The 71,324-nt window shown below is 42.3% G+C and overlaps 3 protein-coding genes and 1 long non-coding RNA gene across 5 annotated transcripts in view; 1 reads left to right on the top strand and 3 right to left on the bottom strand.

Annotated features, from left to right (window-relative positions):
- The window catches only part of SIK2 (salt inducible kinase 2), a 36,544-nt gene extending 13,585 nt beyond the window's left edge, over positions 1 to 22,959 (bottom strand). The window contains exons 1-7 of the mRNA XM_077189895.1: positions 22,685 to 22,959; positions 16,473 to 16,589; positions 15,549 to 15,612; positions 10,496 to 10,657; positions 2,275 to 2,399; positions 642 to 765; positions 180 to 400 (exon numbers count right to left, since the gene is read on the bottom strand). Coding sequence (XP_077046010.1) covers positions 180 to 400; positions 642 to 765; positions 2,275 to 2,399; positions 10,496 to 10,657; positions 15,549 to 15,612; positions 16,473 to 16,589; positions 22,685 to 22,834 — 963 coding nt within the window. The 5' untranslated portion in view covers positions 22,835 to 22,959. The remainder of the gene's footprint in view (positions 1 to 179; positions 401 to 641; positions 766 to 2,274; positions 2,400 to 10,495; positions 10,658 to 15,548; positions 15,613 to 16,472; positions 16,590 to 22,684) is intronic.
- A 4,120-nt stretch (positions 22,960 to 27,079) lies between these two features.
- LAYN (layilin) lies at positions 27,080 to 37,424 on the bottom strand. 2 transcript variants are annotated; one of them, XM_077189987.1, is made up of 8 exons: positions 37,166 to 37,424; positions 36,589 to 36,612; positions 34,709 to 35,006; positions 31,429 to 31,586; positions 30,564 to 30,602; positions 30,084 to 30,167; positions 29,610 to 29,712; positions 27,080 to 28,544 (listed from the first exon to the last, which is right to left on the bottom strand). In XM_077189987.1, exons 1-8 carry the CDS (start codon positions 37,230 to 37,232, stop codon positions 28,205 to 28,207), a joined length of 1,113 nt encoding a protein of 370 aa, XP_077046102.1. In that variant the 5' UTR covers positions 37,233 to 37,424; the 3' UTR covers positions 27,080 to 28,204. The 2 variants fall into 2 exon arrangements, with proteins under 2 accessions (XP_077046102.1, XP_077046103.1); XM_077189988.1 differs by lacking the exon at positions 36,589 to 36,612.
- A 2,314-nt stretch (positions 37,425 to 39,738) lies between these two features.
- On the bottom strand, positions 39,739 to 42,633 carry LOC143695642 (uncharacterized). Its single transcript, XR_013185060.1, has 2 exons — positions 41,869 to 42,633; positions 39,739 to 41,828 (listed from the first exon to the last, which is right to left on the bottom strand). It is a non-coding gene; the product is annotated as an uncharacterized LOC143695642 (long non-coding RNA).
- Positions 42,634 to 46,693: 4,060 nt separating this feature from the next.
- Positions 46,694 to 50,037, top strand: BTG4 (BTG anti-proliferation factor 4). Its single transcript, XM_054647559.2, has 4 exons — positions 46,694 to 46,866; positions 47,696 to 47,833; positions 48,713 to 48,908; positions 49,861 to 50,037. Exons 1-4 carry the CDS (start codon positions 46,694 to 46,696, stop codon positions 50,035 to 50,037), a joined length of 684 nt encoding a protein of 227 aa, XP_054503534.1.
- Positions 50,038 to 71,324: the final 21,287 nt, after the last annotated feature.

Here is a 71,324-nt window from a genome sequence, read left to right as displayed (position 1 = left end):
CTCCCATCTGAGTTTTACCCCCATTTCAGTGTGCTTTACCCCAATTTGAGATGTTTCACCCCCATTTCAGGATGTTTCACCCCCATTTGAGGCGTTTTACCCCCATTTCAGTGTGTTTCACCCCCATTTCATCATGTTTCACCCCCATTTCAGTGTGTTTTACCCCATCTGAGTTTTACCTCCACCGTTTTCTGCTGGTCTATGCCCAGGCTGTGCATCAGCCTCAGCACCTGCTCGTTGTACTCCCCCAGGGAGGGCTGGTTCTCCTCTCCTGCTGGGTACAGGATTGGCCTCTGGGCAGGAACCTCCACCAGCATCCACTTGTGCTCCTTGATCTGAGCAATGCTCAAACGTTTGGAGGGGTCCAGGACCAACATTCTCCTGATCAGGTGCTCACACTCTGTTGGAAAGGGGTGAAAAAAAAAAAAAGAAAAAAGAATAATTTTAAACTTAGTGACCTACCAGCCCAGAGATGCATCACTGCTGCTAAAAACCTCTCAAAACAAGACTAAAAATCACATTAAAGTGGAGAAAAGCCCAAATTCTTCATGGCCAGCAGTGCCATTCCCCCTGCCCACCTTGTGGTTACCCCAGCATTTATTCAAAGCACACCAAAATGAGTAAAACCATTCCACTGTTACCTTCTGACATGAAATAAGGGATCCTGAACCTCCCCTCCAGCACCCTCTGCCTCAGGATGGGCAGGGTGGGTCCATCAAAGGGCAGGGCTCCACACACCAGCACATACAGCACCACCCCCATGCTCTGTGGGGAAAAAAAGGGAATTTTCAGCTCAGTTCCAAGCTCCCAGCAGTGTCTCTGAAGGTTCAAGCCAATTATTTCTGCAGAAATAATTATTTTGTGCTGAAAAAGGGAATTTAGATGCAAAGGAGGGAGCTGCACACGGGTGACTGAGAAGTGAACCCCAACTTCAGCTGAGAATTTGGGATATTTTTATAATTTTATTATTTATTATATTATTATATATTCATTATAATATTATTTATTAATATACTATTCATTAATATATTATTTATTATATTTTATTTATATTATCTACTACTAATTATTTATTATTTATTTATTTTGTTTTATTTAATTTTGTTTTATTTTATTTTATTTTATTTTATTTTATTTTATTTTATTTTATTTTATTTTATTTTATTTTATTTTATTTTATTTTTAATCTCAGCCTTGCCCAAACAAAAGCAACCCTCACACAGCAGCCCCTCAAAGTGAAAAACTGTAATATTTTCCATTTCATGCCTGTGGGGAGGAGTTTCTATGAGCAGTGAGTTTAGGGGATTGTTCAATGTGAGCAAAAGGGGAAATTCTGGGCAAGAGCTCTGCTGCAATTGTTTATTCCTGGAAGGATGCAATGAATTGGCAGTGCCAGTGGGAATGTTCTTGCCAAAAAAGTCCCAGTGAGAGAACCACAGCAGCCTGGCACAGCACTGGGTCTCTCAAGGGGGAAAAAGCAGGTGTTGACCTCAAAACTTTGTAAAAATGCTGAGATTTTACAATTAAATACAGATTTTTTTTTTAAATAAAACCCTGTCAAAAACCAAACTGGGGATTGCTGCAAGCTAAGCACCTTCACAGAATCCTTAAATCAGAAGTGAAGGCAATTTTATTTTAAATACCAAAACCTTCTCAGGTTAAAAAAATCAAATACTCCAGATCTGCAGCTTAAGCACAATCAAATATTCCAGATATGCAGTTTCAGAAAAATCAAATATTCCAGATCTGCAGGTTAAAAAAATCAAATACTCCAGATCTGCAGGTTAAGAAAAATTGAATATTCCAAATCTGCAGTTTCAGAAAAATCAAATACTCCAGACCTGCAGTTTCAGAAAAATCGAATACTCCAGATCTGCAGGTTAAGAAAAATCGAATATTCCAAATCTGCAGTTTCAGAAAAATCAAATATTCCAGATCTGCAGGTTAAGAAAAATTGAATATTCCAAATCTACAGTTTCAGAAAAATCGAATACTCCAGATCTGCAGGTTAAGAAAAATTGAATATTCAAAATCTGCAGTTTCAGAAAAATCAAATATTCCAGATCTGCAGGTTAAGAAAAATTGAATATTCCAAATCTACAGTTTCAGAAAAATCAAATATTCCAGATCTGCAGCTTCAGAAAAATCAAATATTCCAGATCTGCAGGTAAGAAAAATCAAATATTCCAAATCTGCAGCTTCAGAACAATCAAATATCGGTTCCAGCTTCCCAGAAGTGGACTGGAATGCAGTTAAAATTCAGGATGAAGGTACCCAGATGTCCAGCTGGGGTCCCTCGTACTGCTGCCCTTCAAAGACCTCTGGGGCTGCGTAGGGGGGGCTCCCACACCACGTGGTCAGAGGCTCCCCGCTCTTGTAGAAATTCCCAAAGCCGAAATCTGGGGGGAAAAAAAAGAAGGGAAAAGTCACTCCAAGCTTCCACTGCAGCACAAAGAATAATTCCAGGCACGCCCCTCTGTGATTTCATCCCAAATCCTTCTGTGGGGACAATCCCAATCCCATGCTGGGATGCTGGATGTTCTCTGTTTTTGCTGGTTTTGTGTCGTGGAATTATTGAAACACTGCAAAACCATCACAACCTGGAGGAGTTTTGAGTACATTTGTAAACAGCCATCATTAAAATTCAACAAACTGTCAGTCCCAGCAGATAAATGAGATTATTGACTTGCCAAGAGATAATCTGAGATTTCCTGGGCTTTCCTGAGGTGCTCTCTAGCCTTGAACACACAACAAATTCTGACAAGGTTTGGAGCTGGGAGGAAGGAGCTGTGCCAAGAGCAACAGGATGGGAAAGCACGGGGACTTTGGCTGGGAAGGACAGACAGACTTTAGCTGCTGCTGGGGCTGTCTGCAGCCCTTGGAGTCACCAGCCCACAAACAAAACATTCTTTTAAATGTTGCTTTTTATGGCTTCGTGCAGGGCGAGCTGCGGTCTGATATTAATCAGAATTTTTATAATTCAGGCGTGAGAAGCAAAAGGAGCTCAGAGACAGAGGCTGGTGCTGCTGTGAGAGAGGTGACAAACAGGGCGACATCAGGCTGGGGATGCAGCTCTGAGTGTCCCTGGGAGGTGACAAACAGGACTCTGGGAGGTGACAAAGAGAGCACAGCCTGATGGTGCAGCTCTGAATGCTCCTGGGAGGTGACAAACAGGACACTGGGAGGTGACAAACAGGGCTCAGGCTGTGGATGCATCTCTGAATGCTCCCAGGGTTGCTGTGAGGTGACAAGCAGGACTCTAGGAGGTGACAAGCAGGGCTCAGGCTGTGGATCCAGCTCTGAAGGCTCCCAGAGATGACCTGAGGTGACAAACAGGGATGCTGGGAGGTGACAAACAGGGTGACATCAGGCTGTTGGTGCAGCTCTGAATGCTCTGAGATGACAAATAGGGATGCTGGGAGGTGACAAAGAGGGCACTGTGAGGTGACAAACAGGGCTCAGGCTGTGGATCCAGCTCTGAGTGCTCCTGTGAGGTGCAAACAGGGCTCTGGGAGGTGACAAACAGGGCTCAGGCTGTGGATGCAGCTCTGAATGCTCCCAGGGATGCTGGGAGGTGACAAACAGGGTACTGGGAGGAGAAAAACAGGGTGACATCAAGCTGTTGGTTTAGCTCTGAATGCTCTTGTGAGGTGACAAACAGGGCTCAGGCTGTTGGTGCAGCGCTGAATGCTCCCAGGGATGCTGGGAGGTGACAAACACGGTGACATCAGGCTGTTGATGCAGCTCTGAACGCTCCCAGGCTGCTGGAATGCTGACCAGCAGATCCCAGAGCTGATAAACGCTGTGGTTATCACAGGCTCTCCTGAACCATCCCATTCACCCCGTTTGTGTTGTCTGTGCTGTTCAGAGGAGCCAGAAAACCACGGGAGATCCCTCAGAAGCAGAGAAACAGAGAAAGATTTAACAAAAAATGAGAAAAGTCCCCCTGGAGCTGGTTTGGGGCAGCAGGGCAGAGCTGGGGCTGCTGAACCAGAGCTCTGGGGGAAAGGACTGGGGGCTGCTTTCCCAGCAGCCTCTAATGATGGATCTCCACCTGCAAGACCACTCAAAAACGAAGCATTTTGGGAACAGTTTTGGTTTTGGAGCTGGGAATGAACACCTTGCAGTGCCCTAAAGCCCTGGTACGTGCAGAGCCCGACTGTCCCAGCCCCAGAGGGGACCAGGGTCGGCACACCCGATACCCTGCAGGGTGAACTCTGGCACCTGGGCTCCATCAAAGGCTGCTGCCAGCCAGGCTGGCTGCCAGGCAGGCTCTGAAGGTCAGGGTGTCACAGCAGAGCCCAGGGTGTCACACAGAGCCCCGATGAGCAGGGACGGTGACGCCACCGCGGCCCAGGGACGTCACCGGGCCCGGCGGCCAAGGCCGGCTCAGATTCCAAACTCCTGCAGGAGCCAGGGTGGAACAGGACAGCACAGCCCTGCTGCCCTCCCTCCCTCCCTCATCCCCTGCAGTTCTGCAAAGCCTTCAGCTGCAGCAGCACAGGGGGAACAACAGAACCCACCCCAAATCCCCCCATCCCTCTGGGTAACCCCAGCACGGTGGCACCTTTTCCCCTCTTCCCTTTTATCTCCATTTCCCTTTTTTCCCCTTTCCCCTTTTCACTTTTTTCACCTTTTCCATTTTCCCCTTTCCCCCTTTTTACCTTTTCCTTTTTCCCCTTTTCCCCTTCTCCCTTTTTTCACCTTTCCCCTTGTTCCCCTTTTCCTTTTTCCCCCCTTTCCCCTATCACAGCCAGACCACTGCTGTGAATTCTTTTTTATCATTATTCCCTTTTTCTTCCCACAGAATTGGCTTGGCCACGGTGACAATGCCTCAGGAGGCACGAGGCCATTCCTGCTCTCCACAGGAGCATTTTGCCACCCCGTGTAGGTGTCCTTAAATCTGATTTCTCCCCTCTCTTATCTCGGATTTGTCAGGTTTTCAACATCCTCACAGTGCAGATAAACATCAGGTTTTTATCTCAGAGCTGCAGCTCTCCCTCGGGTGCCACCCTCATAAATCTTCCTATCAGATTCACAAGTACAAGAACATTTATTTGTAAGCACAGCTAAAGAAAGCATGACCTGCTTGGGAGCACAAGGATTTCAAATCCTAAAAAAAGTGACATTCCTTGCCTGTCCAGACTGGGATTTAAAGTCACCTCTTTGAAGAAATCACCAAAAAGAAACATGAAGAAATCTGAGCAGCAAAAAGCCAGTGTAAGAGAAGCCCCAGGTTTATGTTATTATTACCATCAGATGATGAATTTTGTGACACACAAAGGTTTTATTTCTGGTCACCAAAGAGAAACATGAAGAAATCTGAGCAGCAAAAAGCCAGTGTAAGAGAAGCCCTGGGTTTATGTTATTATTACCATCAGATGATGAATTTTATGATACATAAAGTTTTTATTTCTGGAGCTCAGGAGCAAGGACACATCCTGGAGGTGCTCCTGGCCCCTCAGAGCAGGAGAAGGGCAGAGCTTGCAGTGCTGAACTGGCTGAAGAGCAGCTCTTGGCTGGCTCTGATGGCCCTGTGACAGCACAACTGACTGAGCTTTATTAGAAAATCCATGAATGAGAGGCTGTGAATTGCTCCCAGAAGGAGCAGCCACAGCCAGAGGGAATTCCTCACCAGCCCCTGTGCCTGCAGTGCTGTCCTGTACACCTGGACCATGATTTCCCCACTCTGCCTCAGCCCTGCGCTTCTAAAGCTTCAATTTCTTCTCTTTTCATGACCAATGAAACTCCAGAATCCTTCAGCTCTGAATTTCAGCAGCACAAAGCACTGCCAGACACCTCCTGACTGGCACTGGGCTTTTTCATGGAATACATGAATTAAAACCAGTGCTCTGTATGTCAGCAACTGGCTCTTAGCTTTAAAAAATCCAATTCTGTTTTCTCTTATTGGACAAAATAATTCCCTGGGTGGGGGAGATCAGCATTATTTGTTAGGGTACACAATTTCTTGTGCTCACCCCTTTTGTCTCCATTATTCTCCCCACACAAATGGCTGGGAAACAATTTGTAAGCACTCCAGCATGGATAACATCCATGAAAACCCTTTCAAAGGAAAAAAAAAAAACCAGGATTTAGTCAGGATCCTGGATGCTTGCTCCATGGGGCTTCCTCAATTTTTAATTACTGCACTGTCAGTTGAGTTGCCCCACTTTTTGGAGTGGCCAGGATTCAGTTAAGCACAAAAAAATCATCAGTCTCTCATTCTCCCCCTTCCACCTTGTTCCTCTTTTGCCATTGCTGATCTGTCACAGCCATTCTGGATCCAAAGTGGTCATTTTTAACCCCAAAAATGTCTCATTCCAGAGGAAACATCACTGCTATTCGAGGGGAAAAAAATGTGCTAGCCCTCAAAAAAAACCAAACCAAACAAATCAAACATATGCCAGCCACAGAATTCTAAAAGGACTGAAATTGGGTTCATTACCAGCGGACTGAGATTATATAATGGAGTGATCTCCTTAACATTTCCCTGAATCTGCACGTTAAAATAAAGAACAAACCAAACAACAAAAAGCCCAAAAAAAGGCCATCATTTGCAGCATTGTGTTCAGTTGAATAAACTCTGTGTTTGTGCAATCTGCAAATATTGGCTCTGCACAGTTGTGGTATTTGGTTTCTCAATCTCATTACCCCCTTCAGAATAATCTTGAATTTCGAAGGTATCATTTTTTCGAGCGCACATCACGCCGATGGAATCTGTTTTCCCCTTAAAAATGGAAAAAACCAGCCTGAGCTTTCAGCCCCGTTTGCAATCTGAGAAATGGCAGAGCCACTGCAGCTTCTGCTGAGCCTCCAGCAGGATGGCAGAGCCTCTCCCTGGTGCCTCCAGAAGCCTCCCAGAAGGAGCTCCAGAGCTATAATTAATCCATTCTCCTAAAACGAGGAGCAGAACTCAATCTGCCTGCCTCGCAGAGAGCCACAGGGAGCTTTTGTTGGAGGAGAAATGTGAGCCTGGCAGATAATAGGCACAGAGGTGCTGATAAAGGCAAGGTATGAGCAGCAAACCTGACCCACTTCAGGGGCTGAGGGCTGAGCAGCCTCTCCTGACGTCAATGCACATTTCCCTGTCCAGCAGCAGCTCCAGCCTCCTTCAAAATAACAGTCTCTGCCTACCTGGGCTGCTGCAAGCAGCAGGGTGTCACAGTTTCCTGCAGGCACCTCAATCTGGGGCTGCAAGGACAAGAACAGGAGCTGGGTCCTCATTCTGAGCAGGTTCGGGTTTCACGGGTGCATTTCTGGCTGCGCAGCAAAGGTGGAGCTCAGAGGGAGCTGAAATGCCTCAGATGCCCTCAAAAGCAGCAAAAGCAAAGGACACAGCACCAGTGCAGCTGCTGAACTCTGGGGAGAGCCAGGCAGGGCTGCCTGGCCAGTGCTGAGCACAAATTCCACATTAAACCTGGCAGGGAATTCCTCACCTTCCCCCTTTTCTCAATGGACATTTTAGGTATCTCATTGGTACCTTCAGTTTTGCTACTTGCACTGAAATTTAAGGGCTCTGCTCCCAACCACCTCTTACCTTTTACAAAATAAACCTATCAAAGCTCTCACCTCAAATTCTTTACTCATCCTCTGTTTGTTGTCCAGCTAGAGAGAAAAGATCCTTAAAATTCTGCCTGTCCCTGTCCTTTTAGAGCAATATTAACACAAAACTATTGGATTTCAGTCCAGCCTCAGGCATCAGAGGTGGCAATCTTATGAACCCACAGGTTTTGGACCACTTTTGAATGTTAGTTTATTCTCCTGGTGGCTGAAATACAGAGGTGACTTTGTGCATGTTTCAGTGTTTGATAAAAACTGCTGTGCTCTTCAGGTGTAAAAAGCTTCAATAAAAGTCTTGGAAGCAGGAGAACAAAGTAAGAGAGGTGACTGTGCATGTTTCAGTGTTTGACTAAAAACTGTTGTGTTCTTGAGGAGCAAAAAGCTTCAGTAAAAGTCTTGGAAGCAGCAGAACAAACCAAGATGCCCACTGGAAGCTAAGAAGAGCTTTATCAAAAGAATTCATCAGTTCTTGTGCTGGTTTTTCCAATTCCTACATGACCTGAAACCAGAGGAAAAGCCCAGCTATCAGAGCTGGGATCCTGGCTGCCCTCTGTCCTTCCCCAGCCTGATAAATGAGCCATGAGCACGATGAACAACTGGAAGAGGCTGTTCCCAGGGATCTGCACAGGCCAGATAACTCCAAAAACCCCAGATAAACCCTGGGCACTTCGTCATCCTTCCCCTCTGCAGCGAAAAATCCAACAACTGACTCGGCACAAATCACTACAAAGTTTCAGCAGCCTGAACTTTCCTCCAGCTCCTTCAGCAGCCAGGCTGGACACAGGGAGCTCTTATCAACCTGATAAGGACTGAGATCCATGGAGGAACCAGTTCATGGGCTCATTTACAGCCCACCTGTAATTAACTCAGTGCACTGGAGAAGTGGGGCAGCAGAGCAGCTGGGGCAGGGCAGAGCTGATGGAATCTCCTCATCCCATTTCCAGTAGAGTTCTAATACAGCATTTTCTTTTCATATAATATATATCATAAAATAATAAATCAGCCCTCTGAAACGTGGAGTCAAGATTCTCATCTCTTCCCATTTTGGGGTTGCCTGAAAATTCCACAAGGCAGGAGTTCAGTCCAGCATGGAAAAATCAGGTGAGTGTGCAGGAAATTCTGAAAGGGACCCTGGTTCACCTGGGAGCAACCAAACTGGAGCTCCTGAGAGAGCACTTTAGGTCCAGAGCCTTTCCTAGGAAGCATAAAAAGAGCTGAAATCCCCCAAATTATCACTTTAATGTGAATTCCCAGTGCCAGAACAGCTCCTGGCTCTCCTGGGATGCTTTGGAGGGAGCTTTTCTCAGGGGATTTGCATCCCTGCAGTGCTCAGGACATCCAGGGCAGGAAAAGCTCTGGATGCAGGAGCTGAGAGGAAAACAAGCAGAGGTCACTCTGGAAATCTGAATTCTTGTGTTAGGCAGGAATTCAGTCCTGGAATTCAGCAGGAAAAGAGCTGAAATATCCCAAATTATCACTTAAATATGAAATCCCCAGTGCCAGAACAGCTCCTGGCTCTCCTGGGATGCTCTGGAAGGGGCTTCCCCCAAGGGATTTGCATCCCTGCAGTGCTCAGGACATCCAGGGCAGGAAAAGCTCTGGATGGAGGAGCTGAGACCCCTGAGGAGCTCTGGAAAGCTCTGCCAGGCTGAACATTACAAGGTGGAGAGGGATCAGAGGGCAAAAACCTGGCAGTGAAGGCAGGAAAGAAAGCACAGATGAACAGCAGCACAGAAATTCCCTTTTTTCAGCTCAGTTCCCCAGAGCAAGGGGGTGACTGGCAGCCCTCAGACTGAATTTAGGATTTATTCAGTATAAACTGGCCTGGTGAATCAATTATCTCCCAGCCATAACTCTCCAGGTGCTGTGATTGCTGCTGGAGGTGGGTTCAGGTGTGAAATCAGAAATGAAAACAGGAAAACCACCCCAGAAATGGCAGCACTGATGAACCCACCTGGGGAAGGCTCCACAACCCTTCCACCATGCCAGAAATGCCAGCAGGGAAATGAAAAGGTAAAATAATCTAAAAATGTTTCATCATTTCACCCTTCTCAGCCTGACAAAGGGAAATTCCTTCTCCTTCCTTCACTCTTTCCCTTCCTGCTCCCCTGTTCTGGAAGGCTGAAGTTCAACAGCCCCCAAATCAAGAAATTCTCTCTTTTACCCATTTCCAGCCTCTCTGGGCTCAAGTCAGCATGGAAGGATCCGTGGAATTGTAATGAAAATGATTTCTATTGCTAGCAACATCTGCTGTGTCGAAATTTATAATTAAAGTGAAATCATGCATGCAAAAAGGAAAAAAAAAAGAATCAATAAGCTTCCATTTTGAGTTGGTTTTTTTTTTAAATGTTGAAAGAAGTTATTTGATTAACTCTGTTTTAACCTGAACATCTGGCAGCTTTAAAGACAGCTACAAAAAATGTCTATATATATTATAATGTCTGTATACATTATAATGTCTACATATATTATATATATTATGAATATATATATTAATAATATATATAATGTCTATAACTATTATAATGTCTATAACTATTATAATGTCTATATATATAATGTATAATTAATATATATTATATATATTAATATTATATATAATGTCTGTAACTATTATAATGTCTATAACTATTATAATGTCTATAACTATTATAATGTCCACATATATTATAATGTCTCTATATATAATATATATAATTAATATATATATATTATATTAATATTATATATATAATGTCTATAACTACTATAAAATGTTTATAACTAATTTTTTTTTGCTTTTTTTTTTCTTGTTTTTCTGGAAGTTAATATTGGAAATTTGGATGGACTTTGACACCCACCATGGAGGAAAATTCACGTGGAAAACCACAACGGAATCACAGGCAGCACCAGAGGGGGATTTTATAAAAAAATACATAAAAATAAAGTGGAATACCTGCTATTTTGATGTTCATGTTGTTGTCCAGCAGGAGGTTCTCAGCTTTGAGGTCCCTGTGCACGATTTTCCTGCCATGGCAATATTCCACTGCGGACAGGATCTGCCAGAACTTGCGCCGCGCCTCGGGCTCGCTCAGGCGCCCGTGGCTGGCCAGGTAATCTGGGAAATGAAAATAAAATCACCCCAAATCAACCAAATCTGCTTTATTCAGCCTGGACAGCAGGCAGCAACGCTGATTTTTAATGGTTCCCCCCCCAAAAAATTAGCAGCAGGAAAATCAAACTGATTTCCAGGCTCTTAATCTCGCAGCTGACCCACCGAGAAAATGGAAGAAATAAGGAAATTTTTTTCTTTTCTTTTATGGCTACCTGGTCAATATTTACACAATATTTTCATTTGCATAATATTTTCCTAATATTTTCCTAATATTTCATATTTTTTCATAGTATTTTCTTGGTAATCTGGGAAATAAAAGCAGCAGAACTCCAATAAATCAGGTTTAAATCAGGCTGGGCAGCAAGTAGCAATCACAAAACTCAGTGATTTCTCCCCAATAATCAGCCCAAAGGAACTCAAATCAGCTTCCAGCTTGTTGCTCTCCCAGCCAAATCTCTGAAAAAATAAGGAAAATTTTCTCTTCTTTTATAGCTATCTGGTCAATATTTGCACAATATTTTCATATATTTTCATTTGTATAATATTTTCATAATATTTCATATTTTGCATAATATTTTAATATTCCTTCTTTTATAGCTACCTGCTCAGTATTTTTTTACTTATAATATTTTTTTTACTTATAATATTTTATTTTTACAATATTTTCACAATAGAACTGATAGCAATCTGAGAAAAAAAAAAAGCAGCAGAAATCAAGCAAATCAGGTTTAAATGGATTTAGGCAACAAGCTTGAAACTCAATGTTTTCTTCCCAATAATCAGCACAAGGGAACTTCAAACCAACTTTCAGTTTGTTGTTCTCCCACTCAACCCTTCAAAAAAATGGGAAAAAAAAGGAAATTTTTCTCTGCTCCTTCTTTTATGGCTACCTGGTCAATATTTTCACAACCTGAGAACTCAAATCATCATAAATCAAACAATTCAGCTTTAAATGGACTGGGCAGCAAGCAACAACACTGAAATTTAATTTCTCCCAAATAATTAGCACTCAAACCAGTTTCTAACTTGCTGCTCTCCCACTCAACCCTCCAAAAAAGTGGAAAAAAAGAGGAAATTCTTTTCTGCTCCTTCTTCTGCAGCTACCTGGTCAATATTTCCACAATATTTTCACACCACAATTCATGGGGAATACTTGGAATCATTTACTTCATCATCCTGGACACGTCAAGCTTTAATTCTTCTTATGTTTCACATCACACTTCACCCTCTGAAGCCTCAGCAGTGGCTGTGTGCTGAATAAATGTATTTTTTTTTTTTAATTTCTGGGAATAAAAACCAGCACCCCAAAGGTGCCCATGCTGACCTCTCTCTCCTCTCCACTGCGTCACAGGCAGAGAGAACATTTTGTTTTCATATTTGATTACATTGTAAAAACCAATGGCAGCCCTGAAACCAAAAACTCCATTTATCCTCAGGAACAAAAACAAGGGGAGCAGCAGCAGCTGGGCGAGGGAGCAGTTTTAAAATCCCCTGTTCTGGGGGAAAAATCAGAGAATCAGGGCCTGGGATGGGCTCAGAACATCCCACAAAGAATGCAGGTAATGGCCAAGGAGCAGCCAGAGCAGAGATTTGAGAGTGATTAATTTTATAGTGATCAAGTTTATAGTGATTAATTTTATAGTGATTAATTTGATCTTCTACAGCACTTGTGCAACACCAGATCCCAGCAGCAGCACCTTGCCCAGCACAGCTGCAAACCTGCCTTGGTTAGCCTGTGTTTTAAAGGATTTTTAATTCAAATATTATTTAGGGGGCTGTGTTAGCCTGTGTTTTATAGAATTTTTAATTCAAATATCATTTATGGGTCTTTATTAGCTTGTGTTTTATAGGATTTTTAACTCAAATATAATTTAGAGGTCTTTGTTAGCCTGTGTTTTAGGGGACTGTTAATTCAAATAAAATGTAGGGGGCTGTGTTAGCCTATGTTTTAGAGGACTTAATTCAAGTATCATTAAGGGAGCTCTGTTAGCCAGTATTTTATAGGATTTTTAATTCAAATATCATTTAGGGGGCTGTGTGAGGCTGTGTTTTATAGGATTTTAAATTCAAATATCATTTAGGGGCTTTGTAACTCTGGCAACATTTTCATTTCAACTCTTCTCTGTGGTCAGAGCTGGTCTGTGGGAGCTGCAGCTCAGCTCAGAGCTCCCACCCCACCTCACACACTCTCAGCTGGTTTCACTTGGCAAAGCACAAGAACAAACAAAAGCCTGGCAGTAAAGGGAGATCATAATATTTGCAAGCTAAATATCACTCAGGCACAGAGTGACTGACAAATCATATGACAGCAAGGTGAAGTCAGATATCAAAGGCACAAACTCAATTAGCCCTGAGCTGTTAATCCAGCATTTGTTGGCAATGCAGAACGAGTTCATGGGAGGAGTGTTGGGGGGTAGGATGGTCAGGAGGGATGGAGATGAGATATTCTTGAAGCCAGGGCTTGGAATTTGGGGTTTATTGCAAAGGATGTGGGTGCAGGGCCCTGCTTGGGCCTGCCAGCCACAGCTCAGAGCAGGACTGAGAGAAAGAGAAATAAAGAGAGTGGTAAAGAGGATGAGAGAGCGAGGTTCCTGTTACAATACAATAAATCTTCTTCTGGCCGTGGAATTTGGGGTTTATTGCAAAGGGCCTGGGGGCAGGGGCCTTTTGGAACTTGGGGTTCATTGCAAAAGATGTAGGTGCAGGGCCCTGCTGGGAGCTGCCAGGCACAGCTGGAGCAGGCCCGAGAGAAGTAAAGAGAGAGGTAAAGAGAGAGAAGGCAGGAGTGTGGTAAAGAGAAAATGAGAGAGTGAAAGAGAGGATCAGAGGGTGAGGTTCCCGTTAAAATACAATAAATCTTCTTCTGGTCTTGGAATTTGGGGTTCATTGCAAAGGGCCTGGGTGCAGGGTCCTGCTGGGAGCTGCCAGGCACAGCTCACAGCAGGCCCCAAAGAGGAGCCCCAAAGAGGGAGAGAGGAATAAAAGCAAGAGGGAAAAAGAGAGCAAAGTTCCCATTACAGCACCATAAATCTTCTTCTGTGTTGAATATTCTAATTCTCACTAACCAATCTAGTCCAAGACACAAATCCTACAGCATTTCCATACAGCCTATAAGAATCATTACATCACCATCCTGTGTCACATTCTAAACAAGCTCTTTCCTCTCCAAGCCTTGGAAAGCAAGGCCAAGCCTGCAGCCTGCTCAGAGCCCCAGAACCTCTGTGTCCCCCTCATCCAGGGCTCTGAAAACCACTTGCTTGCCATTGTCTCTAATTTGTTTGTGTACAAACTTTATATTTAACCTTGTAAGGAGAGTTAAACCACATTACATCACCATCCCGTGTTACATTTTAAACCCTAAAAACTCCTCTTTGGGCCCCTTCTGCCAAGCTGTAGGGTCTGCTCTGCCCCTTGGGGCTGTCTGCAAGCAGAGGGTGTTGTTCCATCAAAAGGGGATCACCTTCAGCAGCCACACCATTGTTTTCCAGTTGTTCAGTAACTGAGGTATCTCAAAGCTTGCTTTCATTTCAATCTCACTTATAGTTTCCATATTCTCCAAATCTTTTGCCAGGCAATCATATTGATAAGGCTTTCCTGTTTCATCTTCCCCAACATTCATGAAGCCAAGCTGGCCTTGGCTTTTATGGCCCTACCAGGATTTATTGGGAGATCTCAAACCCAGAACAAATCCCTGATTCTGGGATCAGCCCTGTCCCTCCTGCAGCTCCAGGGGTTGTGCATTAACCAGAGGGCAAACAGGGATGGGCATGGTGCCAACCTGGGCACAGCAGCCACTGTCCAGGGACCCTGCAGGGGACACCTGGGACCTGCTGGGGACACCAGGAGCTGCTGGGGACACCTGGGACCTGCTGGGGACACCAGGACCTGCAGGGGACACCTGGGACCTGCTGGGGACACCAGGAGCTGCTGGGGACACCTGGTACCTGCTGGGGACACCTGGTACCTGCTGGGGACACCTGGGACCTGCTGGGACAGAGCCAAAGCCGGAGCTGCTGCAGAGCCCTGGGCATCCTGAGGGGCTGGAACAGCAAAACCACCTCTGCCAGGAAAGCTCCAAATTTTCTACATTTATCTCAGCCTGCTGTCATCTCTGGCTACACCTTTCTACAGCAGGGATTGGGATTTTTAAAAATCTTATAATAATTATATTTTTAAAATATATAAATATCTACATAAAATTATAAATATCTATATTGTGTAATAATAAAAAATTAATTTCATTATAATTTGATATATATATATAAGATATATATAGAATTATATCTATTTATATTGTATAATAAAAATTTAAAACTTTAATAAATTTAAAAAATAATTTTCACTTTTAATAAAAATTAATTTTAGTTTTAATACAATTATATTATATATTTATTTGTGATCATATTATAATTATTTTATTTCTTGTATATGTATTATATAATGCATATACTGTATATTATATATACTAGAATATTATATATATTATATATAATGTAATGCATATTATATTATATAATACATATTGTATATATTCAATATGTAATATATAATACATATTAAATATATACAATGTCTTTTATATTACATAATACATATAATGTGTATATATGTATATATTTGTATATATTTTTTTATTTTATTATAATAAAATAGAAGCCAGAAGTGATTTTGCATTTGCAGCCAAACCAGCAGGATTTTTGTCCCAAGACAAAGCACAGCAAAAGCCACAGTGGAGACCAAATGAAACAGAGGAAATCAGCTATAAAAGTAAAAGATTTTTAACTCTGCAGGTGCACAGAAATATTCAATCTAAGAACAGACCCAAAAGATTCTTATTGACATAGACACCAGGAGTGCATTAAAAAGTTCAACATGCAAATATTCTCCTGCTTACCAAAAATCTCCCCGTTTTTGGCAAATTCTGTCACGAGGTACAGCATGCTTTTGGTCTCCATCACCTGTGGAGGCAGAAATCACACATGAGGGCTCGTGGGAAAAGCAAAAAAGCCAAAAATCACCCAAAAGAATCCTTATTTTTATGGTTCTCTCCTAAAGCTGGGAAAGTTCTGCCTCACACCTAGAATTGGCACAATCTTCCAATGTGTGCAAACAAAATAATCAAAAGCTTCACTGAGAAAAATCCCCCAGTTCAAAAAGTCATTTCAGATTTCAGGACAATTTCAAGGTATTTTGGGTTTATTTCAACAACCTCAGAGAAACATTTCAGCATCAGCTGAACTTGTCTGTGGGCAAGAGCTTTGTGAATTTGATTTTGCATTTTATGTATGAACGGGCTGAAAAGTCCCAAGAGACTGCTCACAAATAAAAGCAAACCAGGGAGACAATTTGAAGGCTATTTTAAAAATAAACTCATTTATCAAATGCATTTTTAACCAGGCACTGAAGGAGTGAGCACCACCCAAGCATCACCATCCCTTCAAGTGCTGATCTTCAGACTTTATTTAAATATTCTCAACTTCTCTTCTGCCATTTTTGAGTGGTGTCATTCATTCAGAAAGGAACTGAGGGGAGATATTATCAAATAATAAATTGCAAATTTATAAGTTGCAAATTTAACTCCTTAAACTCCACCTCCACCTGGCACATCAATATTTTAAAGAGCAGGTTTATTTTTTAAATAGATCATTTATTTCTGAAATATTTTAAAGGCCAGTTTCTTCTGCATAAAATTAATTTAAAGCTGAACTGGTCTTAAGTGGGATCTTCATTTTTGTTTAGCAGAACTAAGAGAGGGAAAAAAAAGTGGGAAAAAGGGGGAAAGAAAGGAAAAAAAAGGGAAAAGCCCCTCTAGGCCCACCTGGTAGAGTTTTATGATGTGTGGGTGGTCCAGCATCTTCATGATCTGCACCTCCCTGTAGATCTTCTCCAGATTCACAGCATCCAGCTGAGATTTGTCAATGATTTTTATTGCCACCTGCAGACCAAGAGCAAAAACGAGGTTTAAAAACTCCCCCAACGTGAGTTTACCCTCATTAGGAAGGGAAAAATGCAGCCCCAGGCTGAAAAATACAGCAGGGCAGCACTGGAAGGGTCTGGGTCCCTCCAAGGGGCTGCAGGGATCTCACCCACAGCAGCATCAGAGGAAACGCAGGTTTTCAGTGAGAAAAAACAGATTTTCTTTGAGAAAAAGCAGATTTTCAGTGAGAAAAAGCAGTTTTCCATGAAAAAAACCCCCAGATTTTCCATGGAATGGAAGGCACAGAACAGGCCAGTGCTCCAGGTGCTCTTAAATCAACAATTTGCAGTGACCAAAATCATCCTAATGGCGCCCATTTCTGGAGCCAAGGTGACAAATCTGAGTCCCACAAAATGATATTTTAAGAGAAAACCTGACAATGCAAACCTAGGGGATCCATGCAGTTGCAGCTGTGACACGTTTAATTAATTCAAGTGCTGTTATAGGAGGGGATGTTCAGTTCATCCCTTCGGAGAAAAAACTCTGCAGATAAATTTACCAGTCAAGCCTTGGAAACACATCTCAGTTAGTTCACAAAACACATCCTGGCCCTGCTGACCTTGTTTTTAGCCAATAAATGCAAAGGGAAGATAAGTCTAGATGTTGAAGGGATTAAAAAGCTCCAACACAAGACATTTAAAGTTGAAACCAAGAAGAAAGTGAAAATTCAGCCCCTGCACATGCAAAGGGTAAAAATGCTAAAGAGTGCTGAATATAGAAATGCTGTTTATTCAGCCTGAATGTCACTTTGTTAATGCTGAAGCAGGAGCAAACAATGTAAGTCCCACTAATGCTTCCAATTATAACAGAATTTCACAAACTATTGAACAGGGGAGAGCTGCTGGAGACAGAAATTCACGGGAGGTGAGCCTCATTATCTGCTGACACTGATTGTGGGCCCACCTGAGTTCACAATTAACTATTTACTGACCTCAGCTCACTCTGATTTTCCTTCCTTAAAAGTCCCTTTTTATTCCCCTCAATTCCCAGGGAAATGTACAACCTCAAGTGTGCAGGAAATGTGTCCATAAAATGGATATACCTGCTAACACTGACTGTGGGCCCACCTGAGTTCACAATTTACTATTTACTGACCTCAGCTCACTCTGATTTTCCTTCCTTAAAAGTCCCTTGTCTTTCCCCAACTCCCAGGAAACTGTACAACCTCAAGTGTGCAGGAAATTTGTCCATAAAATGGATCTACCACAGCAGAGCAGCAGATTAAACACCTCAGCTCATTCTGCATCTTCATCTTGCCAGGACCAGGGGAGGGTTTTACAGAAAAACCACTTGAAAGTACTTAAAATCCAGCAAAGTCTTCCCAAGGATGTGAGGAGGAGCAGGGAATTCAGCAGCTCCTTTTGGAGCTCAGCTGTCTCTTGGTGACAGGAAAAGGGATGTAATTCTTAGAGGTGGAGAAGCTCCTTCAAGGCACAGAGCAGTTTCCTATGTGAAAAGTGTGTTTTGTTCCTAAACATGCAGCTTGCCAACAATTACTGGCAACAGTCTGAAACAAACAACAACAAAAAAAATCCCAAATTTCAAGATATAATGTCAGCACATGCTTCACCTGACAAGGAAAACCAAAAGGGAATCCCTGATCTCCCCCTGTCACCAGGTTTTGCTCCTTAAGGAGTTAAATTCCAAGGTATCTTTGCAGCTTTCACGCTTCCTTCTCATTTAAAAACCCAAGGAACTGCACTTATTTCTTATTTCCTTCCCTCTTCCACTGAAGGCCCAGGGAATGGGAGTTTGCTCAATCCTCCCCTGACATCTGGGAATTGCAGCTGCCAAGGAGTGAGGATGAAATGCTTGTCAAGAAAAGATAAAAGTTGTTCTGCTCCTCAGCTACTCCAACTGTCACTTTCCATTGTTTTTGTTTTATTCATTTAATTCTTGAAAGGAAAAACAAAGGCAAAAAGCAAACACCCAGACAAAAAAAAAAAAAACCCAAAACCACAACACAACCTCCTGTTACAAATTCACATTCAAACAGAGCTTTGTCCCTGCAGGTTACAGAAATTCAGATTTGTTAACCCAGGACATTCTTAAAATAGATAAAATGCATTAAAATTAACCAACACAACTTCCTGCAGTCTGGGAAAACTCCATCTTTTCCTGTGTGGCACAGGGAGCTGCTGTCTCTGCTGGAGTTACTCACTCTGCAAATACCTGAGCACACCTGAGCTGGTGCCACAGACCAATCCAGGGGCTCCAGGGTCATTTTCCAGACTTATTTCCAGATAAAAACACAAATTCCCTGTACCAGCAGCCAGGTGAAAGCACATCTGGGAGAGCCAGGCTTTATTTTCCCCTGGGGAGCAGCGAGCAGAGCTCCTCTGCAGGGGATTAATCCTTGGGGAAGGAGTTAATTAAGGATTTGGGGGTGGGTTCCCAAATTCCCTGCATTTTCCAGGCAGCACCTTCACTGCTCCAAACCTTTTCCTTATTCCCTACATTCCAAACCTTTTCCAACTTCCCTGCATTCCAAACTTCCCTACACTCCAAACCTTTTCCCAATTCCCTACACTCCAAACCTTCTCCCTATTCCCTATATTCCAAACCTTTTCCTTATTCTGTACATTCCAAACCTTTTCCAACTTCCCTGCATTCCAAACTTCCCTACACTCCAAACCTTTTCCAAATTTCCCACACTCCAAACCTTTTCCTTATTCCCTACATTTCAAACCTTTTCCAACTTCCCTACATTCCAAAGCTTTTCCTTATTCCCTGCACTCCAAACCTTTTCCCAATTCCCTACACTCCAAACCTTCTCCCTATTCCCTACATTCCAAATCTTTTCTCTATTCCCTACATTCCAAACCTTCTCCCTATTCCCTACATTCCAAATCTTTTCTCTATTCCCTACATTCCAAACCTTCTCCCTATTCCCTACATTCCAAACCTTTTCTCTATTCCCTACATTCCAGACCTTCTCCAACTTCCCTACATTCCAAACTTCCCTACACTCCAAACCTTCTCCAAACCTTTTCCCTGTTCCCTACATTCCAAATCTTTTCCCAATTCCCTACATCCCAAACCTTTTCCCTCTTCCACCCCCACCCCATTTCACTGGAATCAAACCTCCCCATCTTCTCCCAACTTTCCAATCATTATTCCTGCTCCCTGCTCTCCTCCCCAGGAAAATCTCTGCTCATTTCCACGCCTCATTAGCAGGAGCTGCCCTGGGATCACAGGATTTCTGGGCAGCAGGATCAAGGATGGAGCGTGGCAGGAAAAAGCCACGTGGCCTCCACTCAAATGGCACCAAACACCCAAACAAGGCAAGCAAAGGTCGGGTTCAGCCCCCCCTGGGAGGCCTGGCAGTAAAAAGGGTCAGGCAGCACCTCTAGTCCTACATATCTTTAATTAATTTATTTATTCCTGATATCTTTATCACTTAATATCCTTATTAATTCCCCCCTGGATGGACTGGCAGTAAAAAAGGTCAGGCACCTCTATTCCTACATATCTTTCTTTAGTTTATATATTCCTAATATCTTTATCACCTAATATGTTTATTAATCCCCTCCCTGGGTGGACTGGCAGTAAAAAGGGTCAGGCAGCACCTCTATTCCTACAATCTTTCTTTATTTTATTTATTCCTGATATTTTATCACCTAATATCTAATAGAAATATTAGATATTTATTCATCCCCCCATTTTCCCCACCTTTCACACTTCTGTATGGTTGTTTAGAACTTGCATTAATTCAAGTGATGATTTCTGATTTTGTTTGCACACACCCTGTGTTGCTCTCCTGCTTCATGTTTGTTTCCATTTAATTTCCACCTCTGCTCACAATTTATGGCAACAATTTTATTTTCTCACCTGTAGCCTTTCCATAGAAAGGATGGATTGTACACAATCCATAAGTGCTGCATTCAAGGTAATAAGAGCCCATCTTTTTTAATTTGATGGTTATTGGCTAGGCAGAGTTGTGTTTAGAAAAAAAAAAAAAAAAGCAAATATTTTAAAGGTCAAAGTCATATAAAACATAATTTCAAAATGCCAGTGCTAGAAAATCCCAACAACAAACAGGTTCTGAATCTAAAGGGTTCAAATCGGGAGATTCAGGAGAAACTTTGACAAGGAGTCCTTTTAAAACAGGATTTTGGAGCAAATCTCAGCAGCATCACAGCATCCTCCTGCAGCACAGACCTGAGGGTGCACCAGCACAGCCCTCCCAGGACCTAAAAACTGAATATTCTCCCACTGGAACTTAAGGAACAATTTAGAACAAGCTTGGAATATGAAAACCCTTCAGGCTGGAGTCATTACCAAGCAGGATTTCCACTCTGTGTGTCAGGGATCCAACAATCAGGTGAGCTGCTCCAAGCTGGAAGTGCTTATTCCAAAGAGTATTTGGCTGGAATTAATTTCCTCTGACATCACCAGAAGTGATCTTAACAGGGTTCCCCTTCCTCAAAGATTGTGTAAATACTTCCAGCAACCCAGTCAGCAATTCAGTTCCAGAAAAACACTCTTGCATCTCTCACTGCAGAAGTCAGGGCTGACTCAAAAAAATCAAAGACCTTGATAAAAAAATCCTCCAGCAGAGGCAAATTTGCTGTAAAAATCCCACAGAAGAGAAAAAGGCTGCAGACTGGACAGAAAAGCTGGTGAAAAAAAAAAAAAAATTCAAGATACCAGAATTCAGCAGTTCCTTAGGACACAGATGAAAGAATCATCCAGGACTTGGGGAGCTTTTTAAGCTCTGTGTTTTCTGTAACCTTTGTTATTTCCAACAATGCTAAACAAACAGGCTTTCTAAAACGACAACAAAAACGAAGATTAAAGTTTTCATCTCCATCACAAAGCCTGCCAAAGAAACGAGGGCTGAAGAGCAGTGACAACCGAGTATCTTCAAGTGGGGCATTTGCAATTCTGGCACATGGCCCCAAACTTGGGAAGGGAGCGCTGGCACCGCTTGGCTCTTCTGCAGGAGCAAGGAAGGGCTCGGAAAGACCCGAGTTGATGATGAACTTGAGAAATGAGGCAAGAGGAGAACTTTGCTTCAGTCCCTGCGCTGCAGAGCTCATCAATCACAGCGTGGCCAGGGCCCTGTGAGCACCAGGGCTCAGCTGAGCTCCAGATTTCAGGAATGCCCCCATTCCTTAGGGGATGATTTTCCCGCACAAGCTCACGGTGATGGACACCTGCAGCCCTTCCAGTCCGCGCCTGGGACGGGGTTTTAGTGACTTTGGTCAAGTACAGAGCAGCAGGAACCTCCTCTTCAGTCACCAATGAAACAGAGCAGAAGAGAGCCTTACAAAAATCTCACCTCTAGGTGTAGCAACTAAAACTACCTAAAACAGAAGAGGAAGCTCCAGAGCCATTGCTCTCATCAAATACCTCCTTTTTTTTTTTCTTTCCTTTTTTATTTTTTTTTTTAAAGTGAACACGACTGCATTTTTACCCAGGCAGACTGACAATCATTTCTGTTTTAGGTAAAGCACCAGGTATTAACAATAATCACCGGGTAATACACGGGGGCGGTGAAACAAAGGGGCTAAAAATGGTTGGATTTGGTGAAGTTGGAGGATGCCGTGCTGAAGAATTCAGCACACACACACCAAGTTCCTCTGCTGGAACAGATAACCCAGCATTGCCCGGGTCAGGAAACCCCAAAATCCCCAGGGCACCAGGGCAGGCACAGCACAAGGTCTGACCCTCCGCAGGGAGCAGAAAGTGGCGCTGGAGCAGCACCGGAGCATCCTTGGGGTGCCACCCTGGGGCGACGCCACCACCCCGGGGCGATGCCACCATCCCGGGGGTGCCGCGCCGCGGGTGGCATCTTTGGGGTGACATCCCCAAGGGGAGGGGGGTGACATCCTGCGGGTGCCATCCTCGGCCATCCCCGCGCGGCCTCGGGGCGTTCTCCTGCCGTTCCCCGGAGGATGCGAGCGGGAGAACCCCCCCCACCCCGGGCGGCCGGGGCTCCGCGTCCCCGCGGGAGGTGCCGGAAGGGACAAAAGCGGCGGCCCCGGCCCCGGCGGCCCCGGCCCCGCGCAGCCCCCGCGGCCCCGCCGCGCCCCCCGCGCCGTGCCCACCTCGCTGCGGGTGATGCGGTGCCGCGCCAGCTTCACCACCGCGAAGTTGCCCTTGCCCAGCGTGCCCTCGATGTCGTAGAAGCCGACGCGGACGGGCCCGAGCCCGCGGGGCAGCAGCGCCGGGGGCCGCCGGGGCTCGGCCATCACCATGCTGGGCTCGGGGGGCGGCGGCGGCGGCGGCTCCGGCTCCGGCTCCGCGCGGCGCCCCCGGGGCCGCGCCGCCCCCTCCGCCACCGAGCGAGGCACCGAGCGACCGAGCGGCGTCACCGCGCGCGTCACCGCGGGCGGGGCCTCGCCATGGCAACCGCCCCGGCACGGCCCGCCCCGGCACCGGGACACCGGGACAGGGACAGTGACACCGGGACACCGGGACAGGGACAGTGACAGTGACACCGGCACCGGGACACCGGGACAGGGACAGGGACACCGGGACACCGGGACAGGGACAGTGACAGTGACACCGGCACCGGGACACCGGGACAGGGACAGGGACACCGGGACACCGGGACAGGGACAGTGACACCGGGACACCGGGACAGGGACACCGGGACACCGGGACAGGGACAGGGACAGTGACACCGGCACCGGGACAGGGACAGTGACACCGGCACCGGGACACCGGGACACCGGGACAGGGACAGGGACACCGGGACACCGGGACACCGGGACAGGGACAGGGACACCGGGACAGGGACAGGGACAGTGACAGTGACAGTGACACCGGCACCGGGACACCGGGACACCGGGACAGGGACAGGGACAGTGACACCGGGACACCGGGACAGGGACAGGGACAGTGACACCGGCACCGGGACACCGGGACACCGGGACAGGGACAGGGACAGTGACAGTGACAGTGACAGTGACACCGGCACCGGGACACCGGGACACCGGCACAGGGACAGGGACAGTGACACCGGGACACCGGGACACCGGGACACCAGGACAGGAACAGTGACACCGGCACCGGGACACCGGGACACCGCGCGGGGACAGGGACAGTGACACCGGGACACCGGGACAGGGACAGTGACACCGGCACCGGGACACCGGGACACCAGGACAGGGACAGGGACAGTCACACCGGGACACCGGGACAGGAACAGTGACACCGGCACCGGGACACCGGGACACCGCGCGGGGACAGGGACAGGGCCACCGGCACCGGGGGGACACCGCGCGGGGACAGGGCCACCCGCGCTGGGACAGTGCCAGTGCCACCAACCCCCGGGGGACACCCGCGGCACCCGCGCTGGGACAGTGCCAGTGCCGCCAGCCCCGGGGCACCCGCGCTGTGTCCCCAGGGCTCGGAAGCCACCGGAACGTCCCCTCCGCGCTGGCATTTCCCTCGCCGAGGGACAGTCCCCTCCCTGGGGCAGGTGGCACCGCAGCGGGGCCGGGTGCCTCGGGTGCCTCCAACCCCTGGGCAGCGCTGCCACCCTCCATGGGAAGAAGTTCTGACCCGTTTTGGGGTGGAACTTGGGGTTTATTTTTAAATTTCTGACCGTTGTTCCTCATCCTGTCACACTGAACGGAGCCTGTCCCCATCCTCTGACACCCTCTGGAGATGTTTGTCCACCTTGGTGACATCCCCTGAGCCCTCTGTGAGCCAAACACGCCCTGCTCGTTTTTGGATGAAGAGGAACAACCTCAGGCTCTCTGCAACTTCCTGAGGAGGGGATGCAGAGAGGGAGGTGCTGAGCTCTTCTCCCAGCCACAGGACACGTGGGGATGGCTCAAAGCTGTGTCAGGAGAGGTCCTGGAGGTTATGGAGCATTTCTGAACCAAGAGAGTGCTCAAAGCTTCCCAGGGAACTGCTCAGTGGCCCAAGCCTGGCAGTGTCTGAGGGGTGTTTGAATAAAGCCCTTAAATGACTTTTGTCATTGCACAGGGTGATTTTTGCAGGTCCTTTCTCAGGGAATTATTCTTCTCTTTTTATTTCCTGCACATTTGGAAAGGCAGATTTGGAAGCTCTGTGGGTCCCTTTGACCTGAAATGGTCTGAGGACTGTCAGAGCTGAGAATGTGTGAAGAAATTTAAGGCCCTTTCTGCTGAATTTCCTTTTCAGTGCTGAATTTCCTTTTCAGTGCTGAGTCCACTCATTCTGCTTTAGCACCTAAGTGTGCATTTAAAGGATACACTTACCAAGTGTGCATTTAAAAGGTGCACCTGCATTTTCAAATTCCACGTTTGTTTCAGCAATCTTTGCTCTCTGCTTTCATGCCTGTCCCTCCCTCTCCCCTGCTCCATCCCAGGCTGAAGGACTGGTGCCTTCCTGACATTTGGGAACCAGGAATCACTCCTGGAATCTTTTAGTTCCCCTGACTAAACCAGGCCCAGCCCAGAGCTGATGGCACAGCACGTGCCTGTTGAATCAGCCACAGAGCTTTAGGAACACACAGAGTGGACACTAAAAAAAAAAAAAAAGAAAAAAGGAAAAGAGTGGAAGAATGCAAGGAACAAAGCTGTGTCATTCTTTCCCTTTTTAGGCAGATTTTACACGTAAAGCTGCCTCATCCTCGTGAAAAGTTACTTTTGTTCTGTGTCAAGCAGCGATGACTGTTCTGCAGAGGGAACTGAAGGTCTCTGTGCAGAAATTAATGCTTGTCCTTCACTGCTGACGAGATTCCTCCAAGGAGTGACATTTGGGGATGACGCTGCTGGCTCGGGCTGCCATGGAGAAGCAGGGAGCTGCTGCTGCTCTATTTATCCCCTGCAGAAGTTCTGGCAGTGAGTAACTGATGGCTGGGGTTAGTCAGACATCCACCCTTTCCGTGATTGATGGCTACGTGAGAGAGCCTTCCAGAATCCTCTTTGAATAGCAAATGGTGTCATCCCGAGCTGCCACTTGCCGAATTTCACTCCTCTTTCACCTTTTCTTCAAATCCAAACTCGGCGAGTCAAAAGTTACTTTTTTTTCCTACAGAATGTTACCTAATACTCCTTCTCACTCACGTCACCCTAAATGAAGTTTTTCAGCCTGCAAACATTTATTTGCTTCCTGCCCACTTTCCAAGCCTCATCCTGGTGAGGGTGAATGATTGATTGATTGAGCCAGATTTGAATGATTGAGCCAGATTAATGAAAACGAACGACTGAGCCAGATTTGGGTGCTCGGAAGAGAAAATCTCTGCAGAAACCCCACCACAGAGCTGGAAAGTTCAGGTCACAAAAAACAGGGTTTAAAAACGCAGCGAGAGGAACTGCACCCACAAAAAAACCCCAAAAAACAAAAAAAAAAACCAAAAAACATCTTCTGCAGGGCAGCTTTCAGCAGCCGCTGATGGATTTTGCTCTGCTCCAAGAAAAGGGATTCAAACTCCTCCCGAACGGGGCTGAGCGGATTTTCCAGGACACAACGTGGAGCGCACATGCCCTCGTGTGGTCGCTGCTCCCGCACATCCTCCCGCAGCTGGGATGCCCCAAAGGATTGATAAATCCCAAATTTATGAAATTTCCTCACTTTAATAACGCCCGGCACACTCAGATCACTGCCCGAGCCCACGGGCGGCTCAAGAGGTCGGGCCACGCGTTTGGCTGCCGAGATTTGGCTTTACACAGCTGAGCTCCAGCATCTGACAAGTTCTGCTCCTCATTTTCAATGCCTAAAAGATGCTTAATAGCTGCCAAAAAGAAAAAAAAATAAGGAGGCCAGGAATCCAGGATTAAAAGTGGGCAGACTTTTGCTTGATTTGCTTTAATTACTCCAGATATTGTGAGCGCCCAGCCCTGACCAGGATCCTGTACCAGGATTTTGCTTTTCAGGAGAGATTGTTGCCCACTTGATACTGTTTTCAGAACAATTAGAAGATTATTTATTTTTTTAAGGGATTTCTCCTTTCAGGGCTTTATTTGCACCACGTCCTGGTGGAGGAACAGCCGCTGTGACACTGCAGCCACAGCACCTGGGACATTTAGGAAGTGAGAAGCAGCTGTGACAATTGAAATATTTCAGAGTTTGCAGCAGTCAGCAACAGCTCAGAGATCTAAAAACTTCTTCCTGCCTATTTTGGCAGAAGAGATTCATGGCTGTGCCTGCACTCAGTTCTGTTGTTGTTTCAGCCACATTTAAAACACCTTTTTGCCAAAGCTTTGTTTCCTCCCAGCTTATGAATTTTTTTTTTCATTTTCCTATTTAATTTATTGACGTGCAATGGAGAACAGCCAACTTTTAGGCAACCAAAATGCATTTTAGGTGCTTCATAGTCTTGTCCTGCAGCAATGCTCCTCTCCTGGAGCCAGAAAATCACCTGCAGAACAAAAGATGTGAAATATTTGTGTTCCTTCCGGGCACTCTGTGGTTGCTTGGTCATTCCCCTTCCACTTCTTGGTCTCTGCCCCTTCCAGCAGAATGAGGGAGGGAATTGGAGGAGTAAAAATGAGCAAACTCATGGGTTGAGATAAAGAAATTTAATAGGCACAGTGAAAGTCACACACACAAGCAAAGCAAACCCAGGGATTCCTTCCCCACCTGCCACGTTCAGCATCTCCAGGAAAGCTCCACCACACATTAAAGGGAACTTTTAGCACCTTTGAGGAGGAGGAGGTCTATAAATAAATAAGGATTTTGGATTGTCCTTAAGTTTAGGCATATCTTTGGTACAAAAAGGAATGGAGGGTATGAACAAGCCATTCCTGGGGCCTTGGTGCAAAGCAAAATCTGTACATTCCTTTCAGTTTGGGTCTTTAAAAACCCCTATTCCTGCAGAAAATAGAAGAATAGGGGCACAATGCAAAACCAGGACAAACACCACACACACCATTGTCACCCTGATTTTTTAAGTTTTTCTAAGCTTTCTGATTTTTACATTCTTGTAAATGAACTTTCTCACACGCTTTCTGTAAATAATTGATTGGTTTGCATTCTTTTATGGAGGAGGAGAAATTTGATGCACTGTTGGTTTGTCCAGTGTCATTGAGAGGTGGCCCTGTCCCCCTCCAACCCACTGCCACTTTTGGAAATCTATAAATGTTGGGACTCAGAAATAAAACTTCTCTCTTTTTTACCTTGGAGAGTTGCATGTCCACATTGTTGTCACAGACACATTTTATGAAAAATCCTTTTGCTGGGATCCTTTCTCCTGAGAAGCTGAGAGGCCTCAGAAATGAAATGTAACCAATGGTTATCTGCTGCTGTGGGATGCAACAGGGGCATCTGGGATTGGGCTCATGTGGTTGTTTCTAATTAATGGCCAATCACAGTCCAGCTGGCTCGGACTCTCTGGTCAGCCACAAGATTTTATTATCATTATTTTCTGTTTCTTTCAAGCATTCTGATGAAATCCGTTCTTCTATTCTTTTAGTATAGTTTTAGGATATAATTTTCTTTTAATATAATATATATCATAAAATCATAAATCAATCTTCTGAAACACGGAGTCAGATTCTCATCTCTCACCTCATCCTGGAGTCCCTCACAACACCACACACCCCATTACCAAACAAGTGCATAGAGAGGGCAAGAAAGCTCTTGCTGACACCCAAAATCCAAATTCCAGTGGCTTTTTTGGGTCCATTTCCTCAGTATCCATAAATCTCATTGTCCACCCAAGTGGACTCCTTGCTCCTGCCCACGCGGTCCCCGCAGAGCTCGTAGATGTCGTTGGTGACAAAGCCGCTCTCCGCGCTGGCCGGTGCCACCCAGCCCCTGCTGGAGGCGTCCCGGGGGTCCCTGCAGGGGCTCTGCAGCCCCTCCTGGGCACGGAAGGAGGAATTCTTTGTGCCAGGCCTGGCCCCAGCCAGGTCAGCTTCGGATTGCCTGTGGATCACCCTGGAGATGTCCAGCCTGGGGCTGTCCCTGCCGGGCTGGGGCAGCCAGCTCCTGTCACCCTTCGGGGCCACATCCAGCAGCTCCTGTCTCCTTGGGAGGGCAGGGAAAAAGGGAAAAGCCATGAAATAGCACAGAGGAAAACACAAACCAGCGGCAGAACTCAGAGTGATTTGGTGATCAGCCTGGACATTCCTTATTCCCAGGACATTCCTTATTCCCAGGCTGCTCTCCTGGAAAATCCCAGGGCAGGACCTGCTGAGGGCCACATCCAGCAGCTCCTGTCTCCTTGGGAGGGCAGGGAAAAAGGGAAAAGCCATGAGATAGCCCAGAGGAAAACACAAATCAGCAGCAGAGCTCTGGCAGTGATTTGGTGATGGGCTTTGAGCAAAGCTGGGCTCAGGGCATTCCCTATTCCAGGCTGCTCTCCTGGAAAATCCCAGGGCAGGACCTGCTGAGGGCCATATCCAGCAGCTCCTGTCTCCTTAAGGAGGGCAGGGAAAAAGGGAAAAGCCATGAAATAGCCCAGAGGAAAACACAAACCAGCAGCAGAGCTCTGGCAGTGATTTGGTGATGAGTCTGGACATTCCTTATTCCCAGGACATTCCTTATTCCCAGGACATTCCTTGTTCCCAGGCTGCTCTCTTGGAAGATCCCAGGGCAGGACCTGCTGAGCTCAGAGGCTGGGGCAGCAAAACTCCTCCTGACATTCCCAAAATCCCAGCCAGCATTCCCCCTCCAAGCTGCTGTGCATGCAGGGAAAGCAAGGAGAGGGCATTGCTAAACATTCTCTGCTCCAAATTGTTTTTGTACTTTTGTTTCCATTGCTGCATTTATTTTTTTTTTTTGCTTTTGAAGGGGAACTTCTGATAATTCAAAGCTTGAATAAGAAAAGTAGAAGGGTCAACACATCCCAATTGTAATCTTGGCGATATTTTTTTCCTGCCTGCTATGTCTGTGAATGCAGGAAAAGAAATAATGGGATTTACTTAGAGTTTTACTTCCAATTAACTCAGCCTGGAGCATCAGCATCACTTTTTCAGCATTTCTCTGGCTGCAAACACTCCTGTGCAGAGCTTTTTACAGGATGGTAAAATTAGCTGTGAACAGGACAAGGTGCCACTGCTAATTCAGAAAGAACACAAGAATTCCACTCACCTCTTCATGAACAGCCAAAAGCAGGAGATGCCTGTGATGGCCAGCAGGAGAAGCAGCACAGGAACGCTGGAAATGAGGACAAAGGCAAGGCCCTGAATGGGTTCTGGGGGTAAAAATGAAGCAGGGTCATGAGAAGAAATTGCAAGTTTTTCATGGTTAATCACAGGTGTACAAACAAAACATTCACAATAAATATAGTAATAAAATCCACAATAATAATATAATATTCATTATATAACATTCACAATAAATAGAATAATATAATTCACAATAAATAAATAACAAAAGTGGCTTTTTCACACCCAAAATACTTGGCACAGCTTTGGATTTTGAACATTTTTACCTCCAGAGCAACCTCCTTATTCTGTCTGTGAAATACTGAGGGAAGTTTTTTCCCCAGAGGTTGTTTTCTATATTCAGCTTTCCACATTTTGAGCCAAACACTTGAAATGAGATTTTGAGAGCAGAATTTACCTTTGGCTCTCCCAGCTGTTCCATTGCCACCTTTCCGCCCGCGTTCCTCTGGGAATTTTGGCTTCCAGGGCTCTGTTGCCACAGCTGGAAAGAAGCAGCTTCATTAATTCTGCAAATTTTATTTTATTTTATTTTATTTTTTTTAATAATAAAAAAGCAAGGCTGAGAGGAGATTGAAGAGGCTGAGAGCTGCAAAGATGCATGAGGTGCACTGGGATTCTTGCACTTCAATCCCTGCAGGATTTTCCCTGCAGGATGGGGCAGGGAACAGCACAGGGAAAGTGCAAACTGCAGGGGAGCTTCTTTTTGGGTGTCCTTGACAGTGAATGGCAGAGTATTTCCACTGCAAGCCAGCAGTGGATATTATTTTTTTAAAATAATTAATAATTAAAATAATTATTAATTGAAATAATTATTTTAATGATTAAAAATGTTTAAATTTTTTTTTTTTAAATTCCCAAACAAATATGTCCAACTCACCTCTTCGGGAATTGTCTATTGGAGCTCTTGTTGGCTTCTCTGGAAGAAAAGAGAAATGCAGAATTTCCCCATGAGTGAAATGCACAATTTCCAGCCTGAGCACAGCTCTTCTGTGTTCTCCCCCAATCTGAGACCTCAAACCCCTCACAAAAACCCCCAGGGAATTGATGCAAACCACAAGCAGCTACAGACACTGGGATTTTTTCCTCATTTGCTGCATGAATTAAAAACTGAGGGAGGGTTTTGTGTCCCTGTTAGGTTGGATGTGACACACACGTGATCAGTATCTAAGGAGAAAAAGGTTTTATTCTGCATGTTCTCCAGCTTCTATACTCTTAACAAAGCCTGGCCTTATATCATTAACTGCACCACAATAATTCATTATATTCATTGGTGCAAAGCAATTAGCGTCAATATGATTGGTAAGCTTTAGAGAAAATTCTGTAAGTTCACAGAACTTCTGTAAAACAGAAATTTTGTAAATTCTGTAAAAACAGAATTTCTGTATAACTAAGAGAAATTTCTGCAAGTTTTACACAATTTCTGTAAAACTTAGAGAAATGTCTGTGAGTTTAACAGAAATTTAATAAGTCATGTATACACACGTACTCATGCACGTAGTCCAGTTTACAAACATTTTCATGTATCTTTCCTAATCTGTTCCCAGCCTTGTCTCCTTCCTTGCTGTGGATACACTCAAAAATCATCAATTATTAATTAATCATCAATCATTATTTAACCATCAATCATTATTTAATCTATTAATTTTCAGGCCACCTCTCAAGCCCCTCCAGAATTTCCCAATCACCCACCACACTCCCCATTCCTCCTGCTGGGGGCCTGTGAGCCCACAGAGCCTCCTCACCCTGGGAATATTTGCAGATGAAGTTGTTTTTCATGGTGCATCTGTCATCATTCCACTGGAACATGTAGGGCCCCCCCAGCCCGGGAGGGGCAGAGGGTTGGTGGTAGAGCACCACGCACACCTCGGCCCCGCACGACGGCTCGTCCACGTACCAGTTCCTGGGGAAACACACAGAAAAACCACCTCAGGGGCGCCTTGGAGGGGGGAAAAAGCAGAGTTAGAGGGGTTATGGCCCGCCCTGCAGCTCCACTGGGGAAAATGGGAGGGGTGAAATGCGGTTATTTGTTCTTTTAGTTCAGATTTTTTCAAACCCCGCAAGCAAGCTCGACAAATATCAGAGAGCAAAGGGTGGAGCTCCTCACAATTTCCCTCCCCTCTGAAGGGAAATTTTCCTCCACTGCAAATGGAAAATGGGAGGGATGAAATGCAGTTGTTTGTTCTTTTAATTCAGAGTTTCAAACCCTGCAAGCAAGTTCAACAAATGCGGACAAGCAAAGGGTTGAGCTCCTCACAATTTCCCTTCCCTCCTTCCTCTCCCAGTCAGCATTACCAAAAGGTCTCAGCCAGTGCAATTAACAGATTTTTATAATTATTTTTTAATGAATTTGTTTCTTAAATGTTGTGGCAATGAGTGTGGACACCATGGAATAAACCAGAAACGAGGATTCAGTTCTGGTCCCTGGGTACATCTTTAACAATGTGGGTTTAGAATTCACTATTTTCTTGTAGACAAGGTCATTTCTTGAACATTAAAGTAGCTCAAAACGAGCTGCAATTGTGTAGAGAAAGTCCAAGTTCTCCTGAGCTTTCACTGAGCCTTGCAGAGGAATTTCTCCACACAATTTTAAACCTGTGAAAAAATCATAATTTTTGCTTTCTCAGTCTCAATGCCTGCTGAATTTTGGCACCTATTTAATGAAAAAAAAAGAAAAATCTGAAGCAGAACCTGGCTTCCTCTGTCAGAAATGCACCACCACAGTCTTGCAGATAACTTCTTTTTTTTTTGTTTTCTAAGAATAAACCTCACCACCAGCCACCTGTGCTGCTTTTCCAGGCAGTGCACAGGAAGAGGCAGCACTGTAAAATCACTGTTGGTGAGGAGATATTTTATGTAACTCAGAAAACACCTCTAAAAGTGCCCTGATTTTGCCAATTGTTCAATCCCCACTGATTCTGGAATGAGGAATTTTCTGCCTGCCAAAAATTATGCATAGGACATAAATAATTCCAGATATCCAGAGGTACTCAGCATGGGAGAACACCCATTTTAAATGGTGCTTTTCCAACCATTCCAATGCTTTATTCCTCCCTCATTTCCTTCCTCCCCTGGTGTTTTCCTTGGCTCTGTAATTCAGCAGAAAGAAGAGTGTCTCACCAATGGAAGGCAGGAAAGCTGTGCCTGTTTCTTAGCAGCAGATTCTGGTTCCAGCTTCCCATTATCCACCCCCAATATCTGAACCACGGGAGAGAATTTAAGATATCAAATAATGCTAAAACCTGGTTTTATTTGTTCATTTCTGAGAGAATGAAATGCTTTATGGGCTGCTCCCAGAGCAAAAAGGTCAAAATTTCAAGGTGTTTTTTTACATGTCTGATACAAGGATGCAAATTGGTGTCAATGTTGTTGCTTTCATAATTTAATTATAACAAATCCTGTGGTTCCTTAAGACAAGGAAGCAGAAATTTAAAATTGCTGTGAAAACTTTAGTTTTCCATGGCTGCAATAAATCCTGCAGCTCTAATATTTTGCTGTCTCACAGGAAAAAAATATTATTCCCTCAGCAAGGGAATCCCATTTTTCATTATTCAGGACATCAGGTATAAAACTTTACGGGATCTGCAGTGCAGGAACCTTCAGTAGGGGAATAAATTTTTTCATTTTTCAGGACAGCAGGTATAAACTTTATGGTGTGGAAGGGACTAACAGCAGGCCTGTTAGCTAAAGGAGTGAGGAGAAGCTGAGGAGAAAGAAGAAGCTGATAAGGAGCTCTCTTCAAGGCTGTAAGCAAGGAGAGCAAGAGAAGAAAGATAAGAGAACCTTGCAGCTGGAGGAAGCATTTTTAGAAAGTTGAAGTCGCTGTAACTTGTCACCAATAGTATAACTATTATAGTTATAACTATTATAACTATATATATATATATAACTATTATAACTATATATATATATAACTATTATAACTATATATATAACTATATATAACTATATATAACTATATATAACTATATATATAACTATATATAACTATATATATATAACTATATATAACTATATATATAACTATATATATAACTATATATAACTAAATATATAACTATATCTATAACTATATATAACTATATATATATACCTATATATAACCATATATATATAACTATATATAACTATATATAACTATATATAACTATATATAACTATTATAATTATAACTATTTCACCAATAGTGTTATGTTGACTCATTGTGGCCAATAGTTGGGGCAGAAGAAGCATAAACAATTGCAAAGTGTATAAAGTCAGCCACGTTCAATAATAAGGAGTTGCCAGCTGAGCCTGTTTGTGGTCTCTGCTCTGTGTCGTGACCGCCCCGACAGTGACATTATGGGATCTGCAGTGTAGGAATCTCCAGGTCATTTGTAGCTGCCTAATCAGAGATTTTAAGGCCACAGCTCTTGTTGTTTCCCCTCCTTTTTGCCCCCCAAAATGATCAATTTAGCCTAAAGCAGCCACTGCCATGGAGCACCACCAGGAGGGAGAAGGGATGGGTGCAGAAGTGTCACTGTCACATTTTCTGAAAAATCCCTTTGCCCAGGATTTTTCTCCTGGGAAGCTGAGAAGCCTCAGATCAAAATGAGAACAATAATTATCTGATTATTATATATCTTCTCCTGTGTTTTGCTGCTTTGGAATGGGTTTGGAGATTGTTTCATTGCTTTCATGTGAATTGTTTTGACTTAATGGCCAGTTGGAGCTAAGTTGTGTCGGACTCTGAGAAGAGAGTCACGAGTTTTTCATTATTATCTTTTAGCCTTCTATTTGTATCCTTTCTGTATTATTTAGTACAGTTCAGTATAGCATTCTTCAATATAATATAGATCACAAAATAGTAAATTCGCCTTCTGAGAACATGGAGTCAGAGTCATCCTTCCTCCCAACAGTGGAGGCCTCCGAAAATACAACACAGGAGGAGGACAAGTGACATCTGTCACTGCCTGGACTTACTGGACAAAATCCCGAATTCCTGAGGGCCCTGCCAGTCCCACAGTGCCACTCCCAGGTACCCACCGAAATTTGGACGAGCTCCCGTCTGACCAGGAGTAGAAGCTGTGACACTCAGTGCCGTTGTCCCCCTCCTCCTTCCTCCTCCTGAGCCCTATCCAGAAGTCCCCATCGGAGGCCAGGAGGCCCCTGATCAATGACTCAATCAGTCTCTGCTCCGCTGGGCTCTCGATGCTGACCAAGTGTCCCCCGTCAGCTCTGCAGGCCAGGTGAGCCTCCTCATAGCTGGTCCTGCGGGAGGCATCGTGGAAATAAACGATTTTGTAGCAGGGTTTCTGCGTCCCACGCCTGCAAACCGTCTGCCCTGCGGGGAGGGAGAGAAAACTGTCACAGGAATGGCACTAAACAGCAGCAAAATGGAAATAAAACATCGCTTTGAATGAGTTTTGTGCTGTTTATATGGAGAACACAACACAGGTAAAAGGGTTTTGTGTTACTAGGCTGGTAAATGGCACCTCCAGATTTTTATTAGTGAATCTCAAAGTTTAGGTCCTTTCATGTCCTGCTCTTCTCATGATTTTTCTGGGATTTGCAGACCCTGGGAGTTCCTCTCAAAGAAACACTATGCCAGAGCAAGCTGGCACATGCAACCTCTTAAAAAGCAAAGTTCCCCTGCAAGGGTTCCAAGAGGCTTTTAAAATTATGGTTATTTTTAAGGAATTAAATGGTCAAAATTAGAGATTTCCTTATACAAGCAGAGATAGCAAGACTTAATCTTTTTCTGCAATATATATCCATATGCAATAATATATATCAATATGCAATATAAATATAATATAGAAATACAATATATAATAGATATCTCTATGCAATATAGATATATAGATATGCAATACAGATTAAATGTATATTATATCTCTATGCAATGAATATACAATATAGATACAATATATATTATCTATATGCAATATAGATAGATATAATATATATTATATAGATATGCACTATAGATATAATATAGATATGTAATATAGATATGCAATATAGCTATATCTATATGCAATAGTTCAATGGATATTGCAGTGCCATAGAATCCCAGATTATTTGGGGTTGGAAAGGACCTTAAAACCCCCTCATGGGGACACCTCCCACTGTCCCAGGCTGCTCCAAGCCCAGTCCAGCCTGGCCTTGGGCACTGCCAGGGATGGGACATCCCCAGCTCCTCTGGCCAAGCGGGGCCTCACCGCCCTCACAGGGCAGAATTTCTGATTTACATCCAACCTCAAACTCTTTTATTTCCAGGATCTGTACTGGGGATCACAGGATGAATTCCCACAGCCCAGTTTCCAGCTCTGCAATGTTTCTGCCTGCCCAGGGAGTAAACAATGTCTGTTTTCAGGCTGTCACAAGCCAAGGATTGTCTCATGCAGAAGCAGCAGAGCTTATTTTGGTTCCGAGGGAAGATCAAAGTGAAAAGACACATCATCCAAAATGATGCACTCGGGTGGTTTTTTTCAGCAGAGCAGTCCCAATATTTAGACTGTGGAAACAAACAGCTTTGTTTTGCTCAGTAAATATTTCTTTGCAGGCACAATCTGCTAACCTACATGTTTTTACAGAAGGAAAACATTCAGCAACACTTGTGGTGTGCTTGGAACAAACGGATAATGCAAGGACAGGTCGTTATAAACCCTGCCATGGGATCATTGCTGGCTTTGCTTTATCCTTTTGTGTTGGTCACTGGAGGAGTGGGAGTTTGAACATCTTTCACACTAGGATTTTTCAACAGTTAAATAGCCAGAAATAGAGCTTGCTAACATTTTGCAAAGGGATTACAATAGAAGCAGGATTTTTACTCCAACAGCACCGTTAAAAAATACGTTTCTAGCACAGCCTCTGTTTCTCTTGGAAATTTGACACTCTGAGGAAAAGACAAAGCCCCTTACCTCTTCTGAGGGAAATGTCCACTGCTGCTGGAAGAGGCAAAGGGAAAACACAGACAGCAGAGTGTCACTAAAAACCTGCAACTCTCCAGAAACAGCGTCCCAAAAACTGCATCGGCTCTTCCCTGACACACAAACACATTCTTTCCTCATTAAAAAAAATAGAGGAAGAAAGTCTCTGCCTTATCGGCCAAGCTCGCCGTTGCGTTCAGCAGAGGAAATGAGCTGGAGCTGATTCCTGGCCGGCTCTCAGCGCTCGGTTTGGGACCCGGAATGCGCAGCTCTGAGCCAGCCTGAAAGGATCCCTTGTGCTGCTTCCCCTTTATCTCCTCACTCGGGATCTGACTCCAGCGAGCTCCCCGGGCCGGGCCGGCGGGGAAAATCAGCCGGAAAAGTTGGAAAAGACGCCCAGAACGAGCAAACCCAACCTCTCCCTGCGCCGCCGCCAAGCGACAGCATCCCTGCCCATGTCGCGACAGCGCATCGCGACCCTCCCAGCCACAGAGGCGGGGCCGGAGGGATCTTTTCGGGTTGGAGAGGATCCCCACACGATCTCGCAGCGATCCCCAGCCCCTCTTACCGCTGAGCAGCCGCGCCCCCGCCGCGCAGCCCAGCGCGGCCGCGCACAGCGCCGCTGCCGCCAGCATCGCTCCGCCGCGACGGGACAGCGACAGCGACAGCGACAGCTCCTCCTTCCTCCCCTGCCTTCCTTCCTTCCTCCTCTCCTCCTGCTCCTCCTCGGCTCAGCCCCGGCCCCGCGGAGCCGGCGTTGTCCCGGGGCTCAGCGCTCTCCTCCTCCTCCGGCCGCCGCTCCCTGCGCCCCGCATGGCTCTGCCCGCATCCCCCCGATCCCGCTTTATGTCCCCATCGCAGCCCCCGCCCGCCAGGAACCACCCAGGGGCGGACCCAGCCCCGCGCTGGCCGTTCCGGATTTCCCATTTATTTATTTATTATTTATTTATTTATTTATTTATTTATTTATTTATTTTTGGGAAGGTTTTTCCTTCGCTTTCCCAGCTGTGCATTTGCTGCGGAGAAGTGGGATGAGCTTCACGGTTTCCTGCCGCTCCAGCCACCCACTGACCTATTCTCCATCCCAATCCCAGTTTTGTAAATCTAACTATTGGGATTTTTTTGTTTGTTTGTTCGTTTGGTTTTTTTGGAAGGGTTTCTCCTTCTCTTTCCCAGCTGTGCATTTGCTGTGGAGAAGTGGGATGAGCTTTAAGGTTTCCTGCCCCTCCAGCCAACCACTGACCTATTTTATCCATCCCTGATTTTTTTTAGATTTAGAAAAGTTTTCTATTCGGATTTTTTAAATTTTTTAAGGTTTTTCCTTCTCTTTCCCAGCCTTGGATTTGCTGCAAAGAAGCAGAATGAGCTTTACGGTTTCCTGCCGCTCCAGCCAAACACTATTTAATCCATCCTAATCCCAGTTTTCTAAATCTAAATATTAATATTTTCTTTTTTTAAAGGTTTTTCCTTCTCTTTCCCAGCCTTGGATTTGCTGCAGAGAAGCAGGATGAGCTTTATGGTTTCCTGCTGCTCCAGCCAACCACTGACTTCTTTTATCCATCTCAATCCCAGTTTTCTAAATCTAACTATTTTCTAAAGCTAACTATTCTAAATCTAACTGCAGAATCATTGTATAGTCTATATTCTATTCTATATTCTTGAATCTAACTGTTCTAAATATTCTGGCTATTCTGAGTAGGAAGGGATCACCACAAGGAACACCTGAAGTGCAAAATCAGGATTGGCTCCAAAATCTCAGCGTTTTTAGCCCTGAGAAGGGAAGCACAGCCAGGGAATTGTGATTCCTGCATGGATTCTTGGGAAGCTGCTCCACACCTGATTCTTGCAGCCCAGGCTCTCCATCCAGCCCTGTTTATGGCTCAGGCTGTCACATATTTTAATTGCAAAATTGCTGCACATTTGCTGCATGTGAGACTCAGACATGCACTATTACTGAGCAGAGCAACAGAAAGGCTTTGGGCAAAAAAACCCAAACCAAAGAGTGAAACAAGCAGCAAATTCCTCGCCAAACCAACCTGTAGTGGTCAATACAGGGGGAGGAAAAGGAAAAGCTGAGATTTTAAATCATGACATTACCTGTGCAACAACTGACCACAAATCTGGTCACTTTATAAAAGCAGAAACTGCCATTGACCTCTCCACACATGTAAAGGGAATTCAGTTCTTCCAGACATGGCTTACTCCCCACTTTACTTCATCTGTCAGGCCCACCATAATGCCCCAAAGAGCAAAATAAAATAGGAAAAGCTCTGGAATGCACAAACCGATGATAAATATGAAAAAATGCAAGAGATGCTGGCATTTTTCCCAGGTGGTGGAAAAGCAGCAAAGTGAATCTGTTCAGGCAGAGAAAAACCAGGATTGATGCTCTAAAATAGGAGATTGATGGTTTTAGAGGAGATTTCAAACTTTGAGCTGCTCTTGAGAGGTCAAGGGAAGAAGCTGATTCTGAATTTTGTATTTTAAGGGGAGGAAAATCCTTTAAAATGCCCTGAAAACAGCTCAGTCCAGAGGCCAGGAATTCCAGAGGGAAGAGTTGGAAAGTTGCTGGCATTGAGGGTGTGTCAATCCTGGGAAACAGGAGCGGGCTCTGATGTTTCCTGGCTTTTCCAGGAAAATAAAAATACTTCCACAACCACTCTGTTCCCTGTCTTTCTGTACCTCAGCCAGAATTAAAGCAAAATTATAAAATGGTGAAGCTTCCTTCTGAAAAATGGTGAAGTTTCCATTTCCTTTTCTTGGCCACTATTGAGAAATAAATGGGGAATATACAGAAAATAAAGGAGAAGAGTATAGAAAAACAGCAGGAACCTTTTAATTTCTAAATCTTGTAAAAATATGTACTAGTACAGGGTAAAATAGAGTTAGGGGTTAGGGTTAGTTAGGGTTAGTTAGGGTTAGGGTTAGTAGTTATTGTAGTAGTAGTAGTAGTACTAGTAGTAATAATAAAAACAATGGTAATGATGATGATAACAACAATAACAACAACTATTATTATTATTATTATTATTATTATTATTATTATTATTATATTATCCAGGACATCTTTTTCCCCCAAATAGAATCTGAGTATTTAGACCAAGGGAAATAAAAACCAGAATTTGAGCCAAGCAGACAGACTTAGTTCAGCATTTTAATAAACTTTGAGAAGAGGAAGTGCTTAATAGGAACCAACTGAAAAGCTTAAATAAGGAGGAAGAAAAAAAAGAGGCTTTTATGTGCAAAATGAAGACGTCATTCCTGAAAGTACCTCTTGAAATCTTGTTTTCCAGCTTATTTCTCCAATCTCTGCACTTATCTTCTTTAATATCTCAGTGCTACTCTGTACATTTGAGGAATTAAATTCTGTTAATTCAGATATTTGGTTCTTAATCTTCAGCTCATTTGTCTCTGCTTTGTATCCTGGGAATTACAGCAGGAGGAAGGAAAAGCCTTAATAGAATCCAGAGCTCTTACTTCTGGATTTTATTCTCCTAATAAACATCCGGCCAGGCCAGGCCAAACCATTATAAATCAGTAAATCTATATTTCACTGCTGATAATAATAAAAAATCCCCAAATGGAATTCTTGCCTTATTGCTCAAATCCAGTTTCTGAGAGCTTTTTTAGGGAGTGCAGAGGCCGGTTTGGTAATTTGGTTATAAACTGAGTGTTTGCGTTGCAGTGAGTAAAAACTTGGAGAGAGCAATGGAAAAAATAAAAAATAAAAATAGAAAAATAACAATGGCCAGGCTGTCAAGATTCCTTTCACATTAAACTGAGGAATTTGGACTCACTGCCTTATTTCTTGTGGTTTTGATATAGAAAATTGTCCTTAGTAACTTTTTTTAGGTCACTTAAACTTCATTTACCTCCTGTGCCTGGCCTGGAATTTCAGAGTTCCCCAGCCTGCAGGATCCTCCTTGCTTAAGGAATTTGTTGGATGAACCCACATTCTCTTCCCAGATTTATACAATTTCCAGGGTTTGCTCCTTTGGATTTGTTCACATCCCAATCAAATCTGAAATCTGGATTTGAACATGAAGCAATATCCGTGACTGATAATAGCCTGAACATTATTCTTATTCTATCCACTGCATTAATTTGAATTTTCATAGACTTATGGGATGCTTTTAGGGTGTCCTATATTTGTGTAAAACCATTTACTGCTTAAAATGAATCTTTATGGCTGCCCAAAGCTGCAAATCCTGGCTTTCATCCCTGCTTGGAAAACCCCTCCAAACCCATCAGGTCCAACCTTCCAAGGAATTAAAAAAAAATGAAATTAAAAAATAGAAAGAAAGGGAGCCTCAGTGAACTGTTGCTGGCTGCAGGCAGAGTTCAGAGCAGAGTAATGGCTGGTGATGGATGAGATTCCTTTTGGGATTATTGATGGGGAGAGGGGCATTGCTGACTCTCAGGAAAGGCTTGCAGAGCTCAGCACCTCCTGCAGATTGCTCTGCCTGGCCTGGCTCCCAAACCCAGCTCTGCACTGGAAATGGGGAGTGCAGGGCTAAAATTAGGATAAAAAAAATTCATCATTGCAGAGTCAGGCTGAAAATGCAATTTCTGTGTTTAATAGTTTGCCTGGGATTGCTTTATTTGTGTTCTGTTGATGGTGAGACACTAATTAACCAGGTCAATAATTGGGGCTCCAGCAGGAGTTTCCATCTTCTTTCAGGCCATTTCCACTCCAGCCCAGCTTCTACAAGGATGGGGAAGAGCTGCCACCACAGGCTTTAATTTCATTTATTCAACCAGAATAAATGGAGGGACATGAGAGAACAGAGGCCTTGCTGAGCCCAGTCAGAATGGGAGTCAAACCCTGCAAATTTGGAGGAGAAAAAATCCAAAAATCCATTTTATCCCCGTGCTTTTGGAAATGAGCTGTACATGAGGGGGATCACTGGGGAAATTGGCTTGGCAGGAAGGCAGCTCATGTTTTATTTCATGTTTTATGTCCGTTGGTGCTGCTCCCTGGTGTGCTCAGCCTCGCTGGGGCTCTGATTCCTGCTCCCACATTCCTGCTCCCAGCATTCCAGACCTGTTCACCTGGCTGTGTGGCTAGTGATTGTTGCTGTGGGCAATCAGCTAACCACACTGCCTGGCAGCCAGGCTGAGGCCAGAGCCTTCCCCTGCGCCAGGCACTTCTTCCAGCCAGGTCTAATGAGCTCTCGGAGGCCTAGAACACCTAAATATGGATATAACACAATATAACCAATGTAACACACCTAAATATGGATATAACACAATATAACCAATGTAACACACCTGAATATAGATGTAAATATAGATATAACACAATATAGCACACCTAAATATAGATATAACACAGTATAACCAATGTAACACACCTGAATATGGATATAACACAATATAACCAATGTAACACACCTGAATATGGATATAAATATAGATATAACACAATATAACACACCTAAATATAGATATAACACAATATAACCAATGTAACACACCTGAATATGGATATAACACAATATAACCAATGTAACACACCTAAATATGGATATAACACAATATAACCAATATAACACACCTGAATATGGATATAACACAATATAATCAATATAACACACTGAATATAGATATAACACAGTATAACACACCTAAATATAGATATAACACAGTATAACCAATATAACACACCTGATTATAGATATAACACAGTATAACACACCTGAATATGGATATAACACAGTATAACACACCTAAATATAGATATAACACAGTATAACCAATATAACACACCTGAATATGGATATAACACAATATAACCAATATAACACACTGAATATAGATATAACACAGTATAACACACCTAAATATTGATATAACACAGTATAACCAATATAACACACCTGAATATAGATATAACAGAGTATAACACACCTAAATATAGATATAACACAATATAACCAATATAACACAATATAATCAATATAACACACCTGAATATGGATATAACACAATATAACCAATGTAACACACCTGAATATAGATATAAATATAGATATAACACAATATAACCCATTGCATGCAGCACACACTGGGAACAAAGCTGCAGATAAATCCCATTTTTGGTGATTTTGCAGTGGGGAATTGGGAGTTTCCAGGCTGAGGCTGGAGCAGGGAATGCTGTGCCTTGTTTTGATGGCAGTGAAGTTAGTGATTGTGGCATGATGGAGACAATCAGCTAACTACACTGCCTGCAAACCAAGCACGTCTCCAGGAGTCATGGAGTGCGAGCCTGCAACCAAAGAAAAAACTTCCAATAATTATATTCATATTCTCCATCTCCTCAAATGCTCTTAAAATAACAAAGAATTGGAAATAATGGAAAATATTCATCATATCGCCCTTATTCTGCTAAATTCCAAATATTTATATTTATATTTATATTTATATTTATATTTGAGGTATATTTCCATTATATGTAATTACACATATTTACATCTATACACAATATAAATTAGAGGTAAATACATATTAGATATATATTTCTGTTAGATGTAAATATACATCTAATATCCATATTTAGATGTATAGAAATATACTATGAATATACTAAAAATATATATTTATATTTGAAACGATGTTCATATTCATATATAGTTTAAATATATTTATGTATAATATTTATATCTATATTTAGTATTTAGATTCTTCCCTGTTCCCTTCTCCAGGAGCCTTTCCCTGGCAGAATTCCTCTGGGGATGCTCCCATCTTTTCCCCTGAGAATGTTCCCATCCTTTTCCCTGGGGATGCTCCCAGCTTTCCCCTGAGGATGTTCCCATCTTCTCCCCTGGGATATTCCCATCTTTTCCCTGGGTTGTTCCCATCTTTTACCTGGGGGTGTTCCCACCTTTTCTCCTGGGTTGCTTCCATCTTTTCTCCAGGGTTGTTCCCACCTTTTCTCCTGGGATATTCCCATATTTTCCTTGGATTGCTCCCATCTTTTCTTCTGGGATGTTCCCATCCTTTTCTCCTGAGATGCTCCCACCTTTTCTCCTGGGTTGCCCCCATCTTTTCCCTGGGGATGTTCCCATCTTTTCTTCTGGAATATTCCCATCTTTTCTCCTGGGATGCTCCCATCTTTTCCCTGGGGATGTTCCCATCTTTTCTTCTGGAATATTCCCATCTTTTCTCCTGGGTTGCCCCCATCTTTTCCCTGGGGATGTTCCCATCTTTTCTCCTGGGATGTTCCCATCCTTTCCCCTGGGGCTCCTGGCCCCGAGTGTCCCCAGGCCAGCCCTGCCTGGGAGCTTTGTGTACTCCTGTCACCATGGCCACCCCGCCAGAGGGACCTGGGGACAGCGCAGGTGGCCCCAGCCGTGGGAGCTTTGTTGCAAGAGAGGTTTCCATGGGCAAAGCCAACACGGGCAACACACCCAGAGCTGGGAATTTCCACCCAAATGGCCCCAGGGGAGGGAGAGCCCTGGTGGCAGCCCCAGCTGGTGGCCCTGGGGCTCCAGCCTGGTGTAATTCCCACCAGGAATCCCAGCAGGGCTCAGAGGGGTGAGTGTCCCGTGCTGTGCCACCTCCTGCACCTCTGCCCTGGTGTTTGGGCTCTGCCCAGCCATTGGATCTCTTGGGTCTGTCCAGCTCTGAAAATCATGGCACACAGAGGAAGCAAACCCAGAAAATTTAAAGAGTTTTGGCAACAGCTCTTAGACTCCATGAAATAAACCCAGGGAGATTTGCAGTCTTTTCTTTGTTGTTTAATTTTAGAACATCTTGGTCAACACCAGTGGGGGTTTCAGGTTTATTTTATTACTTAAATCACTAAATCTTAAATCAAATTCCAGCAATATGGAGTACTCAAACCCTTACAATTTTCGTGGTGGTGATCAGAATCAGCTCCTGGTTCACTCCAGTCCACAATAATTCTTTTTACAGAGACTGCATGGCTTAAGTACAGGAGTATAAATTTGTAACCTCCAGGCAGGAAGTTTCTTCTCCCTCTGATTTAGTGGTCCATGGAATTGGTGCTTCTGGATGTGACCAGGACAGTGACCAAACAAATGCAAGCTGCTTTTCCCTCAGGAAATTGTCACCAAAGATGTTTTTCCCTATGGGAATCACTCAGCCTTCTTGATTTTTATATCAATATCTACAAACTGCAGCTGCTTACCTGGAGGAACTGCCTGCCATCCATCACCCACAAAACCCAAATGCCTTGCAGAGGGGAGACTGCACTTGGCTTCTTTATTTCCATTTTATTCATTTAAAGCAGGAAAACTGCAAAAAAAAAAAAAAAAAAGTCCTGGAGGGGTGGCTCCTGCCAGAGTGTGCTTGGGGGAGCTGTGTTTGCTCTTGGTTTGGGCTGCAGTTACTACAGAAACTGTCCCTGGGTCTGGCCCTGCCTGGCTCAAGCCTGGGCTTGCCTGCTGACCCAGGGACAGCTCATTTAATCTGGCTGAGAATGCTCCTGCCCAGCTGGGGCCCCATTTCAGTCCCACTCAAGCCTTTGGACACATTTCTGTGGTTCCAGCAGCTCTGGATCAGTCCCATGGATATCCAGGCACTGGTTTTCGGTGGTTTGGCTTTTTTCCCCCCTGTTCTAATAAGAATTAAAAGAGCATCATGTTCTAAAAGGCACAAAAATCTCCTCGTTTATCTCCTGCCTCCTCTCGGTCAGAGCACTTGGCTGCCCATGCTGGGTTTTGCTAAATCTGCTGGGATGAGAAGAATTCCTGTTTGGATGCAGCTGGGGAGGAGTGGGAGCAGAGTTTGTTGGCTGCTCCTTAATGGCTGTGCCAGTTTTGGTTCAGGAATTCCTGGGGCTGAAATGTGGCAGGGTGAGGAGTGATGAGGAAATTCTGCACTCCCCACCATGGCTGCTGCTGCTGCTTTAGCTTGGGTAGCTCAAAAATAAAAGGAAATCAAAGGTGAGAGGAAGAGGTCATGGCTTTTATTAGGTTACAATCTGATATTGAGGAAAAATGATGAGAAATCAAAGAAATCAGACTTAATACCCAGACTTTGCCAGAAAGACAAAATCATCCCTAGAGGATTCCCAGTCTGTGAGTCTGGGATTGTCTAGGAAACCCAGAGTGGATTAAATGTACTGAGAAGAACTTAAAAAATTATAATTATGTGCACCACCCATCATTTTAAAGTGGCAGATCTTGCTCTTTGACATTTCCCTGGACACCAATGTTGCCAGCTCGGAGAAGGAGCTGAGGTGGGAATGAAGCCAAGGAGATTGGGAATGCCTTTGGAACAGGTTGTTAATGAATCCAACACCTGCAGCTCCTGCACACCTGAAGATTCTTACAACCCTCAGCCCCACATGATTCCTGTTCCATAAAAACCTGAGCCAGCCCTGCCAGGGAAAGGGGGAGGGAGCCTTTGGGTATTGGGGTTGCTCCAGAGCCTTGGGGGTTTTTTATCTGCTTTTTTTGGTGCCTCTTTAAGCTGTTTGTGAAATTTATCTCAAGTTGTTACTGTCTCTGCTGTGAAAAGGTGATATTTTTGGTGTTTTTTACATAAAAAGCTCTCTTTTTGTAAGGTCTGTTGCTTGTAGTATATGTGACAAATAAGGATTATTATATCTTAAGAAAAAATATAACAAAAGAGTTTAACTTGCTTAGTGCAGGTACCTTCTAGTAATGCATTAGACTGGTTTTAATATCCCAAACTAAATTTAAAATGCTGCTTGGCAGTCAGGCTTACCCAGGCTTTTTCTATCCTGGCTTGTGTGGATTTTGCAGCATCAGTTTTTCTCTGCTGTGAAGAGGTGATATTTTTGGTCTTTTTTTACATAAAAAGCTCTCTTTTTATAAGATCTGCTGCTTCTAATATATGTGACAAATAAGAACTATTATCTTTTAAACTCTTTTTTTTTTTAATTCTCTCTTAACTTGCTTAGTGCAGGTACTTTCTAGTAATGCATTAGAGTGATTTTAATATCCCAAACTAAATTTAAAATGCTGTTTGGCAGTCAGGCTTTTCTATCCTGGCTTGTGTGGATTTTGCAGCATCAGTTCTTGGAAGCTGATAGTGCTTTAACGTTATTAAATCTCTGCTGTGCTGTTCCAGCTCTGCTCCAGCACCTCCTGTGCTCCAATTTAAGATGAAAGATGAAATTGCTGCCACGGTTTTCTTCATCACCAAGCTGGTGAGGAGGGAGGACAGGCTGAGCAAGCACAAAATGGAGAAGTTTGCAGCCAAGCTGACCACGCTGATGTTTGAAAAGTACAAAAATCACTGGTACCTGGACAACCCCTCCCGAGGCCAGGCCTTCAGGTGAGAGAGGCCCAGGAGCAGAACGTGGAGCCTCAGGTTGGCCTCCAAGAGGCCTTAAAGTGAAATAAATAATGCAGAGGGAACCACCAAGATACCCTAAAACCTGAAGGAAGAACTATTAATTGGTGAAAATTACTTTGGTTTTTTTTTAACCTGTAAACGTGGGATTAGAGGTGGAAAACTGAGGTGGAAATCCTTTTTTTTTTTTTAACCTGTAAACGTGGGATTAGAAAACTGAGGTGGAAATGGTTTTGTTTTTTGGTTTTTTTTTACCTGTGAATGTGGGATTACGAATCTGAGGTGGAAATACTGGGGGTTTTTTTTACCTGTGAATGTGGGATTACGAATCTGAGGTGGAAATACTGGTTTTTTTTTTTTACCTGTGAATGTGGGATTACGAATCTGAGGTGGAAATACTGGGGTTTTTTTTTACCTGTGAATGTGGGATTACAAAACTGAGGTGGAAATGGTTGTTTTACCTCTAGTTGTGGGATTAGAGAACTGGGACACTTATCTTAAGATTTGCACCTCAAGTAGCCCCTGACTCCCAGGATGCAGAATTCAGGTGCTCTTACAGTGACTTGTGGGACGGTTTTGTTTCAAACACTCAAAGCAGGGACTCGGCTCATTGATGAGAACTAAAATCAGTTCGTGAGGCTGAATTTCTGTTTGGGGCTCCAAGTGAGAGCCTGCATCAACAAGTTAAAAGTGCTGGGACCATAAATTGAGATTTTGGGTGCGCTCTGCAGGGTCAGACCCCACAGGGCTGCGGTGACACCCCCGGTGACATCCCCAGTGCCATCCCCAGTGACATCCCTGCTGTCCCCAGGTGCATCAGGATCAACAGGCACCGGGCTCGGGAGCCCCTGCTGGAGCAGGCGTGCGTGCAGAGCGACGTGGACTTCGAGCTGCTGGGGCTGCCCAAGGAGATGACGCTGTGGGTGGATCCCTTCCAGGTGTGCTGCAGGTGAGCTCCGGGGCGTGCCTCCGTGTTCTCAGAAGGGTAATTTGTTATTTTATAATACTCTATTGTACTATAATATAGTATACTATATGAAATTAATTTATAGTATGCTATACTTTAATATATGTAGTTATAATTTAATATTATATATAAAAATATATATAATATATACTATATTATAGTATAACATGCTATATGCTGTACACTATACTATATTATAGTATACTATAACACATTATTATATATTTATAATAATATAAAAATACATAAATTATATAATATGCAGTACAGTATACTATATTATATTAAATTATATATTTATTAAATATATACTATATATTTATTAAATTATATTATACATAATATGTATACATATGTGTATATAATATATATACATATATGTGTACATAATATGTATTTAATAGCTATTACATATATTGTATGCATTATATAATATGTATTCTATATAATATATAAATATCTATACTATATAATATATAGTATATGAAAATAGATATAAATGTTGTATATTAAATTATACATGTTGTATATTAAATTAAATACTAAACTATACTAAAGAACACAGAAAGGATACTTACAGAAGGCTAAAAAGATAATAATGGAAACTCCTGACTCTTTCCAGAGTCCCAGCACAGCTTGGCCCTGATTGGCCATTGAGTGAAAACAACTCACAGTAAAAACTAATAAAACAATCACCTGTGGGTAAACAAGCTCCAAACCCATTCCAAAGCAGCAAAGCACAGGAGAAGCAAATCAGACAATTATTATGTTTTCTCTGAGGCCTCTCAGCAGAGAAGTCCTGGCCAGGGTGTTGTTCAGAGGCTCTGTCAGTGCCAGCAGCGCTCGGGTGCGCCCTTGCAGGTACGGGGAGAGGAGCCGGCCCTTCACCGTGGCGCACTTTGGTGGGGACGAGAGCCCCGAGCTGCCGCAGCAGATCAGCCTGGCCGTGGGCAGGGCAGCCCTGGACTATCACTCCAGCAGCTCCTCGGACGAGGAGAGCTTCAGCAGGGAGCCCAGAGCCATCCCCACCGTCAGCAACCCCAACAGCATCTACCAGGTCAGCCGGGGCTCTGGGGGAGCTCCTCACCCTACAATCCCACCCTAAAGTCCCTCCAAAGAGCTGCTGGCAGGTGGGGTCAGGCCCCTCTCCCAGGGACAGGATGGGAGGAAACGGCCCTGAGCTGCTCCAGGGGAGGTTCAGGGTTGATTTCTGTCCTCAAAGGCTTTTCCAGCCTTGGCACGTGGTGTCACTGTCCTGTAAAAGTTGGTTTGAAATGTCAAATGTGTCCATGCTTTGTGAAACCAAGTTTAGGAACTGTGGCCCTATTTCTTACTAATTCTCCTTATCCCACTCCATGTGTTTTGCCAGCAGTGTATGAATTGTTTGAGGAATGGAATTGTTCCATGGGGTGGTGACCAGCCCTGATGGTGTCACCATCCCTCGAGTGGTTTAAAAGCTGTAGCACGTGGGGACACAGCTTAGGGCACAGCTGGGCTTGTCCTTGGACTGTTCTCCCAGCCTCAGTGGTGCTGTGGGTGGGATGAGCAGTGCATGAACTGTTTGAAGAACTGATTTGTTCCTTGGGGTGCTGACCAGGCCTGATGGAGTCACTGGGGGGTTTGAGAGTTGTGGCACTTGGGCACAGCTGGGCTCGTCCTTGGACTGTTCTCCCAGCCTCAGTGGTGCTGTGGGTGGGATGAGCTTTTGGGATGAGCTGTGTATGAACTGTTTGAAGAACTGATTTGTTCCATGGGGCGCTGACCAGCCCTGGTGGTGTCACCTGGAGGGGGTTTCAAGGATGTGGCACTTGGGGACACAGCTTAGGGCACAGCTGGGCTCGTCCTTGGAAAGCTTTCCCAGCCTCAGTGGTGCTGTGGGTGGGATGAGCTTTGGGAGGAGGCAGCAGGGGTGGCCCAGCCTGCTCAGGAAGGATTGGAGGGTGGCCTGACTGCTCCCCCTCCTTGCCCAGCACACTTTAACCTCGTTTTTCCCCATTTCTGCCGCTCAGTTTGGTGACTTCTGCAAGGCTCCCCCCCAGCCCTGGTGGCAGCACCTGCACAGGAAGCCCCACCTGGCTGAGGGCTCCCACCTTGGCCAGCACAGGGGCCACAGGACCTACAGACCCAGTGCCACCTTCGCTGGCCCACGCGTGGACAGGTACCACTGGATCAACACCAAGAGGTAGAGCCAGGGCTCCTCTGGGACTTTGGAGCCCTGATTTTGTGAGGGGGTGAAGGCTGGCACTGCAAAACCTCATAAAAACAGCACTTCCTGTCTGATCCCTGTCTCTGACTCTGTATTTATGAATATTTTGGGGGATTTTATTTTTTTTTTTCTCCAGGATTTTAAATGTTTTTAATTGATGTTAACATAAGATTGAAGATGTAATGTGAGACTCTGCTTGTGAGTTAAAAAGGAAATGCATAAATCAATAAATCTGCTGATGTTTTTTTATCCAAGCCAGCTGCTGGTGGTGCCTTGAAGGGTGTTCAGGAGCTTTTTGGTGGAAACACCAGCAGGTGAAGGGAGATTAAAAACACCCCCAAGCTGCTCTGAAAAACACTTTGCTTCCTTCTGGCAGAGGTGTCAGGAGCCAAGACCTAAATATCACCAGCAGAAATGTCTGGGGCATTTAATGACTCACAAAAAAGATTTAAATTCTGCTGTGGCCCCATGAGTTTTGTATTGATGGGGGGAAAGAAGAGTTTTGAGTGACTTTGCTCTTCCCTCGCTTGCTTTTTATCTACACTGGAGGCTGAGCTGATATTGGGAAATATTGAATATTTCATGTTTTGGGGTTTGGCTCTGGAACTTGGGAGGACAGACTGATTCCCCAGGCTGAAGAGCAGGAATGGTCCTGGACAGGGCATTCCTGGGTGGGTGGCACCACAGAGCTGAATAAGGCAACTTCAGAAGCTGCTTCAGTGGTGAAAAGAATATTTCTTGCGCTTGAAGTGTAATTAAACAGCTATAATTAACCCAAGTAACTGCATCTGCAGCTTTTGCTGCGTCATAAAATCAGAAAACTGCAGCTCTCAGCTGCAGAGGCCTCAGAACACCTCGTGGAGTGATGCATTAGTTTAAAGGATCATTTATTTTCACACTAGGAATTGAGTGGTTCTCTTTCCTGCTCCTGTTCCTGGAAGCTCTGAGTCGGGGCTTTTGCAGCAATATTTCTTCTCAGCACTTGGATGTGGCCAGAAATGTCATTTCCTCTGGCCAAAATCTCGTCACTTCAAACCCTGCACTGCTCTCCCTCCTGATTTACTGAGCCTTTGGGATGGAGAGCAGAAACACACTGGAATTCAGGCAGAAATAGAGATTTCCTCTGGGTTGGACACACTGGAATTCAGGCAGAAATAGAGATTTCCTTTGGGTTGGACACACTGGAATTCAGGCAGAAATAGAGATTTCCTCTGGGTTGTAGGGGAGCAGTGTTGGGAAGGATGAAAGTTCAACAAAGTCTCACAGATTTGTGTGCTTGGCAGAAAGATTTTTTTGAATGTAGAATCTGAAGAAGGAATAGAAATAAAAGCAAGTTTTGATCTAGAAGAAAAGAATTGCTGAGCCAGTCTTAGTGGATAACCAAGGAGGCAAAGGGTGTGTGAGTTAGAAGGGGTTTGTATGGCTTGGAGCAAAGGATAAACCCACCCCAAACAAGAAGATGTTTTTACCAAGCAAGAAGACAGCACAGGCAAACAAGGCAGCAAATGTGGCAAGTAAAAAAAAAAGAATTTTCTACTGCAAGAAAACTGAAAACCAACTTGGAGCTTCAACTGTAATGTACTGACTTTGAGTGATTGGAGAACAGTAACATGAATATGGAAATTACAGGAGTTATGATAGGCTGGAGATAAAAGTGAAGGTATAGATTGGTTCTACTGCATGAAGATGCTCAGCAAAGAAAAGTATAGAATGCATTGTGACCAAAAGAAAAGGATAGAATGCATTGTGACCAAAAGAAAAGGATAGAATGCATTTGTAACTAAAACCAAAGGGCTCCAGGCCTGCCTGCAGCTGGAGCTGACAGCTGTGGGCACAGCTCTGTCACCCTGGACTGCTGTGACACCTTGGGTACAATGAGCTGTATTTTGTAATAAACTGTATTTTGTAATAAACTGTATTTTGTAATAAACTGCATTTTGAGGAGCTGCCTGGGGTCCCACATCCCTCACCTCTGTTCTCACAGAGCAGGAACCAAACCAGGGAGTTTTGAGCATCACAACTTCCTGCCCTGGGCAATTTGCTCTTCTAAAGCATTTATTTGTTTCACCAAGCTCTCCTTCTCCAGGCTGGTTATTTCAAGGTAGTAAGAGAGCAAATCTTCGTTGCCTTTGCTGTTTAAAAACTGCTCCTCATCCTCTGCAATCTGCAGCAGCTCCTCAGTCAGTGCATCCACTTTATCCTCCAGCTCTGAAGGGGACAAGGAAGTGACAGTTTCCTCTGCAGGGCTAAAAGAAAAACCAGGGAAAAGTTGAAATTGAGAGAGGAGGAATGGCAATATTAAAATTTCATCTTCTCAGGAACAAGCCAGAAAGGCAAATTTCACTGTATGAGGTAGTGAAATAATAAGATGAAATAGTAAATAATAGGAAATTCTGCTCACTGTGCCTTCTGTGCAAGGCTGTGCCTTCCACTGCTCAGGAGGTGAAGGAAATTCTGGTTTTTCTTCATCAGCCACTTGCTGTGTGATTCTGCTGCAAAAACAGTAGAATTTTAGATTACTGAATTTAATTAGATTCATTAATTCTTGTGAAAAAACTTGCCTTTTTTTGGTCCACTGCAATATGAGTGGATAAAACGCTTTTATTTCATTGAGCATCTATTTTATTTATGTTAATGACCATTTCTCATCTTTATTTTAATCTTTTTCAAAGCACATTGAATCCCTGTTGATGCACTGGGGATTATTGTAAAGATAACAAAGGAAATGTCTAAAATTTTACTTTTCTTAGAGAAACTCATCATAACCAAGGTGTGGAAAAGTGGCATTAGACGATTAGGTGATGTGGGGAGAATAAATGAGGTGTTTATGCAGCAAAATGTGATTTTAATCAAGGATGGAGCAGAAATCTCCCAATCACGCCCAATTCTGGCTGGTTTAGGAGGAGAAAAAGAGGTAAAATTGACATTTCTACAGCCTTTGGCTGTGTCCCAGCCCTGCTGCTGCTGCTGAATGAGCTCCTCATCCACCTCCTGCAGCAAGGAGGGGATTTGGCCCTGAATTCCACCCCCTGTGCAAAGGAACCCAGAAATGTTGGTTTTTAACAATCCCTTCCTCACTGTGGCTTTGGAGTAAATGTTTCTGGCAGGGGCACTTTTGTAGGCAAGGTGAAAAAGAAAGAAAAGTCAGAATGATTTCAGTTTTTATTTATTTTATTTTATTTATTATTTCGGTATTTATTTATTTATTTTCAGTTTTGATTTACCCTGCAGAGGAGGGAATTTATTTCTTATTTCAGTATTTATTTTCAGGTTTTATTTACCCTGCAGAGGAGGTAATTTATTTCTTATTTCAGTATTTATTTTCAGTTCTGATTTACCCTGCAGAGGAGGTAATTTATTTATTATTTCAGTTTTTATTTACCGGGCAGAGGAGGTAATTTATTTATTATTTCAGTATTTGTTTTCAGTTTTGATTTGCCCTGCAGAGGAGGTAATTTATTTATTATTTCAGTATTTATTTTCAGCTTTGATTTACCCTGCAGAGGAGGTAATTTATTTATTATTTCAGTATTTATTATTTCAGTATTTATTTTCAGGTTTTATTTACCCTGCAGAGGAGGTAATTTATTTATTATTTCAGTATTTATTTTCAGTTTTTATTTACCCTGCAGAGGAGGTGCTGTGAGCTCATCCCACCCTGGGCTGAATTTCCCCCAGTTTTATTTGCTCATTAAGCCCAAGGAGATCCTCAACAAAATGGGACCAAAATTTGATTTGTAGGAGAATCTTGTGGATTTTAAGCTGAAATGATGTAAGTGTAAAATAAGGGGGAGTGGCAGTGCTTTCCTCTCCTCTCTTACCTGGGCTCTCAGGTGATAAATTGCATTTTCTGCTTTCCTGCAGCATCTGGAGCAGGCCCTGGAGCAGCGGGATCAGTTTTTGGGGGATGAATTCCTGGGGATCCTTTGGGATGTCACTGAACCCCCTGGGGCTCTGGGGGTTCCCAAATCCCCGTGGGCACCCAGGCAGGGGCACCTGGAACAGCACAGGGGCTCTTTGATATCCATCCAAACCACAAAATTGGGAAATCAAACCCCCTGGCCTGCCCTGCCTGCTCCTGTAAGACTTTAATGATGGATTTGTCCCAAACCCACCAAATCCTGCAGCGATTTCCAGGCCTCTCCCAATGATTATTCCCCCAAACTCTCAGATGTTTTCACACCCTCCAAGTTGATAGAAATGTTGCAAATATCATCTGAATATTGCCCCATGTTTAACGCCTCTCTCGTGTCAATTTTTTGGTATTTTGCTCTGATCCCTTGCAGTTTTTGGGTGTCGCCTCTTGTTTATGGACAAATTGTTTTGCAGCTTATAAAATATTAAATATCTGCTGCACTAAAAGTGACATTTTACGTGGCTGTGTCTAGAATTTCTGGAACAGAATGCAATTTATTCCATGTATAAATTTAATTCACCGTTCCATGTATAAATTCAGGGGTTTTTGTTATTTCATGTATTAATTTAATTTGCCATTCCATGTATAAATTCAGTTTGTTATTCCATGTATAAATTCAATTCACCATTCCATGTATAAATTCAACTTGTTAGTCCCTATATAAATTCAGGGTTTTTTGTTATTTCATGTATAAATTCAATTCACCATTCCATGTGTAAATTCAATTTGTTATTCTGTGTCTAAATTCAGTTTACTGCTCCATGTACAAATTCAACTTGTTATTCCATGTATAAATTCAATTTTTTTTTTGTTATTCCATGTATAAATTTAATTCACCTTTCCATGTGTAAATTCAACTTGTTATTCCATGTATAATTGCAAATCACCATTCCATGTGTAAATTCAATTTGTTATTCCATTTATAAATTCAATTCTCCATTTCATGTATAAATTTAATTCACCTTTCCATTTATAAATTCAATTCTCCATTCTATGTATGAATTAAATTTATTCCATATGTAAATGCAATTTACTGTTCCATGTGTAAATTCAATTTGTTATTTCATGTATAAATTCAATTCACCTTTCCATGTATAAATTCAATTTTTTTTGTTATTTCATGTATAAATTCAATTCGCCTTGCCATGTATAAATCCAATTTGTTATTCCATGTATAAATTTCATTTATTCCATCCATAACTACTGCTGAGATGAGCTCTACCTGCTCTTTTGCCTCTGTGCTCTCCTCCTCCTCTTCCTCTCCCTTTGCTGGGATGCTCAGAGCCTTCAGCCAAAGGTTTTTCAGCAAGGAGATTTCACTCATTACCTTGAGGTACACAACTTTCACCTGAGGTACGAAATAAAAACAAAAGAAATAAAAATTAATAAATAAATAAAATAAAAAAGCTCATTTTAGGAGTGAAGGATAATTTGGAACTGGTGAACTGAACCCCAAACTGGGGACAATTTTTGGTGTAAGCACATTGATGACAGCTTGGGGAACGATGATTTTTCCACATTATTTATTATTTAATTAATTTTTTCTAATTTTTTATCATAAGATTATTTATTTATAAATGCTCGCTGTGATCCAGCTCCCTCTGCTGTCTTTAAAACCTCACCTGGAGTTCCCACAGTGCCACAGGTGGACTCAGATTTGGGCTGTGAAATCTTCTCCTATTGATTTCAGCAGCAAAATTAAAATATTTACTATAAAATAAAAAAAAAAATACTATAAAATTTAAATAACCCACTAATCTAATCATTTCTTCATCTCTCCTCAGCTTAACCTGCAGCTCTCCAGTGCAGAAAATCCAATTTTTTTTCATTTTGCTGATAAAAAGCTGAAGCTGGAAGCTGAAGTCACTTTCCATAAATTGTCAGTTCAGCACCAAAAGAAAAATTTCAAAGAAAATCAAAGTGTTTTATCTCAAAACTCCTCTTCTTAACTTAAAACTCCTCTTCCCACTTTCAGAAAATATTTAATGAAATGAGGACAGATTTACTTAAAGAGCTGAAAGCTGAAGTAAAGATTCTCCCTCATAACCAAGGCTGGATGAAACAACAGGAATAGGACAAAAATACTCAATTTTAGGCTTTTCTACGTGAAAAGCAGCAGCAGAAAAAACGAATTTTTAACGAATCATGGAATTAGGATTAAAAAGAAGAATTTTTACCTCTTCTTTGAAGCGGCCCAGGGTGGTGGTGATGGACTGGGACTGCCTCAGCAGCAGCTCAAAGAAAACTTTGGTGTTGAAATCCTCCAGATCCATTTGTGCCTCAGGCTCCCAGGCCTCCCCTCTCCCGGGCAAAGAGGCTGGAAATCGGAATTTACATTCATTTATTTAATTCATTTTTATTAATTTCCTTAATTTGATTTAGGTTTGATTCGTTTTTAGGCTGGTTCTGAACACAAATTCCTGGCGCTCCCTGAATTCAGCAGCCTGAACTCTGAATTTGGGGTCCATTTTGTGCAGTTTTTTGTGGGGTTTTTTTGGTTTGTTTATTGAGGTTTTAGGGGTTTTTAGGGTTTTTTGAGGGGTTTTAGGCATTTTTAGGATTTTTAGGATTTTTTTGTTTGTTTGTTTTTAGGGGTGTTTTTGGGGTTTAGGGTTTTTGGGGGGGTTTTAAGCATTTTTTTGATTTTTAGGATTTTTTTGTTTTGTTTTTAGGGGTTTTTGGGGGTTTAGGATTTTTAGGGGTTTTTTGGGTTTTTTTGTTTTTTAGAGGTTTTAGGGTTTTTTTGGTTTTTAGGATTTCTTTGTTTGTTTTTTGAGGTTTTGGAAATTTTTTGTTGTTGTTTTTTTGGGGTTTTTAGGGATTTTAGGATCTTTTTGGGTTTTTAGGCTTTGTTGAGGTTTTAGGATTTTTTTTATGGTTTTTTTTTTGGGATTTTTGGATGGTTTTGGGGTTTTTGGAGCGTTTGGGGTTTTTAGGCATTTTTTGGGGGGGTTTTAGGGTTTTTTTGTGGCCTGACCTGTCCCCTCAGCACTGCAGGAGTGCCCGGCCCGGTGCAGCAGCGAGGGGTGAGGTTTTCTCATGGCAAACACGCCTGGAATTCTGCAGGAAAATCTGTCCAGGCTGGAGCGGAGCTGCCGCCTCCGGAACGCGGGGCTGGGGCGGCCCCTGGGGGCCAAGCCCAGGCCCCGGCACCGCAGCTGCAAAATCCCAAATTAAATTAAATTAAATTAAAATTAATTAAAAAAACCACCAACAACAAAACCCTAACAATTAAATAAACTAAAATTCACAAAATTCAAAATAAAAGTCGTAACACTCTGAATAAAAGTCGTAAAATTCAAAATAAAATTCACAAAAATTCAAAATAAAAGTCCACAGAATTCAAAATAAAATTCAGAAAAATTCAAAATAAAGTTGACAAAAATTCGAAATAAAGTTCACAATATTCGAAATAAAGTTAATAAAAATAAAATTTAAAATTAAAATGAAAATTCCAAATAAAATTCAAAATGAAATTCAAACTGAAAGTCACAAAATTCCAAAGTAACGTTCACAAAATTAACAATAAAGTTGATAAAAAGAAAACTAAAATTTAAAATAAAAATTAAAAATAAAATTCAAACTAAGAGTCACAAAATTCAAAGTGAAATTCCGAAAAAACTCAAAATAAAATTCTGAAAAACCTCAAAATAAAATTCACAAAATTCAAACTAAAAGTCACCAAAATTCAAAATAAAATTCAGAAGACATTTAAAATAAATGTCACAAACATTCAATTATTTATTATTATAAAAATATTAAAATAAAAATATTAAAATAAAATTCACAAAAAATTCCAAATAAAATTAACAAAAAAAATCAAAATAAAAGTCAGAAAAAATCAAAATAAAAGTCAGAAAAATTCAAAATAAAATTCACAAAAATTCCAAATAAAATTAACAAAAAATCAAAATAAAAGTCAGAAAAAATCAAAATAAAAGTAAGAAAAATTCCGAATAAAATTCACAAAAATTCCAAATAAAATTCACAAAAAATCCAAATAAAAGTCAAAAAAATTCAAAATAAAATTCACAAAAAATCAAAATAAAATTCACAAAAATCCAAAATAAAATTAACAAAAAATCAAAATAAAATTAACAAAAATTCCGAATAAAATTCCCAACAATTCCCAATAAAATTCCCAACAATTCTCTAAAGCACTGAGCCGAATCAGCAATGAAATGCAATCAATCCCCGCCCTTTCTTGCACTCACAGCCAGCGCCAGGGCCGGCAGCAGCAGCAGCAGCAGCAGCAGCAGCAGCGCCGAGCTCAGCCCGGCCAGCGCCGCCCAGTCCGGGCTCAGGGGCAGCTCCCGGGCCCGGCCAATTCCCGCCCGGACGGCGGCGCTGGGCCTGCAGGGCAGGAAGGGCCCGTCCTGAGGGCACCGCGCCCCCGCTGGCATCGCCCTCACGAGCTGCGGGAAAACACGAAAATATCAATTTACAATCATTGAAATTATTGAAATTCGTTGTTTGCGCTGGCGCTGATTTGAAGGAATTTCTTCATTTCTGCCATTTATTTCTGTGCAATATAAAAAGATGCTCGCTGTTGTTTTTGCAGCTTCCTGCGCTTCCAAACTTTCACCTGGAGCACAAAATTCTTCTCCAAAAGGGAAACTATAAATAAAAAATTAAGATCTTCTGGGTAGGAAGCCAGGAATCCAGTTAGGGTTTTGTGTCCCCCCACTGGCATCGCCCTCACGAGCTGCGGGAAAACACAAAAAAATCAATTTACAATCATTGAAATGCATTGTTTGCACTGGCGCTGTCCGATTTGCAGGAATTTCTTCATTTCTGCCATTTATATATAAAAAGATTATATATATAAAAAGATTATATATATAAAAAGCTGCTCGCTGTTGTTTTTGCAGCTTCCTGCGCTTCCAAACTTTCACCTGGAGCACAAAATTCTTCTCCAAGAGGGAAATTATAAATTAAAAAATTAAGATCTTCTGGGTAGGAAGCTAGGAATCCAGTTAGGGTTTTGTGTCCCCCCGCTGGCATCGCCCTCACGAGCTGCGGGAAAACACAAAAAAATCAATTTACAACCACTGAAATCATTGAAATGCATTGTTTGCGCTGGTGCTGTCCGATTTGCAGGAATTTCTTCATTTCTGCCATTTATATATAAAAAGATTATATATATAAAAAGATTATATATATAAAAAGATGCTCGCTGTTGTTTTTGCCACTTCCTGCGCTTCCAAACTTTCACCCGGAGCACAAAATGCTTTTTGTGCATTGTAATTTTATACATTATAATTAGAATTTTTCATTTTTGGGGGAATTCTAAATAATAAAAGAAGGATTTTCTGGGTACAAACCCAGAAAGCCAATTAGGGTTTTCTGTCCCCTCACTGAGGTACTGCACGACAGCACAATTTCATATTTGTAATTATTTAAATTTCTAATATCATGTATTTGTAATTATGTAATTTTTTACTCTTACATTGTCAAATTTGCAGGAATTTATTTATTTCTATAAAGAGATGCTATTTATTTCTATAAAAAGACGTTCATTGTTGTTTCTGCAGCTTCCAAACTTTCACTTGGACCACAAAATGCTTTCTGTGCGTTATAATTTCATATATAATTTTATAAATTATAATTATATCTATAATTTTGGGGAATTCTGAATAGAAAAAACAGGATTTTCTGGGTACCAACCATTCTCTTGTGCTTATTGCTGCTCAGCTGGAGCACGTAGGTGCCGGGGGCCTGGAACTGGAAAGGGAACAGGAGGAATTTCTGGGAATTTCTGGGAATTTCCCTGATTTCCTCCCTCAGGCTCCGGAAATCTCCCCAGTCAAATTCAGCATTTGTGTTGTACAGGTTGTTTCTAGCAGGGAAAATTAAAAAAAAAAAAAATTCTTGTCACTTGTTTTATTTTAATTATTTTTTTCCTTCTAGGCTGGTAAATAAAGTGGAGATTTATGAATTCAGAGTTGTTATTCCGTGTAAATTCAGCTTGTTATTCCATGTGTAAATGTGTAAATTAAATTCATCATTCCATGTGTAAATTCAATTTATTATTCCATGTGTAAATTCAATTTCTTATTCCATGTACAAATTCAATTTCTTATTCCATGTACAAATTCCATTTGTTATTCCATGTATAAATTCAGTTTGTTATTCCCTGTATAAATTCAATTCACCATTCCAGTATAAATTTAATTTATTATTCCATGTATAATTTCAATTCACCATTCCATGTACAAATTCCATTTATTCCATCTGTAATTACTGCTGCCACACCATAATTTGTTTTGGGATGATCCAGCCACCCCAAAATACAGCAATGAACCCTGAGGAGCAGGAATTTTTATTTACTGTGCAAAAATAGTTCTAGGTCAGAAACAGCATCACCAGGACACCAGGAGCAGTAAGCAGGGATTTAATTGTGCCTATTTCAATGAATAAATGTGAATTTCTTAATGATTTAAACGCTGTTTCCTACTGTGCAAAGCCCTCTGTAAAAATACAATGAATTATGTTTAAAAACGAGAAATTTCCTGTTCTTTGTTTTGTTTCCTTTCGATTCTGTGCTGGAAAAGGTGAAGAGTTTCTGGTGGCTGATATAAAATTTCTGTATGGCCTTGGTTTGGTACTCACTGATCATAAAGGGGGAAATGCTCCTGGGTGAGGAGGAACAAGTAAATGTGAATTCCTTAATGAGGAACAAGCAAATGTGAATTCCTTAATGAGGAACAAGTAAATGTGAATTTCTTAATGAGGAACAAGTAAATGTGAATTTCTTAATGAGGAACAAGTAAATGTGAATTCCTTAATGAGGAACAAGTAAATGTGAATTTCTTAATGAGGAACAAGTGAATGTGAATTTCTTAATGATTCAAACATTGTTTCCTGCTGTGCACAGCCCTCTGTGAAAATATACTGAATTATGTTTAAAATGAGAATTTTCCTGCTTCTTGCTGTGTTTTCTCTCAATTCTCTATCAGAAAAGGACGAAGAATTTCTGGGGGCTGATGTGGGATTGTGTGGATTTTTTGGTGCAGGATTTTATGGTTGGGCCGTACTCACACACTGCAAAGGAAAAGGTGCAGAATTTCTGGGGGCTGATGTGGGATTGTGTGGATTTTTTGGTGCGGGATTTTATGGTTGGGCCGTACTCACGCACTGCAAAGGAAAAGGCGCAGAATTTCTGGGGGCTGGTGTAAAATTCCTGTATTTTCTGGCTGTACTCACACGTCATAGAGGGGGAAATGCTGCGGGGTGCTGAGGAAGAGCAGGGTCACGGCGCTGCTGACGCAGGTGATGGGGTTCAGGATGCCCAAAAACGGCGGCTGGGATGTGGAATTTGGGGGGTTCGGGGTCCGCTCCCTGCACTCCTCGGGGCCAGGGGGATCTGGGAGGGCACAGAGCAGCCTCAGGGAACAGAAATTCCTTTGTGTGTTCACAAAGGTGTTCGTAAATGAATGAAAACATGCCAATTTAAAATTAAAATATAGAAATAAATACGTATTTATTTATATATTTAATATATAAAATATATAAATAAAATATTTTATATATAAAATATAAAATATAAAATATAAATATATATATAAATATATATATTTATATATTTTTATATATAAAATATATAAATAAATATATACAATACAGAAAAAGATCGCAGTGTTGTTGTTTAAATATTAAAATAAAAATATAGAATTAAAAATGTATTTTTCTAAATTCTCAGAAATAAATAAATAAATATGTATAAATAGTGACATAACTATATATATATTAAAAACCCGACAGATATATGTTCATTTAATTTTATATATAATAATGATATTTAATTATATATACATAAAAATTATATCTAGTTATATGTCTATATATATAAGTATAGATTTTATGTATATATAGTTATATACTATATATCTATAATTATATATACATTAAAATTACATATAGTTATATATCTATATATAAAAATATAGTTTTTATGTATATATAGTTATATACTATATATCTATAATTATATATACATTAAAATTACATATAGTTATATATCTATATATAAATATAGGTTTCTATATATTATATATATAACTATATGTATAAAACCCCTATATATATGTAAATCTAATTTGATATAAAATAAAAATATTTAATTTTATATATCTTATATTATATGCATCATATAACTATTTTAAACTAGAAAAATAAAAAATATAAAAATTAAAATTAGAGACATTTCTAAATACTTTAAAATGAATAATAAACAATATATTTATATATGCATATATAACTCTATATATAAAAACAGGAAAAGCCCCAGCAGGAGCTCAGGAGCAGCATGGGCACATTGAATTCTGCTTTTTTTGGCATTTTCTGAGGGAATTACCTGCTGTTCCCTGCAGAGTAGGGCAGGGGCTGTGAGCACTGGAAAAAATTTAAAATTTCATTTAAAAATATTTTTTATTAAACCCAAATTGAGGAGCTCTGCAGGAGAACTCACCTGGAGCTGCTGCTGAGGGAGGATTCAATTCCTGAGCTGCTGAGGCCTCATCCTGCACCAGGAGGTCGTGAATTAATTGAGGGTCAGGATTATAAACCCCTAAAAATCCTTTCCCTGGAGAGGTACAAAAAAAATCCAAGAATTTCTGGTTTTCACCATGAATTTTGCTCTGAATTTTGCTTTTCCTTCCAGAATATCTGCTCAGCAAAGCCCCCAGGCTCTAAACGCAGATGGGAGCATTTTCAGCACATTCTTCTCATTCTGGGGCAGTTTTGAAAATGTTTGGGCCTTTTAAAAATTAAATTTTAATTAAAATTGAGTTGTTTTTTTAAATTAAAACCTTTGGTTGAAGTCAATGAACCGGCTCAGGGGCAAATGAGTTTTTTCTGATGTTGGGGTTCAATTTTCTGGCTGAGCAAATTGTGCTTTTTGGCCCGGATCTGGAATTCTGAGGGGAATTTTTTTAACACCTTTGAATTTTACTTGGTAAAATTCAAACTGGTAAAATATGCACATTAAAAAATAATTTAAAAAATACATTAAAATCTCAATCCCAGGAAAAAAATCAGTACAGGTAAAGGAGATGAGAAGGGATTCCAGCTCTGTTTATTGTAATTTAGGAGGGAAACCCCTGAATATTTTTCCTGTACTAGTGGAAATACACAAATATCCTTTGGAAATACACAAATTTCCATTTAAAATACACAAATTTCTGTTGGAAATACACAAATTTCCATCGGAAATACACAAATTTCCTTAGGCAATAAAACACATTTCAAATGAATATTCTGGGACCAAGCAGGATCAATTTTGTGTGAGTGCTAAACTTGCATTTTTCTCAGAAATAAACCCGGAGATTTCTCATTATTTGTGTTTTAAACCCCACAAAAAGGCTTTTTTGTGGGCAAACCCCATTAAACACCCAAATAATTCCTTTTCCTCACCACTCATCTCCACGATGTGTGCTGGATGGGTTTGTTGTCCTGCAGCACAAACATCTTCCAAATAGAAATTTGGTCTTGGTAGAACTTTCCTTAAGTTTTCTAAGAAAACAGCAGTCTGAAAGGAAAATAATTCAGTTTTTTTCATGGGTGAAACAGAATTGAAAAGCACTTTATGTGTGTAATAGAAAAAATTCGGGGATATTTTTGTTGTTGTTGTTGTTTTTTGCATTCCAGGATTTTCTGAGCAAAAAAGGAACGAGGGGCGGAACCTGAGAGAAAGAGAGGGATGGTGAAAATGAGAATTTTTGTCACCTTGCTCCCATTGCTGTGGGTGATGAGAAGCTGAGGTTTTTGCTCTGCACAGGAGAGCAGCAGGGTGGATTTCTGGTCTTTTCTGCACTGGGAATTGCAAACCCTCTCCAGGCTGTCCGAGCGGCAAATGCAGAGCCCCAGGACTTTGTCATAGCCCTGGAAATCCCTGGGGTCAGCACAGACCTGGGGCAGAGAGGAAAAACAGCAGTGCCAAAAAAAATCAGAATTTCCTAAAGCTGGAAAAGAGGCAAAACCTCTTCTGAAATCACGAATAACACTGGAAAACCAGCTCTGGGAAGGGAGAGCTGGGGAATTTTGCTTTTTTTGGGGGTATTTTCTGCCTGGTTTGGGGTTTAATAGAAAAAAAAAATTTAAAAAGTGTAATACCTTCTGTGTCTGGGAATTTTGCTTTTTGGGGTATTTTCTGCCTGGTTTGGGGATTTAATTAAAAAAAAAATCTTAATATCTTGGGAGTTCCTAAAGCTGGAAAAGATGGAGAACCTCCTCAGAAAACACCAATAACTCTTGAGGTTGGGTGTGCCCTAAGAAGGGAGGACTTGCGAATTTTGCTTTTTTGGGGTGTTTTCTGCCTGGTTTTGGGAATTTATAGAAAGAAAAATTTTAAAAAATCTTAATATCTTCTGGATTCCTAAGGCTGGAAAAGAGGGAGAACCTCCTCAGAAAACACCAATAACTCTTGAGGCTGGGTGTGCCCTAAGAAGGGAGGACATGGGAATTTTGCTTTTTTTGGGGTGTTTTCTGCCTGGTTTGGGGTCTAACAGTAAAAAAATAATTTAAAAAAAAATCCTGCATACCTTTTGGGAGCAGTAGCGAGCCCATCCCCTCCGGGTCAGGCACTGGCCCTGCGGGTTGCGGGCGGCCGGGGCGCGGCACACGGGGTAGGATCTCCTGGCGCAGCCGTTTCCATCCCTGCCAGCGCTGCGGAACCCGGGCGGGCAGGTGCAGAGGGAGTCCCGGGGCTGGGAACGCAAGCACGGCGCCTTTGGAACCTGCCCGTGGTGCCACACAGCGCCCCCAACCCGCCCCCGAGCAGGGAGCCTTGGTGCCACCCCGAGGAATTCGGAATATTCCTAAATCTGGTGTCCACACGCCAGCCCAAACCTTCCATACTTCCCCCAGTTCCAATATTTGCTTCCCTATGTTTCCTGGTTTCAATATTCAAAAGATATAATTCAATTTTGAATATATATATATATATAAAAAATTGAATGTATTTTATATATATTGAAGCGGGAGGATTGATGTCACCCCGAGGAATTCAGAATATTTGTAAACCTGGTGTCCACATGCCAACCCAAGCCTTCCATACTTCCCCCAGTTCCAATATTTGCTTCCCTATGTTTCCTGGTTTCAATATTCAAAAGATATAATTCAATTTTGAATATATATATATATATAAAATTGAATGTTGGCCGTGATGACCTTGAAGGTCTCCTCCAACCTGGTCATTCTGTGTCTCTGAGATTCTGAGGTTTTGTGATTCTCTGATTGTGTGATTCTGGGTTCTGAGATTCTGTGATTCTGAGATTTTGTGATTCTGAGATTGATTCTGTGATTCTGGGTTCTGAGATTCTGTGACTCTGTGACTGAATTTTATGACCCAGAGAGCTGCTGCCCCAGCTGCTCACACATACCTGGAGCACCTGTCCTTGTCCCAGGCACTCACGGGTGCTCAGCCATACCTGGAACCTGCAATTCTGTCACTGTGATTCTGTCACTGTGATTCTGTCCTGGCCTGGGGCACACACAGAGCTGCTCACACACACCTGATACACCTGTCCTGGTCCCTGGCACACACAGAGCTGCTCACACATACCTGGAACACCCATCCTGGTCCCAGGCACACACAGAGCTGCTCACACACACCTGGTACACCTGTCCTGGTCCCTGGCACACACAGAGCTGCTCACACGTACCTGATACACCTGTCCTGGCCCAAGCCATACCTGATACACCCATCCTGGCCTGGGGCACACACAGAGCTGCTCACACACACACCTGATACACCTGTCCTGGCCCAAGCCATACCTGATACACCTGTCCTGGTCCCTGGCACACACAGAGCTGCTCACATGTACCTGATACACCTGTCCTGGCCCAAGCCATACCTGATACACCTGTCCTGGTCCCTGGCACACACAGAGCTGCTCACACACACCTGATACACCTGTCCTGGCCCAAGCCATACCTGATACACCTGTCCTGGCCCCAGGCACACGCAGGTGCTCTGTCCCTCTGCAGGCTGCACAGCCCCGGAGCCGCAGGGCAGGCAGGAGCTCTGTCCCATTCTGGGGTTGAAGAAGCCCTCGGGGCAGGGCTGGCAGGAGCTTTGTCCCACTCTGGGGTTGAAGAAGCCCTCGGGGCAGGGCAGGCAGGAGCTCTGTCCGGTTCTGGGGTTGAAGAAGCCCTCGGGGCAGGGCAGGCAGGAGCTCTGGGCAGTTCTGGGGTTGAAGAAGCCCTCGGGGCAGGGCTGGCAGGAGCTCTGTCCCACTCTGGGGTTGAAGAAGCCCTCGGGGCAGGGCAGGCAGGAGCTCTGGGCAGTTCTGGGGTTGAAGAAGCCCTCGGGGCAGGGCAGGCAGCCCGGGGCTGGCACCGCTGCCCTGGGCGGGCACGGCACGGGCGCTGAGCTGTTCCCTCCGGGGCAGAAATACCCTGGGAACAGCAAAAAGTTCCTGTCAGGTTTATCCCTGCCAAGCAGCTGGAATGGATGTGTTTGCAGTTCTGATATTGAGGGGTGTTTTTGTTATAAATTAGTTAAATGCATCCTGCTTCGACCAAAATATTCGCTAGTTTGGATGTTTGAAATATATAAATTACTGGTGAATATATTTTGTATTTATAAGATATATATATATATAAAAGGTATAAATAAGTTATATATTTTTGTATACTATATAATTATTAATTATATTATATATAACATATACTATAAAATATATAAATATATAATATAATATATAAATATATATGGAATACAATATATAAAGTATATCTAATTATAATATATAATATGTATAATATATATAATACATATAATATTTAAAATATATTAATCACATCATATATATAATATATAAAATAGATTCATCACATAATATATAATTATATAATTTATAATACATTAATTATATAAAATACATAATTTCATCTATATAATATATGAGAATTAACATATTTCATGTATATGAATATATATATAATATTTCATATATTGAATATATTTCCTGTATTGAACATATTCGATATAGAATATATTTCATATAAATTCAATCTTGAAATGTTGAAATAAAAATATACTGAACATAAATACACATTTAAACAATGACATATTGAAATAATAATAATATATTAAACATAATTAGACATATTGAAATAAAAATTGTCCAATATTGAATATTTATGACAATATTTTATGGCAATCAAATCCAGTGCCCTGCATTTGTTCTCCAGGCTTTTTACCTGTTACAACGTGAATTTCATCAAGCCCAGTCAATTATTTGAGAATTATTGCAGCACAATCCAACCTGACTGCATTTTTATTGCAGAAAATGTGACTGAGAAGCAAATAACCAGCAAAATGATCCCCAGTTACCTGCTGGGCAGGCAGGCAGGCTCTGCTCTCCTCCCTTGCAGTGAACCCCACTTGGACACTCCTCATCATTTTGAGGTTGTGTTCCCCCCTTGACGTCAGGCAAGGCTGGAAAAAGAGAGAAAAAGAAGAGGAAAAGGGCCATGGATTTACTGCCCTGAGCTGCCAAAGTGGGTGAGGACAGAGGAGTGAGGAGAGCTTTCCTTCCCTGCTGAATATTTCATGGCAGGGAGGGTGAAAAGATTGGTGTGAAATATTGATGGGAGTTATCTGAGCCCCACAGGCCACAGAGCAAGGCTGCTCCCTGCCCTGCCCGGGAATATTCCTGTGCAACAAGGCCAGGGAAGGGCTGGTTTGGGATGATGCAGTTTGTTCCTCTGCCAGCTGGAGTTTTAGGGTCCCTAGAGCAACCCTGGCTTTGAAAAATCCTCATTTACCCCATTTACCTCAGTCCACAAATCCTCATTTACCTGAGCCCACAAATCCTCATTTACCCCGTTTACCTCAGTCCACAAATCCTCATTTACCCCAGCCCACAAATCCTCATTTACCCCATTTACTTCAGTCCACGAATCCTCTTTTATCCCAGCCCACAAATCCTCATTTACCCCATTTACCCCAGTCTATGAATCCTCTTTTACCCCATTTACCTCAGTCCACAAATCCTCATTTACCAGAGCCCACAAATCCTCATTTACCCCATTTACCATTTACCCCAGCCCACAAATCCTTATTTACTCCATTTACCCCAGTCTACAAATCCTCATTTACCCCATTTACCTCAGTCCACAAATCCTCATTTACCCCAGCCCACAAATCCTCATTTACCCCATTTACCCCAGCCCACAAATCCTTATTTACTCCATTTACCCCAGTCTACAAATCCTCATTTACCCCATTTACCTCAGTCCACAAATCCTCATTTACCCCATTTACCTCAGTCCACAAATCCTCATTTACCCCATTTACCCTTTACCCCAGTCCACAAATCCTCATTTACCCCATTTACCCCAGTCCACAAATCCTCATTTACCCCAGCCCACAAATCCTCATTTACCCCATTTACCTCAGTCCACAAATCCTCATTTACCATTTACCCCATTTACCACACTTACCCCAGCCTATAAATCCTCATTTACCCCATTTACCATTTTCCCCAGCCCACAAATCCTCATTTACCCCATTTATCATTTACCCCATTTACCCCATTTACCATTTCCCCAGCCCACAAATCCCCCTTCCCACCAGGGATCAGCTGTGGGTTTGGGATATTCTCATCACGACCTCTGCAGCCTAAAGCAAAAATCTGTCGAGAAATCGGTGTATTTTTGGAATTTGCTATGACAATTTAATTATCCACACCTGGATTGCACCCTGAGGTTTCCAAAATCCACAGTGCAATGCAGGGACCTGGTTTGGGAGGATTTCTGGGGGTTTTGGAGGTGACAACCCCAAATCTGGGCAGGATTTCTGCAGCTCGGAGTCATTCCCACAGCAGAGGGCAGCCTGGCTCCCTGCAGCATGGGGAGCAGGGAATTGATTTTTTATACACATTTTTAATTTTTTATACACATTTTTAATTTCTGGTTTTAGACACATTTTTAATTTAATTTTTATACACATTTTTAATTTTGTGATTTTAATTAAAATCACAATTTTAATTTCCCCCTGGTCACCCAGAGCAGAAATCCAAGCCCTGCTGTGCTGGAGATGTCCCACATCCAGCAAAGTTTCTGTTTTCTCCTGGAGGGATTTATAATTAAATAATCCAGAATATTCCTGGGTGAATTTTCCCATTTGTTCATAAGAAATGCACATTTTTGTTCAATTCCTTCACACAACTGCTTGTCCCAGGACCTGCAGCTGGGTGGACTTTCTAGGGACACAACAAATGAGGGGTTTGCATATTTTGATTTATTTTGCCTGAGAGAAAAACAGAAGAGAGGGGTTTTCAGAGAAATATTTATTTATGTGATTACCAAAGTTTGTGTGATTAAACTGGGAATGTGCAGGAATTGCCAGAAATTGCTGTTTCCTGGACAAATCCCTGATGTTTCAGTGAGGATCAGTTGGATTTTCCACACAGAAAAGCCAGGAGTGCCCAGCCAAAGGCCGTGCCACACTAAAATCTGACTTTTAAAGCAGGATTTGCTCCCACCTGAACTGCCTGTATTTGCCAGTGATTAATTCAGCACAGGGGAAAAACAGCAGAATTCCAACCCAAAATAATTAAATGAGTTTAAAACCTCTCTGTGCGTGCACCAGGGATGATCCCACAAGCTCCAGAGCTGCTTTTGCTTTGCTCTTTGCAGGAGCTGCTGTGACATTTCTGTGCTCAATAATTCAGAATTTTTCAATTCTGTGCTCAACCATGCAGTGAATTCAGGGCTCACGTTCCCAGGGCGTGCCTGGAGCTGCCCCTTGGGAGGATCCTGGGCTCTGCCCGGAGCTCCTGGAATTCCGGAGCTGCTGCCTCTGCCTGGCCCTGCTTCACCTCAGGGGAAATTCTGAAATTCTGCTCGTCTGCGTTTCACCCAGTGCTGGGAAGGATTCCTCTGCGAGCCCAGAGGCTCTGCTGCTGGATTTTCTACAATAATAATAGTAATAATAATAATAATAATAATAATAATAATAATAATAATAATAATAATAATAATAATAATAATAATAATAATAATAATAATAAATTATTTCTATTATTTTATTCTATTCTATTCTTTTATTTCTATTATCTATTCTATTCTTTTATTTTTATTATTTATTTTATTTTCATCTTAAAATTACCTTTATTGTTGTATTTTATTTTAAAATTTAATTTTAATTTATTTTATTTTATTTTTATTATTTATTTTCTTTTTATTTTAAAATTACTTTTATTATTTTTATTATTGTGTTTATTTATTTATGTAGTTAGTTAGTTAGTTAGTTAGTTAGTTAGTTAGTGAGTTAGTGAGTTAGTGAGTTAGTGAGTTAGATTTTTAATCCAGTCAAGGTGAGGTTGGGTAAACCTCCCAGCCCTGAGTCTGCCAGAGCTCAACTTTTGGGAATGCAAAGTGGGAAAACCCCCAGATCTTCCCTGAGGGATTGAGATCCACAGGCAGAGAGTCCCAGGGGCAATGGGCAGCTTTCCTTCACCTGGGAAGGATTTCAGAGTCATTTATCTGCTGCTGGCCACACAAATCTCAGCTGTGTGGCCAAAACAAATAAATAAATAAAAATAAAAAAATTAAAAAATATATAGAAACATATTCGTGTATATAAATATATATAAAATATATAAAGTATATTTATAAATAAAATAAATATATATATTAAAATACAAATAATATATGTGTATACTTTATTAGAATTATATCTAATATAATGGGTATTATAATTTTATATGTAAAAATATATAATATGTAATAGATATTATATTATATATTTGTATAATATATTATATATTATATTTATATTATATATTTGTAATATATTAAATATATTACATATTTAATCACCTATATATTATATAATATATATTATATAATATATAATATATATTATATATTATATATTATATATTATATGTATTTGTATATAATATATTATATATTTATAAAATATATAAATATATATTTTCTATATTTATATACAATTTATAATACAAAAAATATATCTATTTTTTTAAAAAATATAAATACAGATATATATTAAAAAAAAAAAAAAAAGTGCCTTGTGCTAAATGGGATTCCCAGCCCTGTGGTTCCTGGCTGTGCTGAGCACACTCAGGATTTCCCTTTTCCCCAGAAGTGCTCCCTGGGTGCCAGGCTGGCGTTTTCCTGGCCAGGACAGACATTTACCAGCCCCATCAAATGAATCAGCCCCAGGAATCATTGCCTGAGTCACCTCGGCCTTGGCTGATTTATTCATCCCCAACCTCCTCTATTCAGCCTGGGAAAGGGGCAGGAAACAAGAAGGGAAGGCTGAAAAATTCGGATTTCTGTTGGGTTTTCAAAGGGATTGGGGAAATGGCTCA

The sequence above is a fragment of the Agelaius phoeniceus genome, chromosome 23, assembly GCF_051311805.1.
Source record: "Agelaius phoeniceus isolate bAgePho1 chromosome 23, bAgePho1.hap1, whole genome shotgun sequence".
Classification (NCBI taxonomy): domain Eukaryota; kingdom Metazoa; phylum Chordata; class Aves; order Passeriformes; family Icteridae; genus Agelaius; species Agelaius phoeniceus.
Note: the sequence above shows the minus strand (reverse complement) of the source record. Positions and strands in the feature narration are given on the sequence as shown.

Bases quoted from the DNA above. Each gene is read 5' to 3' on its own strand.
- LAYN (XM_077189987.1), bottom strand. From the start codon at position 37,232: ATGCTGGCGGCAGCGGCGCTGTGCGCGGCCGCGCTGGGCTGCGCGGCG. The intron at 30,603-31,428 runs GTGAGGAGGCTC...CTTTTCTTCCAG, and splicing joins CATCTGCAAATATTCCCAGG to AGAAGCCAACAAGAGCTCCA. The intron at 28,545-29,609 runs GTGAGTGGAATT...TGCCCTCCCAAG, and splicing joins TTTTGGCTGTTCATGAAGAG to GAGACAGGAGCTGCTGGATG.
- BTG4 (XM_054647559.2), top strand. From the start codon at position 46,694: ATGAAAGATGAAATTGCTGCCACGGTTTTCTTCATCACCAAGCTGGTG. The intron at 46,867-47,695 runs GTGAGAGAGGCC...TGCTGTCCCCAG, and splicing joins TCCCGAGGCCAGGCCTTCAG to GTGCATCAGGATCAACAGGC. The intron at 47,834-48,712 runs GTGAGCTCCGGG...GCGCCCTTGCAG, and splicing joins CCCTTCCAGGTGTGCTGCAG to GTACGGGGAGAGGAGCCGGC.